Here is a 50,627-nt window from a genome sequence, read left to right on the forward strand (position 1 = left end):
TAGATGTGACCATGCATACATACGTACATATGAGCATACATACATACATACATACATACATACATACATACATACATACATATGACCATACATACATACATACATACATACATACATATGACCATACATGCATACATACATACATACATACATACATGTGACCATGCATACATACGTACATATGAGCATACATACATACATACATACATACATACATACATACATACATATGACCATACATACATACATACATACATACATACATATGACCATACATACATATGACCATGCATACATACATACATATGACCATACATACATACATACATACATACATACTTATGACCATACATGTATACATATGACCATACATACATACATACATACATACATACATACATACATACATATGAGCATACATACATACATACATACATATGACCATACATACATATGACCATACATACATACATACATACATACATATGAGCATACATACATACATATGACCATACATACATATGACCATGCATACATACATACATACATACATACATACATACATACCTATGACCATACATACATACATACCTATGACCATACATGCATACATATGACCATATATACATATGACCATGCATACATTCATATGACCATACATACATATACGCATACATACATACATATGGTCATACATATGACCATGCATACATACATACATACATTCATACATATGAGCATACATGCATACATACATACATACATACATACATACATACATACATATGACCATACATACATACATACATGTGACCATACATACATACATACATACATATGAGCATACATACATAAGAGCATATATACATACATGCATATGACCATACATACATACATACATACATACATATCAGAATACATACATACGAATGACCATGCATACATACATATGAGCATACATACATACATATGACCATGCATACATACATATGAGCATACATACATACATATGACCATACATACATACATACATACATATATATATGAACATACATACATACATATATATATAAATTCTTTTTATGATTCTTTTTAATTTAAAATTAAAATTGAATTGTGACTTCTTGATGCTATTGAATATTTTTGCATATGTTTATGAAATAAACAATGTTCAAATTGGAAAAGGAACGTTCTTTTTCACTTATGCACCATTATTGTACAATGTTGCCTACAGGCAACCAACCCCAAAAACTTCCAAAAATAAAAATAAAAATAAAATTTCTACATACATATGAGCATATATACATATATACATATGACCATACATAGATACATACATACATACATATGAGAATACATACATACATATGACCATGCATACATACATATGAGCATACATACATACATATGACCATGCATACATACATATGACCATACATACATACATATGACCATACATACATACATACATACATACATACATGCATACATACATACATATATATATATAAATTCTTTTTATAATTCTTTTTAATTTAAAATTTAAAATGTATTGTGACTTCTTGATGTTATTGAATATTTTTGCATATGTTTATGAAATAAACAATGTTCAAATTGGAAAAGGAACGTTCTTTTTCACTTATACACCATTATGGTACAATGTTGCCTACAGGCAACGAACCCCAAAAACTTCCAAAAATAAAAATAAAAATAAAATTTCTTCAGATTATGTTTATTTAGTCTATTTTGAGACATAAAAACACATTTCCCTCACTGGCATCATAATGTGTACCATAGAGGGATATGACCATACATACATACATACATACATACATATGACCATACATACATACATACACATACATACATACATACATACATATGAGCATACATACATACATACATATGACCATACATGCATACATACATACATACATACATACATACATACATATGAGCATACATACATACATACATATGAGCATAAATACATACATACATACATATGAGCATACATACATACATACATATGAGCATACATACATACATACGTACATACATATGTAGCTCAGCATAAGTTCAATCAGGAAGACCTTCTATTACGCTGCCTTCATTCACAACTTTCCTTTACTCCACCTCTCTCCTCCTATTCCCTGTAATCAGCTGTTTGTGGGCGTTCACCTTTGTCTTTACCATCCATTCAGATTTTGCCACGGTGGCGATAGCCAGTCAATTTGCTGCTGCCAAATCTTTAAATCGCCTCTGTCTTTGCTCCATCAGTTGTCATTCAGTCAATCGCACGACCCTCCTCCACCCCTCTCTCCTCCAGTCACTGGACCCAGGTAGCAGAAGATGTTCAACTCGATCCTCCCTGACGCCCTCTCCTCCAGCCTTCAGGTCCAGGCAGCAGGAGTCCAGAGCCACTTCACCTCACCAGTCTCTGCTTTGCACCTCATCATCACCACCACCACCAGTGTCTAGACCCCGGGGGGGTTCTCTTCACTACAGCTTCATCACCCCCATTTATATATACATATTGTTTCACCTCATTGGGGCCCAACCGCCAAAGACTGTTCATGTTTCATATATCATGCATGTGCCAATAAACCATTTCTCTTTTACTCTTAGTCTCTCCTGATTGAAATGAGCATACATACATATGAGCATACATTCATACATATGGCCAAACATATGACCATGCATACAAACATACATACATATGACCATACATACATACATACATATGACCATACATACATACATACATACATACATACATATGACCATACATACATACATACATACATACATACATACATACATACATACTTATGATCATACATGCATACATATGACCATACATACATACATACATACATACATACATACATACATATGACCATACATATATATGACCATGCATACATTCATATGACCATACATACATATACACATACATACATACATATGGTTATACATATGACCATGCTTACATAAATACATACATACATATGAGCATACATGCATACATACATACATACATACATACATAGCTACATACATACATATGAGAATAGATACATACATATGACCATGCATACATACATATGACCATACATACATACATACATATGACCATGCATACATACATAAGACCATACATACATACATATGACCATACATACATATGACCATACATGCATACATACATACATACATACATGTGACCATGCATACATACGTACATATGAGCATACATACATACATACATACATACATACATACATACATATGACCATACATACATACATACATACATATAACCATACATACATATGACCATGCATACATACATACATATGACCATACATACATACATACATACATACATACATACTTATGACCATACATGTATACATATGACCATACATACATACATATATACATACATACATACATACATATGACCATACATACATACATACATATGACCATACATACATACATACATACATACATACATATGACCATACATACATACATACATACATATGACCATACATACATATGACCATACATACATACATACATACATACATATGAGCATACATACATACATATGACCATACATACATATGAACATGCATACATACATACATACATATGACCATGCATACATACATACATACATACATACATACATACATACATACATACCTATGACATACATATGAGCATACATACATACATATGATCATACATACATATGAACATGCATACATACATATATACATATGACCATGCATACATTCATATGACCATACATACATATACACATACATACATACATATGGTCATACATATGACCATGCATACATACATACATACATTCATACATATGAGCATACATGCATACATACATACATACATACATACATACATACATACATACATATGACCATGCATACATACATACATGTGACCATAGATACATACATACATACATATGAGCATATATACATTAGAGCATATATACATACATACATATGACCATACATACATACATACATACATACATATCAGAATACATACATACATATGACCATGCATACATACATATGAGCATACATACATACATATGACCATGCATACATACATATGAGCATACATACATACATACATATGACCATACATACATACATACATACATACATATATATATGAACATACATACATACATATATATATAAATTCTTTTTATAATTCTTTTTAATTTAAAATTTAAAATGAATTGTGACTTCTTGATGTTATTGAATATTTTTGCATATGTTTATGAAATAAACAATGTTCAAATTGGAAAAGGAACGTTCTTTTTTACTTATGCACCATTATTGTACAATGTTGCCTACAGGCAACGAACCCCAAAAACTTCCAAAAATAAAAATAAAAATGAAATTTCTACATACATATGAGCATATATACATATATACATATGACCATACATAGATACATACATACATACATATGAGAATACATACATACATATGACCATGCATACATACATATGAGCATACATACATACATACATACATACATACATATGACCATACATGCATACATACATACATAAATGTGACCATGCATACATACATACATATGAGCATACATACATACATACATACATACATACATATGAGCATACATACATACATACATACATACATACATACATACATATGAGCATACATACATACATACATACATATGAGCATACATACATATGACCATGCATACATTCATATGACCATACATACATACACACATACATACATATATACATACATACATATGACCATGCATACATACATACATACATGTGACCATACATACATACATACATACATACAATGCATACATACACACATACATACATACATATGAGTATACATACATATGACCATGCATACATACATACATACATGTGACCATACATACATACATACATACATATGACCATGCATACATACATACATACATACGTATGAGCATACATACATATGACCATGCATACCTACATACATACATACATACATGTAACCATACATACATACATACATACATACATACATACATACATATATATGACCATGCATACATACATACATATGAGCATACATGCAGACATATGGCCATGTATACATACATACATACATACATACATACATACATATGAGAATACATACATACATACATAAATATGGCCATACATATGACCATGCATACATACATACATATGACCATACATACATACAGACATATAAGCATACATACATACATACATACATACATACATACATACATACATACGGCCATTCATATGACCATGCATACATACATATGAACATACATACATACATACATGACCATACATACATATGACCATACATACATACATACATACATATGACCATACATACATATGAGCATACATACATACATACGTACATACATATGAGCATACATACATATGAGCATACATTCATACATATGGCCAAACATATGACCATGCATACAAACATACATACATATGACCATACATACATACATACATACATACATACATATGACCATACATACATATGACCATGCATACATACATACATATGACCATACATATATACATACATACATACATACATACATACATACATACATACTTATGACCATACATACATACATACATATGACCATACATACATATGACTATGCATACATTCATATAACCATACATACATACACACATACATACATACATATGGTCACACATATGACCATGCATACATACATACATGTGACCATACATACATACATATGAGCATACATACATATGAGCATATATACATACATACATACATATGACCATACATACATACATACATATGAGAATACATACATACATATGACCATGCATACATACATATGAGCATACATATATACATATGACCATGCATACATACATATGACCATACATACATACATATGACCATACATACATACATACATACATACATACATATATATGACCATACATACATACATACATACATACATACATACATACATATATATTTAAATTCTTTTCATAATTCTTTTTAATTTAAAATTTAAAATGAATCGTGACTTCTTGATGTTATTGAATATTTTTGCATACGTTTATGAAATAAACAATGTTCAAATTGGAAAAGGAATGCTCTTTTTCACTTATGCACCATTATGGTACAATGTTGCCTACAGGCAACGAACCCCAAAAACTTCCAAAAATAAAAATAAAAATAAAATTTCTTCAGATTATGTTTATTTAGTCTATTTTGAGACATAAAAACACTCCAAACATTTTTTCCCTCACTGGTATCATAATGTGTACCATAGAGGGTTAAGGCTCAGATATTTATTTGGGGAGGCGGGGAATGACCAGAGGAGAAATACAGAATGATATAAAGTGAAATGAATATGATTTATGTAGGTGAAATAAACAAACAAGAGTCTGCTTATGCCGTCATACTGACCTTTACTGTACTAGAGTTCAGCTTGAATTCTTTTTATTAGTTGCTTCCTCAACTATTGTTAATGATTGCTAAAAACTGTGTGATGTGGGAGGACGTGAAGTCTTTAGGGCTTCAAAAAAGGTTTGGGAACCACTGAACTATGAACCACTATGAATACTCATTTTTTTTAAACTTAGGCTCTATTCTATATTAAACAAAGAAAAGGTGTTAGTGACGAGCCGGGCCGTAGCCAGAAGTTTAGAGGTCCCTCTTCCCCCTATGTAAATTTGATTATCTAAACACAATTTACAGGGCTTTTCCCACACTGGTAGGAAAATAGTCCAACGTAGAGAAATGCTTTGCTCTTTTTATTTTGATACGATTTATATTTTGCAACAAAAAATGGTAAAATATAAATATACCGCATGAAATATATTGGCATCAGTGTTAAAGAGCTAATAGCTACAGCTCAGCTGACATGTCATGTAACCACATGAAGCTATTCAAGTGTTTTGATGTATTCAGTTTATTAATTATAAATTAAAAACACAAGAAAATTAATGCCCTTCCATATATATATGCACATCACTTACATTTTTTACAACTAGTTATTTAACTGTTAGCAGAAATACGGTGAAATATGTAAAAATAAATCATTTTGAAGCCTTAATTTTTTAAATTGTTTAATATTGTAAAATAGCTGACTGCAAGGCACAAAACTCAACAGAAAATCATGACAAACAGAACAACTTTTGCAAAACATCAAGAGTAAAAGACAACAGCATATATAATTAACTGCAGATTATAACCAAAAATTCTCTAAAATATGAGTGCAAATATTCTTTAACAAGTCTTGTGGAGACCACAAGTTTGACAGAGACTACTGGATAATTTATGTAAATCATCAGTGTTACAGAACATACAATCAATAATGTAAATGCACAGGATTATAGTAACGGACAGCACAAACAGAGATTTTCATTTCATTTTTCACTCATTTTCATTTAGACTGTAGGATAACTGGTGACTTTCTCCAGTAGTGGTTCATTTTGTTCTGGATGATCAGTGCACTAAAGAGAAACAAAAAAATATCAGGAAAACACATGAAAAGCTGCGCTTGATTTTAGAAATGCGTCAAATTTATGTTTCAATTGACACATAAGACATGGGAGTGACTGAACAAAAAATTTTAACTTAATTAAACTGACTGGAAAGGAACACTTCATGGTAAAGGTTAGCTCAAGAGCTCAGGAAAAATAGGGCAGAGGATAAATCCAAATCAGGGAATCCAAAGAACAATAAAGAAAAAAAAAAACACTAAAGCAAACCAGAAACACAAGGAGGTAAAGAAACACAATGCAGACGACCTGACAACTGAAACACATGGAACCGATCAGAAATCAAAGAGCGGGAAAACAGACAAAGACAGACAGAAAAGACACAGGAACAGGAGGGAAGAACTTCAAAAATAAAACAGGAAATAACTGGCACAAAAACCCAAACAATGACAAACTGTTCCAACACCTACTTTATGAGTAAATCGCCTGCATTGTCAATAAAGATTAGTTTGAATGCTCAGAGGCAGGGTGAAGTTTATTTGCTAACAGTGATGCTAATAAGACGGAGACATGCTGCCATATTTTCACTTGCAGGTAGCTGGGAATACATGAACGTTACAAATTTTATAAAGTAAAGAGGCAAAGTTCATCCCCTTCCGGTGTGTCTCATGCGACCTAACTTCAGGAAAAGTAAAAATGTGGTAGTCAAAGGTGAGAGACAAAAAGGTTTTTGTTCCAGTTTGAACTGTGTTACAAATCATACATAAGATGTTTGGCAATTTAAAAGACTGTTTTACAAGATGAGAAAGCTGCATTTCCTGATAAGTTTATTGTAGTTTAGAATAGGTTTGTGTGAAACTGATCAGTGAACTATATCTGTCATCCAGCACAATAGACGTCATGAACACCAGTATCGCCTTGTAACGTTATCTAACCTGAAGTGTTTTGTGCAGCGACTCCTGGTCCTTTTTACCAGCCAGGAAGTGAAAGAACAGGCAAGAACCGTTACTTATATGACTGTCGCTGCCTTCAAGTGAACTCATGGCAAATATGAAAATACAGTCATTGTAGCTTCAGCGGCTAAAGTTTGCTTTTGGAGGGAGAAAATTACAATGTGACTTACGCGACTCTCTAAGTCAACAAGAAGTTGTGTAAAAATAAGAAAATGAGCATTCAACCTCTACAGGTTTAACAGTGAGATATGATTCTGCAGACCTTGTTTTGCCTCCTGCTGCTGTACAGAGCCTTGATCCCCAAGATGGCAGAAGTGGCGGCGACGCAGAGCTCCAGGACTGACAGGACGATAAGCACAGCATTGATGCTTTTCAGAAGCATCTGGTGGGGCACAAAAGAACAGCAATAATTTTAAAATCTTTATATAGATGTAACTGAATTTGTAGAATTTGTTTTTACTTGATACATGAAGAACATCCAACAACATATCAAGATGGGGTCATGCGCTGAAAACGTATGATGTGTCTCAATTTGGATACGTCTCTTAGCACACTGTGACGTAGTACACTTTGCACACTATTGGCCTATTTTCCATACACAGAGCTGGCCTGGCTCGACTCGGTTTGACTCGGCCCGTTAGCCTAGCACGGCAGGGGTTTGCATTTCCGTTACAACATAGCTGGCTGTTTCAAGGTGTGTCTTTTTTTATCTGAGGACTCGATTGAGGAGGCTTGAATTGAGCGGCTGTCTTGAGTACAACATCTGGGTACCTGCACTACACTTCATTTTTGCCCTAAACCTCAATGTGAATGCACTTATGTGTCCAAACAAGAAGTGTAAGTACAGAAGTACACGAATTGAGACACAGCAATAGAACGTTGTACTAATGACTTATTGTCTCAAATTGAGTAAGTATCTTAAAATAGTGACTATTATCTCAAAATAATAAAAATAACATCATTAACACTGTTAAAATCAAGAAGGAAATGAGTTTTATTCAGTTCAAAAAATCATTTTGTCTATAAAATATCAGAAGTATGCCAATAGATAATTAGTCCACGGCATAAACTGGTTCCTCCAAGTAAACTGGCTAAAAGGCTGTAGATGGTGATCATAGATGGTAACTTTTAACCTTTTTTTCCACTTATCAGATACCACACTTACCATAACCAGTACTATGCCCTCCTCACATCTTTTGTTCATGATCATCTGCATGTAAGGATCAAAAGATGGTGTACTGTATTGTGACCTGTAATAATTATGAGCACACATGTTCCACATCTCCATGTTATTTATATTGTCGCTGTAGAGTACGATGGCTGCAATGGCAAAACCAACTCCCGCTACATTCAGAATCACGTTGATGATGACCTGAAATACAAGATAGAGTTTATGTCCAACCAAACGCAAAACCAAACCAGGCATTAAACAGCACACAGTGTATTCATGGGATATAAAAAGTCACAGATTATTTCACTCTAGGGTTAGATCTGGAGGCTGATATGAGCTGCTGGGAAACTACCAGGCTCTTTAAATGTTACAGAGGGAGAAGGAGAAAGAGAAAGTCTTGAAATGAAGTGTACAGATATGTAACGTGTTATAAACTTTCTTTAATCAGTGTGCCTGATGTTACTTTACAGTTCTGTGGTTCACACCGCAGACTGGAGTCTCTGTTAACAGTGACGAACAGCTAGATCTGTGTTAACTGCATGTCTCCGCGTCTTCTTGTCTCTGCAGCGCTACATGTGCTGTCGCTATGGAGACCCATCGCCTCCAATGTAATGAAAGAAAGATCCTGTAACTCATTTTAATGAGAAACTTAACTCAAAATAATGACTTATTATCTCAAACTAATGAGTTAGCATCTCAAAATAATGAGCTAGCAATTCAAAATAATTACGTATTATTTCAAAATAATGACTTATTATCTCAAAATGATGAGTGAAATAATGTGGCACATCCAAAACTTAACGATTTTTTAAAGTCTTTTTTTTAAAACACAACTGTTGGTTTAATTCCAAAAAGTATTTATTTATTATTAAATAAAGGAAATAATATGTTTACAATAACATATTAACAAGGACATTATATTTTTGAGAAAAACAATAATATTATAAACATTGTGTTGCGTTTGACTCACCTTTGTGTTACTTCTGTTCAAACCGAAGACAACACGTGAGTTGGAGATTACAATGAAAATTATTTTCTGTCTGTGACGTTATCTTTTAGTGTTATTTATCTGAAAAGTTTCTTCTTTCGTACCAGCTCTCCCTTACTGTATCTGAAACAAGTGTGTGTGTGTGTGTGTGTGTGTGTGTGTGTGTGTGTGTGTGTGTGTGTGTGTAATGTCGAAGGATATATAACATCACATGTACCAAGTACAAAGTTCTCCTCCATTCTATTGTCTTGAATAAAAATAATATAACATGACAATGAGAAAAGCTGAACTACTCACCAGACATGGACTGGGACACTTCTCAGACAAAATGTTCACGGCGCCAAAAAAGATAAACTAGAAAAAGACGAAATATGTCAACTCAAATTATCCACACAAACGCTAAAAATTATACACAATTGCACTGTAACTTATTCAATCCTGCTGAGCATAAAAGAGTTTACACATGAAAGGTTTTCTGAAGATCTAGAATTTTAATAAATTGCATTAACATGTTGAGAGATATATTTTTGAAAATGTGTAACATAATTGTTTCGCAGAAGCATTTTTGTTTTTTTGTTTTTTGTAATACAACCATGTCATAATAATTAAACCCCCATTTAAAGGACCAGTGTGTAGTATTTAGTAGGATTATAGTTCCAGGTTGCAATTAAAAATCCCTCGTCCAACCTCATCTTCCAATGCCCCCGTCCCTTTTGGTCTCTTTTTCAAGAAAAGCTGAGCAAGCTTGGAACATGGTGCAACCTGGTCAACTTCCAGGGCTGAAAGGCGGAGCAAAATGCTGTGGCTCCTTGAACTGGCCATTTGAGGCTGGCTCCAAAAACTTTATATAACTTACCTGTTACTTTTACTTTTATTCCCTGCATTTGAACACAAATATCTGTACTTTTATCTGTACTTCGTTTTAATAGATTTTGAGGAGAGTTATTGATTATTTTTACATTATGCACCATCTTCCCAACATCAAGAGTGATTTCAACCTAAAGACAAGAAAGACTTAACAAGATGTAGCAAGACAAAAACAATGACAAAGGTGTAACAAGGTTAATACAACATAATTCATAGCCATACATAACAAGACGAAATGACAACAAGACGTAACAAGAAGAAAACGATGTAACAAAAAGACAAAGAAAACAAAAATTACGCAAAACACAAAAATGACATAAGACAAAAAAGATGCAACAAGACAACAAGACAAAAACAACATAAACAACAAGATGAAGTGGTAGAAATGTCCTTCAGTCCTTTTTCTACTTTTACTTAAGTAAATAAGTTGAATCAGTACTTTTACTTTTACTAGTCTTTTTTCACACAAGTATCTACTTCTACTTGAGTAAAGAATGTTTGTACTTTTGCCACGTCTGATAATTTGACACTTCAAAGAGAGCTCAGTGTGTATTCAGGCGGCCAACCGAACAGCCCATATAAAGTTGTATTTGTCACTACAGCTTTGTGAGAGACTTGGGAGTAAACATGTAAACTTTGTAAGGAAAAAGAACTTTAAAAAAAGAAAGAAATACAACATTAACTTACAATTCCTCCTAACCAGAAAGGAAATCCAGTTGCTCTCATTTGCCACGAAGAGCCAGAGTCACTGGCAGTGAGGATCACCCCAAGGCCAATGTTGAGCAATCCAACCATAATATGCAGCGCCTGTTGAGGAGGACACACGGTATGAACAACACTTGTACAGTATAACTGTAGTAATGAAGGGACACGTCAAACATAAGGTTGTAACTCACCCCCAGTATTGACTGAGAGGTTCTCTGGATCGTGCGCAGTTGCTGAGACACAGAGCAGCACACGGGGCTGTAGCAAAGGTTCTTGAGGATTTGGCACAGTGGAGGCCAAGTGCTTTGGGGGTCAGAGGTCAAAGTGAACACAGTGACACCATCACCCTTGGCCACGGTCACAGACATCCTGCCTGCCCCCTGTGGACTGACAGAGACAAGAGAGTATATAAACTTTACATCTGCTGGAACAGGTTACGGTGATTGTTGCCGAATGTCATTAGTATTTTCACATCTGAAAGGCAGTTGCTACTTGGGCTGTTAAAATTCATGTGCACAACACTCCTCCCCAAATAATGCATAAAAAAGCAAATCATAAATATTGTAATCATTGAAATAATATACATTTTTTGAAAACTATGTGATACTCCTGTCACTTTGAATAAATGAAAACTTTTCTCTTGATTGGGGCTTGGTACATACAAAAATGTATGAAATTCTAAAAAATGCAATTATTTTAAATTATTTTTAAAATTAAGTTGTGATTTATTCCACTGATTTTAGAGAGGTAACAACCTCACAGAGTGCCTAAGTCACTCCCCTTCCAGTGGGACATCATTAACTTCGGAAAAAAAAATACGATCTGTGTGCATTTTTTCACTAGAGAACATGATAATGAATTGACTATAAGATTAGTGTCAGATGGAGAAGTTAAAAAGTCAGCTGGAGATGTGCAGCTGAGTCAAAGGTTTTTTAAGCGTTAGCATTGGCTTACGTTAGTCATTATTTTGGCTGACAAAATCCACGGTCGGCAGCTAGAAATGAGAGTTTGCTTTTGTTTACTTCTCTGTGGAATTGGGAACAAAAAAAAAAACACTAAAACTGTCCCAAAAATTACTGCCAATTTTGATGTTAAATCTGCCACCCTCACTATAAACTACACAAGAGCAGTGCGGGAATGGACACTTGACAGACGTGGCAACAGTAATTAAGGCGGTTAGCGAAGGGTGAATTCCCAAAATAAGAGGAAGATAAAGGTCTGAGAAGAGGTCGATTTTTAATTTAGCCTATCTAATGACAAATGCCAGGGGATGAAAATTATTTGTGTTTGAATGTAAAAATACAATAATTGCTGGGAAAAGTCCCTGCCAAAATACTTAAATCATCTTACTACAGCGCGTGGTTCGGGCGTAAATAAAATCTAAATCTAAAATTGTATTAGGTTACTTCACAAACTGAAGTAAAAATAAAGTCTTACCTTTTTGTGTCTGAGTTGAAGCAAAACCTAAATGACTGCTCTCCTGGTAAAGTCTGTCTGACTGTACTGTGTGTCGTGATTACTGTTTGCAAAAGAAGGACAAGAGGAAGAAGTGTTAACCTGTTCCGAGAAATACGCCCCCATCATAAAACTAAGTAAACTTAACCCCTTGCAGGTCATTCAGCTACATAGATAATAAAATAATTGTGAATGCTCTGACTTTTTCATATCTGAATTTTGTTCAAGACAAACATTGTAAATAACACAAACACAAAAGCACCTGAACATATCAGAATTAAAGAACCACTGACACATACTTACATATTTTGTTTGTTAGACACTCATGATAGCTTTGAATAGAGCGTGTCTTTAAAACTGTGATGGTGGCAGCCTCCTTTAGCAGGTGTAGTGTGTGTAGAGATCTGGGTCATCAGAACTGTGAAAAGAACACACAAACATGTAGACACACACACAGTGAAGCTGACATCAGTGTGGCCACTCCTAACTACCCTTCAGGACAAAGGTCCATGTTCATGTTTGGGTAATGAGACAGGGCACACCTTTGTCAAACAAAGACAACAATAATTTGCAGCAACATTTGAAATGGGAACTGTTATTTATATAGGAAGTACATCAAATATGTCAAGCACTAATGTCACAAATTCTCAGTTTCTGTAGTAGTGATGTTAGGAAAAGTGTAAAGAAAAACGTAGAAGATATCAGTGAAAGCAGAGACTGTAGACACCTCAACACCAAAGGTACGTAGGGGGCTGCTAAAAATGTTTCAATCTGAACATCAGTTGCTACTTGGGCTGTTAAAATGAACGAACATGACACAGTCGTAGTAGAGTAGTACATAAAATAGTGATTTTCAAAAACAGAAAAACCTCATTTGTGTTGATAGATTGGTGAGGCAAGTTAAATGTATATAGCGTTATAAAACATGCAATTATTATTCATTATCTACTAAATTAAGCAGTGATTATTAGAGGGCTGACAACTGTATTGTAGTGCATCACAATAGTCATTTTTCATGAGTATTTGTCAAGCAGATGTTTTTGGGTTTTTTTTGCCCTTTTGGCAATGTGCTGAGTTATATTTAGAATTATAACAGCAGCAATCCTTATATGACTATATATGCAACTGTAGTACCTTATTATTTCTATTTACATAATTTCAGCAGAAACATATCCTAAGGGTTTTGGGGCCCCTGAGACCAAAAGGCCCTAAGTTTGAGGTACTTGGTATGAACCTATGTTCATCTTATTAAAGAGAGACTTCAGTTCAGAAGGTGATTGGTTGTATTTTTCTGTTCAATAAGGAAAATAGGTGTAAGAATATTTCCTTTCTTGACAGTTTGTGAATTCCTCTGATTTATTTTGTCATGACTTCATCGCCTTGTCTATATGTTGTTTTGACTGGCGCCCAACAACACAGCAGGATGAGCTTTTGGCTTGGTCACCACATATTATACCTCTCTGGTCCAGGTTGCCAAATAAACTGGCAGCTGACTGGACATGCAAAGTGCAAGATGCAATTCATGCTGATAAGAGTCAAGCCTGCGCTCATGTTTATGATTCTGTTACTGTAAGTAAAAAGGTGTAACTGGCTTTGGTAATGACAAGGTGCCCTCTTACACTGATCTAAAGCACAAGTGGAAAGCAGCGGATTTAATGTATTAAAGGTGTGCACAAATATATCCTAATATATATACAAATATAAGATACCCTGTCCCACCCCTTGCATCAGCAGCACATAGTAGGACACACCTATCAGCTGTGCCCAAGCGCCTTGATAAATTCATGGGCAAGTTTAGGCCGAGCACACAATAAACCAATCAGAAAGTCGGCTCTCATCACCTCTAAGAAGCAGATGCACCAGGAGTGCAAGCAGCGGCAGCATGATGGCGGATTTACCTTTTAAAGCAAGGAGGCAGATCTCATGGTTTGAGAAGTTAAAGCGCGACAGCGCACAATATATGGAGACGGCAGGACGCCTCCACAGTAGCTTCATGTGTAAATAGTTTTACATCACAGTTTTACACCTGCAAAAAGTAATATAATACATGAACCATAAAAGTCAAGCAGATCTGTAACTGGTTATATTTTACACTGAAACACCTCGAAATTATGTTATATTTTAGAATTCATTATCACCATCATCATTGTTGTTATGCTGCTCTGTTGGCTGAAGCTCCTGAAGAAGGAGGCGGTGGGCAGGAGTCAGGGAGAGAAGTGAGAAGAGGGGAGAGAGATGATGCGAGTAAAACCATTGCACAAATTTATCTAACGGATATATCCAACCAGCATCAGGCTCGAACAGAAGCACACAGGACTTTTTCTCCCCAGGTCGGGCCAGATATAACGTCTGGTTCATTTTATATGTTATAGATCATAATAGTTTCATCTGTGTTTTTCTGGATCCCAATAAACACACAGACAAAAACACTACAGCTGCTCCAGCTGTCATGCTGACTGATCTGTTATAGACGATCGGAGTATTAAAAGTATTTACATGTCATGTTTTCCATAACATACATACACAGATAATATAAGGTGAGGTGGAAATGGCACTAAAATGGTCAGAAACATTCATTTATGCACAAATTCTTAAGATTTATTGATAAGGCCCTTACATCAACTGCATCATCAAAGATTGCTGTTCTTAAAAAGTGGATCCCCTAAGAAAATAAAATAAAATCTGCATGTAAAACTGAAGACTTCACAGATTGAATCAAAAGTAAAATAAAGTCTTACCTTTTTTGTGTCTGTTAAAGTAGAAGGAAAACCTTAAACGATTGTTCTCCACCTCACAAAATCTGTCTGACTGCACGTTTGTTGCATAGTTACTGTTTGCAAGAGGAGGAGAGGAGGTACTGGTCACCTGCTCCCAAAATACGTCCCTCAAACTGCACTTAACCCTTTGCTGATCATTCAGATAAACACAAAGATCACAGATTTTTTCATATCTGATTTTTATCTAATAGCCCTCGAAGGCAATGTGACGAGCACCTGGTCTCTCTTTTTAATGTAGTTTCTATTGTGTGTGCATGTGTATGTATTTTTAATGTGTTTCTGCCATTTGCAGATGCATTGCAATGCATTGCAGAAATAAAATATTTTCTGTTGTGTTCTGCAAAGTGTAAAGAAAAGTTATTTAATAGTCAGTGTTTTATTATGAACATTATTTTTTTCTTGGAGAAGGAAAATCTGAAGCTGAAAATGTTGGAACTGACAGGTCAGCCTTTGAGAAGACAGGAAGAGGCCAAGAAAATGGCACCAGACTGTTCAGAGCCACTAGCATGGCTGTAGAGTCTCTATTTTTTCTCAACAATCAGTATTTTATTATATATTTTTATTACACCGACTTAAAAATATTAAAGTGAAATGAGCTAAACTCTCTATACAAACTGTGAATGCACGTCTTACAATATTTGTCTACAACTGTGAATTTTCCTTGCAGGTGTCTGCAGACACACTATTGTACAGTACTGCCATCTACTGACTGCAAGTGAAAACAGCATGTCATGTCTGTGATGGTAAAGCAGAGTGTCCACTGTATGTATCTGTGATTGGATGTCAGCAGTGTTCAGCAGTCTTTTTATTAGTATTGGTTTGAATTTGCACTCACTATCAAGCAGGTTTGGGTGATTAGTCATTTTGGGTCTCTAGCTTGTTGTACAGCTTATGTCTTTTTGTGGTCATTTTGTCTCTCCTTAAGGTTTTGTGTCTCTATACAGCCATTTTGGTGGTGATGAAATGTTGTTATGGGACGAGTTGGGAATGAGACCTGGCTGGAGAGCCATTTCAGTGGACTTGTGGAACATAGACCATGTTTTTGAGCCTAAATGCAGAACTAATGGTTGTCTACAATGACACACTACAGGGGATAAAACTACTGATTGTAATTGTTGACTCAGGCTTTTTTCAGACTAATATTGTATAGCCTGATCAGACTAATTCATTCATTCATTTATTAAGTTGTCTACTTCCTCCATCTGCTACAGTTGAAGGCAATCTCAGCTTGCTGGCGCTTCAGATTCTCCAGCTGCTCCTCCAGCTGGTCGGAGGCGTCCACAGTGTCCTCAAAGTCCCACAGCAGGACCCTGTTCCCCAGCAGTCCGCGATGCTCCTTCAGCCTCAGGTTGTCTCTCTGCGGGCTGTTGCGTGCCTGCTTTGTCCTGGTCAAGAGGTCTCTCTTCCTGGCCACCGTGGCCTCCACCTTGGCCAGTTGCTCTCGTTTGGCCTGAACCTCCATCTGGCTCCAGAACAGCTTCTCCTTCACATTTGACAGGAGCTGATGGTGCAGAAGACAACACAATATGGACTCTTATTGACAGAAAATCATACTTTGTGAAGTACAGACCCTGTAAAATGTCAATAAAAACAGAATGCAATGATTTGCAAATCCTTTCTGACCTATATTTAACTGAATTCAGTGCAAAGACAAGATAGGTACAAGGACATGTTTGCAACTGTATTGTGTTTGCATCACCTTTTCTTTTAGTGTTTGGGAACAGAGAACACTAACTGAAGATGAAATTCACTCCTATGTTTGCTTGATTTGCTTAAGTTGCTAAACAGTCTGGGGTCTCCATTGTCAAATTTGGCGCTTCTTAATACGCCACACATTTTCAAAGGCAGCAAGGTCTGGAATGGCAGGCCAGCCTAGTGCCTGAACTTTTACTACAAAGCCATGTTGTTGGAACATGTGCAGAATGTGTCATAAACAGGGACGTCCCTAAAAAAACAAACAATCAAACAAACAAACAAACAAAACAATGTATGGATGGATACATTTGTTGCTCCAAAACCTCTATGTACCTTTCAGCATCAATGATGCCTTCACAGGTGTGACAGGTACCCATGATGCACTAACATACCATCATACAACTGGATTTTGAAGTTAGTGCTGGTAACAATCTGGATGGTCCCTTTCCTCTGTAGCCTGAAGGACGTAATGTCCATGTTCTACTATTTGAAATGTGGACTCGTCAGACCACAGCACACTCTTCCACTTTGCGTCAGTCCATCTCAGATGAACTCGAGCCCAGAGAAGTCTGCAGCGTTTCTGGATGTTGTTGATATATGTCTTTCTCTTTGCATGATAGAGTCTGAACTTACATTTGTAGTGATGAACTGTGTTTACCGACAGTGGTTTTCCGAAGTGTTCCCAGGTTCATGCAGTATCCTTTTTACAATAATGATGGTTTGTAATGCAGTGCTGCCTGAGGGACTGAACGTCACAGACATTAAATGTCGCTTGCCAGCCTGGTTTCTAGAGATTTCTTCAGATTCTCTTAATCTTTTAATGATATTATGGTTTGCTAAATCCATAAATTCTTTGCAATTGTGCATTGAGAAACACTGGTCTCAAACTGTTGGACTATTAGGCCATGCAGTCTTTCCCAAAGTGGTGACCATCCACCCATCCTTGCTTGTGAATGACTGAGGCTTTCAGGGTCACCCCCCTTTCATACCCAATTGTGATACTGTTATCTGTTATTAATTCACCTGTTTACCCATGAAATGTTCCAAACAGGTGTTTTTTGAGCATTCCACCACTTTCCCAGTCTTTTGTTGCCCCTGTCCCCATTTTTGTAATGTTTTGCAGGCATCAAATTCTGAATAAGATTGTATATTTACAAAAAAACAATAAAGTTTATCAGTTTCAACATTACGTGTCTTGTCTTTGCACTATATTCAACTGAACTGACTTTTTTGGAATCAGGGTTGCACAACCAGATGCAATCTCTACCTGTGGATTCTTCAAACCTACCTCCAAGCTGCTGCTGATCTTTTTCTGCATCTTTAATGATTCCTCATTTTGCTTTTCCACAAGTTTTTTTAGCTCCAGCCTCTCAGCCTGCAGCCTCTCAAACTGGAGCTGTAGGGGGTCCCTGGCATGTTCCTCCCCTTCACGGAGCTCCGCCTCTAGCCTGTGAACCTTCATCCTCAGCTTGATGTGCTTGAGGCGCAGCTTGATCAACTCATCCTGGTGGAGCTGCTCTGCCGCCAGGGTCGACTCCACTTTGGCCTGAGTGGCTTGTTTACCCAGATGTCGGCTTAGTATGGTCACAGCTACATCCTGCTTCAGGGCCACGAACGCTCGCCATTCATTTTCCACCTGAGGATGAAGATGAAACATTGATCAGTGACCCTAACACACATAATCAACATTTACTGGATGTAAGATTGTTTGATGTGCAGTAACAGTCATAGGAAGATGTGTAGAAGAAGTCATGTCTGTCAGGATACTTGTTAAATGCTGCAATTGACCTTTCCTTCGTCCCGCCCTTTTTGCTTGGTGCTCCAATAAAAGCTGAACAAGCTTAGTAGGCTACCTGATTGAACCTCAATCAACTTTCTCATTTCCTGTTTCCTGTAGTCTACTTGGATATGCTATGTATTCAGCTTGTCTGTGTTGAAAAGAAAACCCAGTTTTGAAGATGGTTAAAAAATTCTGCCAGGGGACTTGTAAAAACTACATATAGTCACATCTTAAGTTAGCTAATGTTAGCAAAATATTAGTTAATGACTGATGTAGACTAGCTAGCTTTTTAGCCAGCATTTTGCTAACATTATCTAGCTAACCTTGATTTAGATTAACTACCTAATTAGCCATAATTTTACTACAGAGCAAAACACTAGCTAGCTAGTTAATAATGACTGATGTAATTAGCTAGTTAGCTAATGCTTTACCAACAGCTTTGATTTAAGATGTGATTATATACTGTACATGTTGCATTTACAGGGTCCTTTCAGCAACATCTTTTAACAATCTTAAAAATTTGGGTTTCTTTTTAACATACACTAGCACACAGCATATCTATGTAAGCTCTGGGGAGCATGAAAGGAGAAAGTTGACCAAGAGGCAGTTGTAATAAGGGTACCTACATGCGTTCCTGCATGGTTAAAAATTCCACATTTTTTTCCAGACTCTCGAGCTGTATTTGCAAATTGTTTGTTCCTAAAGCATTTCCCTGTTGGCACAGTCCTGACAGCAGGGTCTACATAGTTCAGTATGCAGGTCACATCCACCCAGCTCACTCCACAGCAGCATGTGTAGACCCCTTGTACTGCCTTTCCCTGGAGAGACAGGAGACCATTAAAGCCCCTGAAAATCGAACATTTAAGGGTACTTAGAACTGCGGCGTTTGTAACCATTGAGCTAAAATAAAGGAGTGAAAGCAACTAAATGCAAGCATAACATGGTGTAACACTACATTTATTGTGTACCATTTATGTATACAAGTAGCCCATCAGAAAACCAAATTTGGATTATTGTAAGCTAAACACTTTTACAATGCACATAACAACAACCCTTAGTAGTTTGTTCTCAATAGTTTTTCCTTTTACCCTTTTATACAGGTTGTAGAGCCATCTAGTGGTCATATTTTGCATGTGTGACCTGCAAAGTGTTTTCAATCATCTTGTATCTGCTGAAGAGGAAACAGTATAGTGAGGGCTACACCCTGAAGAAGGCTGTCTGTGGGGCTACATGCGAGTTTAAACTCAGCTCTGTTTTAACATGTGCACCATGAAAGAGACATCTAAATAAAGCCTTTTAGACTTTTTTTCGAGGAGAGTGTCTTGCACCTTCATTTTTTTGTGTTCCCTGCCTTCATTTCCTTTATCCACATGCGACAATGGTGTCCATCAACAGCATGGTCAAAATTTCCTCATTTTTTCAGCATGAAATGACTTTTGAATATACTTAATTTTGCCAACTGTAAACTTAGTGCATAATCAAATCCTGATTATCATGGACAGATTATGAGGCAACCGGCCCCTGGGCGCAAATATGTAAAAGGCCCCTCCTACGTAGATTACACCAGAGTGAAAGAGACAACACAATGTGATGCTGTTGAGACACATTTTGCAGATAAACTACAATGTCAGAGACACAAACAACAACTTAGGGATGTTGTTTGTAGTCGTTTTGTGACTTTTTTATAGCTATTTTGTATTTCTTTGTATTAGTTTTGTGTCTCTTTGTAGTTGCTTGTGTCTTTGTGGGTGTTTTTAAATTTCTTTGTAGTCATTTTGTTTCCTTTTGTTGTCATATTGTTTTAATTGTAGCCATTTTGTGTCTTTGTGTTGTCATTTGTGTCTCTTTGTAGTTGTGTTTTAGGTAGTTGGTGTCTCCATGTGGTCATTTTTGTCTCTTTGTTGTCACTTGGTGTCTTTTCGTGGTAATTTTGTTTTTTGAAAGTTGCTTGTGTAATTGTAGTTTTCTTTCGTTTATCTTTGTTGTTGTTGTTGGTTTTTTGGATGTAATTTTGTTTCACATCATGGTCGTTTTGTCTCTTTGTTGCCACTTTGTGTCTTTTTGTGGTCATTTTGTGTCCCTTTGATGTCATTTTATTTCTTTTTTTCTTCTTGTCTCTTTGATGTAGTTTTGTCACTTTGTTGTCATTTTGTTTTCATTTTGTTGTCCATTTGTGTCTCATTGTGGTTATTTTGTATTTCTTTGTGATTATTTTGTGGTCATTTTGAATTTGTTTTTGGTCTTTTTTGTCTTTGCCACCTAACCCCTTGGGCCCTAAGGCCTGTCCCCATTCAATAATCCATCCATGCTGTTACAGTATTAATACTAGTATAATATTAAAAACATCACCTCACATAGCTCTTTAAAATAAAACATGTAATTATTATATTTTATCAAAACTTTTGTGCACTTTACAACATTTTTAAATAGGAAATTATTAAATTCTTTTCGCCAAATTTTTAGACATTAACTTGTGAGAAAACCTACATAAGCCATATCAGTAAGACCAACCTTGTCTTGGGACAGTCTGCTCAGCTCCTCTGCCTGCTGCTGAGCCGTCTCTGACTCAGTGATGAGCTGCTGCTTCAGGTCACTCAGGATGTTCACGTTCTTCTTGTACTCCTGCAGCTGCTCTGACACCGGCTGCTCCCTCTCCAGCTGGGCGGCGTCCCTGGCGGTCTTCTTGCGGAAGTACTCCGCCAGCTTCATCTGCAGCTGGCTGCTGTGCTGGCTGGCTTCATCTCTCTCTGCACACAGCTCCTGGAGCAGCTGGACGTACTCCTCATAGTTGATGTCTTCTTTATCTGAGGGAGCAGCATCAACAGTGGGCTCCTCTTCTTCACCCTCCTCCTCCTCCTCCTCCTCTGTAGGACTGATGTTCTCCCTCTCTGGGCTCTCGAGATGCAGTCTGGGAGGTCCATCGCCATCGTTGCTGTTGATCTCAAAAACAACACTCTCCTCATGGGACATCGGCTGCTCAGTGAATTCATCAGCCAAGTCTTCAGTTGTGGTGATGTTGTCCACAGCAGGGAGCTCATTCCCACTTGTCTCCTCTGGCTCAAAGATGGCTGCCTCTTCATCAGGGGCCTCTTCAGTGGCTTTCATACTTTCATAATTGTTTTCATCATGATCTGATACAACCATTTCAGTTGGGACACCTTCAGTTTGATTTCCATTAACCCTAACAGAGAAAATGTCCTCCTTATTGGAGGAATCTGCTGGTCTCAACCTTTCTGTGACATTCTGCGCTTCATTTTCAGCAGCTGTAACAGGAGTAATGTCCTCCTTATTGGAGGAATGTGCTGACCCCACCCTTTCTGTGTCATTCTTTACCTCATTTTCTTCTATTTCATTTTCATTAACTGTAATAGGAGAAATGTCCTCTTCGTTGGAGGAATCTACTGGTCTCAACCTTTCTGTGTCATTCTTTACCTCATTTTCTTCTTTTTCATTTCCATTAACTGTAACAGGAGAGATGTCCTCTTCTTTTGACGAATGTGCTGACACCAACTTCTTTGTGCCATTTTCCCCATTTTCTTCTTTTTCTGCATCTACATCCATTTATCAGTTTAAAAAAAATCCCAAAAGTATAATTCAATTCGTCTATAGCTCGGACTCTTCTCCAGTCAAAGTGTAACTCATCGTTTTGTTTCGGTTGTCCTGGAAACTGGCTCGGGAGCCAATCACGCGCGGCCTGACCCTTGCTCATTAATATTAACCAGCAGGATGTGAGTAGGTCGCGCGGGGAGGCTCGCAGTGCGCAGGCGCGTAGTTCTGCCTCCAACAACAAGAAGCAGGAGCCAGGCAACATGGCCGACCTGGGGAAGAAGTACTGCGTGAACTGCCTCGCAGACGTTACGAACCTGCGGCTCCGCTGCACCGACTGCACCGATATCGAGCTGTGTCCGGAGTGTTTCTCGGCGGGGGCAGAAATCGGGAACCACCGGAGATGGCACGGCTACCAGCAAGTCGACGGCGGGCGCTTCTCTCTCTGGGGTCCCGAGGCAGAGGGAGGATGGACCAGCAGGGAAGAGCAGTCGCTGCTCGATGCTATCGAGCAATATGGATTTGGAAACTGGGTACTTTTTAAGTTACTTCATCTCCAAAATACGCCACTTACGCTTAAAAGAGTTCTCTTAAAATTGCGTAGAAAATATCAACAGCAAAAGTTAGCTGGTAATGATAATGTTCGGGTGACCTTTGTGTCAGTCATTTTCTCTTCGTCCTTTCGTAAAAGTTGAACGACTGACTGTTCACGTTAAATACGAGCGGGATATAAACTCTGCAACTTATAACACAACGCTTTTTTTCTATATCAAAAGCACAATAAGGCGTTAATACTTTGTTGCATTGAGAATAGGATCTTACGATTGCGACACAAAAATACAACTACACCGACGAGAGCTGTCACAATACCAGAATTTTCAGCTTTGATACAATGTTAGCATTAAATATTACCTCTTTCACTACCGAGCAAAAAGAAAAAAGTCCCAAACACGCAAAGTAGGATATTTAGGCTAGTCATTTTTTAAATATACTGCTGGTACAGAAAAGTCACTTAACACTGTCTGTGTTTTGTGCTGCAAACTCTAGTCAGGACAGCGACTGAACTGAACTGAACTGAGGTCTTGTGTGAACACTTTTTTTCCCCACAGCTTTGGTGCAATATTATAAGTAATGTATATTTTATTGTTGGCAACCTTAAAGGGATAGTTCACTTAAAAATGAAAATTCAGTCATGGTCTACTCACACTCATCTCGATCGGAGGTTTAGTTTTTTAGTCCACACAACACTGCTGGAGTTTCACAACCAATGGAAGTCATTGGTGACCAGTTTTCAGTTTTCCTGTGAAACTCCAGCAGCGTTTTGTGGACTACAGGACTAAACCTGACGGCATGAGCGTTAATAGAAAATGGTTGAATTTTGGGTGAACTATCCTTTTAAAGTTGTATGGTATGGATTTTAAATAAATATGATAGGTGAGAAGGTATATATGTTGATATTCACATTTTCTCTGACATCACATTTTGTAAATAATTCAAAAATAGTACGATCTTATAGAATATGATGCATTGCTGTATATTAAAGGTGGGCAATATGGACAAAATCAAACAAAAGTTTTGACCAAATGCCTCTATCAGCATTATAGTAATGACTATTGGTGCTCTCCCAAAATATAAATACAGTGATATTTTACATAAATAATCAGGGGTAATGTGGATATAATAATGACTAAGTGGATAAAGATCACTTTACTGTAATGCAGCTTTTAAACCCGGGAAAAGACAACACTTATGCCATATCACCAAAATGACAATATCCAAAATCTAATACATCTAATATAATATCACAATATCGATATATTACTATATTGCCCAGTCCTCAACTAATGTAAGCTTTGTGAAAACAAGGTTACTGTTTCATAATTTTTAGAGTGGTTTAGCGTTGCAACAAACATTTATTTTAATTATTACTGAATCTGTTATTTTCTAGTTATTTTTCTAACGAATTCAATAATTGTTTTAGTCCACACATCATTACTGTGGGTAGGGAGATGCTTTATTTTACAGGTCTGTAATTAAAATAAGATTTCCTTTGAAACTTACTGCAAAAAATCAACTGCAATTTGGCACAAATTATTGGTAAAACATTTTCTTGAAAGAATAGCACCATCTAAATCCAAGTTAACTTTAAGTCATCATTTAGTTAACTATACTATTTTCCCTACTCTTAGTATTAAATTACACCGTTCTTTCCTGGAAGTGTACATGGAAATTACAAACCATTAAAATAAAATGTTAACTAAAATTGTGTAAAATGTTCATCATGCTTTCCCAGAGCAACAGTCCATTAAAAAACAATAAATTTACAAAGATATTAGAGGGTAACTATTGCACCATGTTTTGTGTCTAAGAAATTAATGGGGACAGCATTTTTTAAAAAATTGGTCCAGTATTTAGCAAAACCACTGTTGCCATGAAACAGTCTGCAATGCAATCCTTATGGGCAATGGCACACAGGCTCAGATTGTCACTCTAAGAATTTGACAATATTATGTAAAAGGATCCCTACGCCATGTTTTTTAAGGAGTAAGATGAGTTTGTTTTACCAGAAACAGCTAGTAAGGGCACAAAACTCCACTCACAGACAGTAATTTTCTCATTATAAAGGACACTTCATTCAAACCAGAGCTGGTGATAGTTGGAGCAGAGGAAAAATGTGTAGACTTTGCGGATGAAGTGTGTTTGCGTAAATGACTTCAATATTGATGAACAAAAATGCTGTCAGTTTTATCTTGATTGGCTAATTGATTGTTCATTTCAGCACTACTCTGGTCTAAAGTCTGATCAAGAACAGAAATATTATTTGACCAGTTTTCAACATGGGTGTAAAATGCAACTGTACATTTTCTGAATTCAAGTTTGTCTTCCTAATTTAACTAAGATGAGCTTACCTGCCTCATCAGCTCATTGTGAAACACATTTCATTCAGACTTGAAAGAAAACCATAGTAAAACTTGGCTCGTCTTTCCACGGTTCCAACAATCACCAAATCTGATCTGGTCTAAATAAATCCATAATGCACCGTGTTAAATGTGAAAATTTTCAGGCTACACAGGGTTTTTCCCTTTGACTTGTTGTGGGACTCAGTGGGTGTGCACTGTGCGGCTGTTTGGGAGTCAGTGGCTGAGCAGTGTCTCTCCCCCATTCAGCATTAAATTAGCAAAATAAAATGACAAAAATCAGCCCCACAAGACAACCTATGGCCAATCGCTGACAGCTGATTTATTGTCCTGTCGCCCAACTCCGCTGGTAAACTTAATGAGCAGCAAGCATACTGTTGTATGTCCTCCTTTGTGCTCATGAATAAGAACTTTGTGTTTGTGTTGCTTTTCAGGAGGACATGGCCACCCATGTCGGAGCGTCCCGATCTCCTCAGGAAGTCATGGAACACTATGTCACCATGTACATCCACGGAAACCTGGGTAAGGCATGCATTCCTGACAGCATTCCCAATCGGGTGACGGACCACACCTGCCCGAGTGGGGGGCCCCTGTCGCCCAGCCTCACCACACCGCTCCCCCCTCTGGATATCAGCCTGGCTGAGCAGCAGCAGCTTGGCTACATGCCTCTACGTGACGACTATGAGATTGAATATGACCAGGACGCAGAGAAGCTTATCAGTGGACTGTCTGTGAACTACGACGACGAGGACGTGGAAATTGAAATGAAACGTGCTCACGTGGACATGTATGTGCGCAAGCTCCGGGAACGCCAGCGACGCAAGAACATCGCCCGTGACTACAACCTGGTGCCTGTGTTCCTGGGCAGAGACAAGAAAGACAAGGAGAAGGAGAAACCAGGAGCGCTGGGAGTCATCGGCACAGCTGGTGGTGTGGGCGGGGCAGGAGCTGGCGGCGGCACTGCTGGATCAGGTTCCACGGCAGCAGCAGGATCGGGCCCTGTTCCAAGTACACCCAAAAGAAAGATCACCAAGGAGGAGAAGGAGCAGCGGGTGAGGCTGCGGGGGCTCTGCCAGTTCATGGCTCATCGTGAGTTTGAAGACTTCTTCGAGAACATGCATAAAGAGCGTGTGCTGAGAGCCAAGGTGCGTGAGCTGCAGCGCTACCGCCGCAATGGCATCACCCGTCTGGAAGAGTCCGCTGAATATGAAGCAGCACGCCACAAACGGGAGAAGCGCAAGGAGAACAAGAGCGTGGTCACCTCCAAACGAGGCAGCGGAGGAGGGGGTGGGCTTGGCTCTGGTATGGGACTCGGGAGTGGGGCTGGAGGTGGAGGAGGCGTCGCTGGAGGATTGGGGGTCGGTGGTGGGATCAAAGAAGAGGGCAAAGACGGCGAGTTTGCCGCCATCGAGAATCTGACAGGCTTTGAGCTGCTGTCGGACAGGGAGAAGGTTCTCTGTAACTCTCTGAACCTGAGCCCGGCGCGCTACCTGACTGTCAAAACCATCATCATCAAAGATCACCTGCAGAAACGGCAAGGCATCCCGGCCAAGAGCCGGCTGCCCAGCTACCTTGACAAGGTCCTTAAGAAGCGCATTCTGACCTTCCTCACAGAAAGTGGCTGGATATCCCGAGACGCCTCTTAGCGGTCCATCATGGTCAAGAAGAAGTAACTTGAAGATCGCTGATAGCTGAGTTCCTAAAAGGACAAAACTACTGGCTTTCACCATCTTTTCAAAGGTGATCTTGTGAATATGTAAATTGCAAAGAAAGAGGACGCCCCATTGGAAAACCATATATTTTAATACCAAGGCTAAGAACAAAATAAGCCTATATTTTTACATTTGGAATGGGACACGGGTGAAAAACAACTGTGGGTTCAAAGTACTTTGTGTCCATATTGTTACTACAGGATGAGAACTACAATGCTAACGTAGTCACGGAGATATTTTAGTGTTATCGAAACAGGCTTGTTGGAGATGTCTATGGAGAAATACTATTTTGTAGGGATGCACTGGTGAAATTCTGGGCTGATACAAGGGCTGGATATCGTTTTAAAAAATTACAGTAAAAGTACCCATAAAGTTATGCTGATACCAGTGGAGTACTTCACTTTGGTGAAAGTTTTTCTTTGTTAAGAACCCTTGTGGTGATTGGCTGCGAGCAAAGCCGTGTTGTCATTTCTTCTACTTCTGCGTACCAAAAGGATTGAATGCAGGTATCGTACCTTTAAGTAATTGAGTAGTACCTTTAAGGAATTGAGTAAAGATACTCAGCCCTAGCTAATACTGATGTTTAAAATAACAATTTGGCTGATAGCTGATGTTTTTTGTGGATGCTTATTTTGTCTTTGTTGTTATTTATTCAATCTTTTGTGCCATGGATACCAAGAAATCTTCATCATAAAACATCTGGCACCTGTTGCGGTCACGTCATGGCTACGGTGGGGTTGAGCACATGACCGTCATCGCAGCAGATTTTATTTTGAAAGGTCAATCTCACACTGCGATTCAGATCAGCGCATGTATCTCTTAATACACCTATGGATCAGTGCTGCCATACACGACAAGTCAGGAAGTCAAGAATACAGCCTCTGATTAGTTGACAGACTCAACTCAAGACATCAGGGGATTGTCAGTGGACAGCTAACGGCATGCTAAGACATTTAGTGTTGGATTTATCCCTCTAAACCGCCATCCTGCTACACTATGTTGCCTTTTCACCATGGTAAGGCATAAATCAATACTGTCACAGCCCTACCTGTGGTCCTCTTACATCATACCAGAGTTGTGTCCAGCCAGTGGCTCCTCCTCCAAAACAGCAGCAGGTATGTTAGCTACTGTTGTCCAAGTCTGAAATAACCAACACAGCATATAGTGAGCACAAGTTGATGCGACACAACAGATGCCATCGGTTAATGTAATCTGATTTGCAGACTGGCCCATTGCAATCAACAAGGTGAATATCAGCTGACACTGATCAGTGCATCCAGACTATTTTGAACCTAAGCAGTGATGGGGCAAATTTTCATGTTTAAATGATGGGGAAATATGAGGTGTAATTTTTGGGGTGAGTGTACGACAGCATGGCACTGATGGGTGACACAGACAAGTTGTTTTTCAGGATTTGATTTAAAAGCTTTGAACATTTTAAGACTTTAATTTTCTAGAAATTGTTGTGTGCAACTTGGGTACACTCTCAATTCTTGGACTATTTTTTCCTGCTTTTTTACTGTCTACAAGAGAAGGAAAAGGAGAAGCAGGAGGGTTGGACCATTGTCTAGTTTTCTCTGGAATGAGCACTTGTTGCTGCTTGAGCACAAGTTGTATCCATGATTTGTGAGTTTGACAGATGTAGGTTACGGGTAATGACCCGTACCCATATATCTTCTGATGTTAGCTTATTGTGGATATATCAGTATTAGCAAATATAGCCACCAAGTAGTAAGAAATGTCAGTACAGAAATGCCAAAGAATAAGTTAAGAGATGAATTATAAACATTGTTGCCATTACATAGTCTGTCCACCAGAAGGCCCTGACAAATTTATGCAACTGTAACACTGTAACCACTCAGAAAATTTGATGGTCACATTTTGGCAAAAAACAAAACAAAACAAAAAGGTTAAAGGGTTCTTAGCAAAAAATATTCATTCAGGTTATGTTTTTTATGTTGGGGGGAAAAAACTTAACTCATAAGTTTTGGGAATTTGTTGTGTTTTGTTTACCTTAAAATGAGCCGTTGTTGTCGACAGAGAGGGGCCATGGATGCTGTCATGTTTCTATGGTACCCCAGGATGGAGAAACCAAACACTGGCTGTAGATACGGTCTTTTACATATTCCAAGAGTTTCTTCGCCAATGTTGGCTCTGCTACAGGCTTGGAAAGGGAGGGTGAGTTGAGTGGTATTAATTTGGTTGCCATCTGCAACCTCAGCACTAGATGTCACTGAATCCTACACATCGGTCCTTTAAAGCCCCTGAATACTTGGCTACAGATCACAAGTATTTCTCTATTCATGCTAAATAATCAACAATCCAACGAGCCTGTTGCAAATAGTCATTTTTTCTAGATCCGAGTACCAAAAGGATGGAATGCAGATATTGTTTGGCTGGAGAAGTTTAGATACTACTTAGATTTTGCTACTGAGCAAAATGCTAGCTAACTAACAAGCAAAGGAATGACGTAGATTAGCTTGCTAGTCAGCTAGCTTTTTGCTAATATTAGCTAATTTGAGATTTAACTATATATATGTTGCTTTAAGAGGTCTCCCAGCAACATCTTTTTTTAACCATCTTCAGAATGTAGCTTTCAACATAGACGAGCCTAGCACATAGCAGGAAACAGGAAAGGAGAAATTTGACTGAACTAATATTACATGGTTTTATGTTTTGCACTTGGATGGCAGCGTTCTTCCTTGTTATATTCATGAGTTTCCACAGTCCTGACACCAAACAACAGGCTTGTGGTTGACCACAGCTTCTCTGTCAAACCCGGTGTCACCTGCAGACTGTTATTAGTTTTTCCACAGCTAGTTTCACTTTTTCTTAAAGGCAGAAGCATAAGAGCAGCACTGGTGACTCATTCTCATTTTCCTGCCCTTTTTTTTTCCTTATTTCTTTTTTTCCTTTAAGCTGAGCTGAGCGGTGGCCATTGTGCTATTTAAATGTAAATGAAGTTATTGAATCGGCTGTCATTTCACAGCGGGAGCAGGAGCTCTAAAATCAAAGAGAAGAGAAGCGTGTGAATGTGTGGATGCTGCATAAGCTGGAATATGTGCTTGATTCATATTCTTTGGCTCTTTTGGATAATTGTTCTTCTTGGGGTGAAATGCGAGTAATGAGGGGCATTAATTCTGTAGTGGTACAGAAGGCTTTGCTGTACAAGTGGAGCTTTGCGTTTTTTGTGGTCATCGAAAAGGAACGGCCTCTGTTGTAGAACGTGAGGTTCTGAATCTTTTTATCTCATCATTGTAGTCAAACACGATCAGTGGCCTCAAAAGGACACCTGGTTTATTCTAAATCTCTCTTATTGTTACAAATCCCACAAAAAGACCAAAACCAACAATGAATTGATTTATCTAACAAGCACTGTCTGGCTTGGAGTTTATTTTGACACTCACTAGCACACCAAATGTGTATTAATCCGCAGCTGAAAATAGTCCCCAGCAAATACACAATTTCTGACCAATTGGCTTGAAGCTGAGTGATAGACATAGAGAAGGGAAGGTGGATTGTATTAAGAAGTGGACAAACTTTTTCTTAATGGGATTTGTTGATAATAAAAAAAATATCTAGTAATGACAGTCTTATCTTTTTAATGATGAGAACCTAACCTGTTACTTGACTCCAGGCCTAACTCCTTGATTCCACTGTACATGTCGAATTTGCAACGCAGTTCTGATTTGTTCTCTACACTGCTTCATGCCCCACCTGCAGTGTTTACCTGTCTGACTCAGATTGTGTTGTTTTTGTCATTTCTTCTTGCTGTTTACTTACACCGGGGTACGTAGGGTACATGGCCAAGTAGGGTTTTTTGTTTTTATTATCGTGAGTCTGCACGGGGTCTTTTATTATGAAAATTGACTGGATTCTCTATGTAGTTTCTGTCTGACTTTGTGTCCGCTATATCTGCTCCATGTAGCTTGACTCAGCATCCATCAAAAATATGCTGTGTGCGTATTCTCCACTGAGTAGAGTGGAGAGCTGCTTCATGGACGCGCTCACAAGGACTGTGTAGAATAGCTGTGATCAGCTCCGGTGTGTGCAGCCATAACATGACGCAGCCGTGCCCAATGGAATCAAGCCATTAGTGGTAAATATTTATGTATTTATTTATTCCAAATTAGCATGAAGAAATTTTAATTTCAATTCTGCTCATCGTTTCCTTCAGAAATGTAATTTTCGCCAGTTTCAAATTAAACCATGTACTAGGGCTGCAACTAATGGTCAATTGTCGATTAATCTGTTGATTTTTCTTTTGATTGAGCAATTAGTTTTTTGGTCCATAAAATGGTGAAAAATGTTTCCCAAAGTCCAAGATGAGGTCCTGAAATGTCCCAAAGATATTCAGTTTACTGTCATAGAGCTTTGTAGAAGCTGGAATCTGAAAATTCAGAGCTTTTTTCCCTTAAAAAATGACTCAAATTCGTTATCAGAATTATTAAAATCCAAACAAAACTCAACTACTGACCTAAAGTATGTGTGGAAGATTCACATCACTTGTATTGGGTCACCTACAGTACATAGAATTGTCGCGAATACATAAAAAGCAAGAAAAAATGACCCAAGCAAACAAAATAGGGCTGGCACACTGCTCCTGGCAGGGTATGAAGCTCGAAACCATATCCCAGATGCACGGTGGGATCAAGGAGTTAAGACTTTTGCTGCTGCATATTATCCCTTTTAACGTGTTCTGATCAGAGCTACTTGTACTATTTAATGAAGATGCTGCTCAAACAGCGGGCTGGGCATTTTTTATGGAAGCTGAGGGGGAAGTATGAGCATTGCATTGGTGTTGGAATAATGTTCTAGAAAGAGGACGCCTGTAAACCAAACAGCAATGACCTAAAACTGTCAGTTGAATTTGATGGCGCTTCTTTGTTTGAATGTCCCCTTTTGTTTATTCATTTATTAGCTTATAGATTTTGTTTTTTCCCCAGATTTTGCATCGTTCTGCATGTGCAACCAAATGTTCCAAATTGTTCCAGAATGGTCTGTTTCGGTGTAAATGTCTCAATGGAAAATATGGCGATTTGATTTTTTGTCCCTGAGTGGGGGAATATTTTTTTTGTAAGGGGGGGGTTTGCTTACTTTAAGTGACCATGTAAATACTTTTGTAAGATAAATGGGAAAAAGAAACTATAATTACTGACCTGTGAAATGTACAGTATTTTGTGTCATGGAAATGTTTATAGTTTTTGTAATAATAAAAAAACAGATTTTGGATCACAGAGAAGCATTTTCTGAGGCCTTGGGTATAGTGATGGCATGCTGTTGAGCTGTCTTTAATCTTGTCACTGAGCTGTTTTGTTGTCCTGTTGTTGTTGCACATGACAAGGTGTGTATGGACATGTATTAAAAGTGCAAATACTTTATAATTCTAAAGAGTCCTGTTTGCTCTTTAATCACTGGAGTACAGGTGAATCTTTGAGGAAAAATGAACCCTGTCAAAAAGACAAAATGTGAGTGACAGAGAGGGCTTGTTTCCTGAGCTGCAACTGAAGGCTGAAGAGCTACACGAGAGCAGCATATTGATGAGGCTACAATGTTAGAACTAGAATTTTACGATATTTAACATTTAAAGTTATCATCATGGGTAATAGGGATATATTCAAATGATGAAAAACAAGCATTGTAATCAAAATTTAATGTCTGGAGAAAAATAAAAGTAGATATGTTTGAAATTTAAATGCATTTTAAAGGTGCGATACGTATGGAAGTCAATTGATGCCAATCAAAAAAAAATATCCCCATGGCAATAAGATAAAAATTCATGAGGAAAAACTCATAATTATTGAGATTTTTCAAAAAAGTCAAAATTATGAGAAACAGTTATAATTCTGAGATTAAAAAGTCAAAAAGTTTGAGGTAAGTCTTAATTAGTAGGCAAAAAGTCGATGATATAGTCAAAAAATATATAAAGTCAGTAATGAGGGTCAGATTTTTTAATCTCATAATTATGTTTTTGTTCATCTCATAATTATGACTCATTTAGACTTTTTACTTCATAATTATGACTTTTTAGCTCAACTATGCTTAAATGTATATGGTCAAATTTAAAACAATACTAGGTTTATCCTTCATAAGGTCTTATTGTGTTCAAAGACAAAACACTAAGTCGATGATGTTTTTTTCAAAGTTGACCAGTTTATTCTGATGCTGTGACAGTTTGGACAATGGTCCATATACATTATTATTCTAATGGTTTACAGGTAACGCTGTTACATCACTGCCCAGCACTACTGAGCCAAATCACGGCTTAGAGACGTTACAGCGACCAAAGCCTGCTGACCGGGGCCTGATGACATCCGAGTTAACTAGCTAAAAAATGTTTTGACCATAAAGGCTTTGGAACGGGAAGCTCACCTCAGTACAAAGTAACATCTCAAACCTTTCTTCAGATCCTTAAGTACTTTTACTGTTACTTTATTCACGAATGAAGAATTGAAATGAATTTTACACTCACAAACAAAAAAACTGAAGAGTCAAGTTCAACATTATGAGGGCTTTAACGAAAAGTCCGGAATGATACCAACAGCACTCAGCTTGTGGATGGATTTTACATTGTAGTTAATCCCCAAAAAAGTCTCCAGACTAAAGGGGTTGATTACACTTTATTTAAAGGGGAGGTCATAAGACTGTCATAACCATGTCATGAACATGAAGAAGGCTTTTTATATGTAAAGTTGACATTGTTTAAGATGTCTCTGTTATGACAACTTGACATTAACCAGGACAGCATAACCTGTCAATGTCTTTGTCTTGACTACTTGACATTATCAGACTTAAAGACACTGATTAGCTTTATGTTTTAACATGACATTATACTGTCATATGTGATTGGTTTTGGCATTTCATTATGAGACAAGTGTATCATGAATTTTTCTTCCAACCTCAAGTATAGTGGAACCATTTAGACTTGTCATAAAGATGTCATTAAATGTTATGAGGCCAGTTTGACAACAGAGTACAGTACCAAGTGATTTAGCTTAGAATTATCTGATGGACGGATAGCAGTTAGCTAGTTTTCTTGTTGTTAAAGTAGACTAACGGCTGTCTGCTGAAATGTAGCTGCTGTTAGCTACTTAGGTCAATTAGCCATGGAGCTAGCGACCTAATTAGCTGACTCAGCCCTGCGGTGCCAGGAGCCAAACCAGGTAAAAAAACCACCCTGGTACTGTATTCCCCACTTTCAGTCTCAGAGGATGTGTTTGGCAGCCGTGTTCACCGAGACATCCAAGTCTGGCCAGAGTCAGCTTGCTCTCTGCATGACCTGGTCTGGGCAAACGTATAATAAGGTCAAGTTGATACAACTAAGACATCTAAAACAATTGACAACGGTTGTGAACATAAACGCTTCTAAATGTTTATGTCATCAAAATTGTTACAATAAAGTTTTACCAAGGGGTTTATGATCATCAATTAAACTTCATCATATTTCACCTGATTCTCTTCCAGTTAAACAATGAAAGTCTTCTCCTGTGATCTGGTGAGATTTTTTAAATTAACAACCTCACATGACATGACTGATGAGTGGTACTGTAAAGACTGTCCTGTGCCAGACAAAGTGTTGTGTATCTGTTTAAAAACTGGTGGATTCTGTCCAGATACAAAGTTCAGTTCAGTTGGGTTCCCATCTCTTTGAGGCACCTTAGGGTGGGATGGGGGGTAATGTGAGGACAGACTTGTGGAAAAAGGGTGGCAGGGTGCCTCGACCAGTCTTCTGTACCTGAGCTCATCCATCGCCCAGGCAACAAAACTAATCCCACTTTGTCACAGTTATAACATCATTTGGCCACGCCCACCAATGCCGGCCTAAGGGTGCGGCCGTGGAGCTTGTAGCCCACTTTGGTTACTACGGCGACGCTGCCGGACTCCTTGCCCTCCACAGGAGCGTGGAATAGGGCCTCGTGCTCATAAGGGTCGAACTTCTGGCCATCGGGGTTGAGCTTGACCAGGCCGTGCTTGGTGAACACCTTCTGGATCTGGACCTCGGTCATCACCAGGCCATCGTACAGGTTCTTCAGGTGGGGGTTCTGGGTCGTCACTTCCTCCTTGGGCACGCTCTCCGTGGCCTTCTCCAAGATGTCGGCCACCTCCAGCAGGTCTTTGCAGAAGCCCTGGATCCCTGGAGATGGAAGGAAGTTAGAACATTATCCTGCATGCTTTAAAACTCTGACTTTGTATCATAAATGTTCTGCATCTATACTGTCAAGTCATTCAGGTTCTACTCTGTATCTGGATATATTACCCAGATACATGTCAAAATGCAAGTTAATCCATGGTGTAAATGCTGTGTGATCTGAAAGTGATCAGATGTACCTGACCACATATGGAAGCAGTCTAGCCTGTATTGTGTTCAGATCTTAAGTAGGTGTAAACAATCTGTATAACAGTATGGATAATGTATAAGGATATAGATCACTTTTTAATATCAGGTGTAATTAGGTTGTAAGTTCTTCTAGGGTAACTCTAACCCACTATAATTTATTACGAGTGTCACAATTCTCAAAATCCACGATTCTACTGACTTGCAGTCTCTCAGGTCACGATTCAAGTTTTCAGTTTAAACTGTTTTAGCATTGATTACTATGCCATTGTTAGACTACAGAGTTTTGATGTGTAAAGATCAACATATCATTGGTTTAATTCCCTTGACAACAGTCATTTACATTTTCAGATTCTTCTTTTAAAAGATCAGAGGAGGGAAGTAACTAAGTACAAATACTTTGTTATTGTACCTAAGTAGATTTTTCAGGTATCTGTTCTTTACTTGAGTATTTATTTTTCTGAGAACTTTTTTACTTTTACTGCCTTATGGTTTGATTTTATAGCTTAAATGCATTTGAAGGGAATTACTGATTATGTATAATTGTGTGTTAGTGTCCCGACATCTGGACCGATTTCAGCTTAAATGAACAATAACCCAACAACAGTCAGCAGAAATGTCCTTCAGAGGACGACTTTTTACTTTTATACTTTGAGTACATTTCAGAGACTGAAGTTGAAGCCGTACTTCTACTTTTAAAACAAGTACCTGTACCACTACTTCAGTACAGAATGTATGAACTTTTGCCACGTCTGAAAAAGATAGTCTGTGTGGTATCCTGTGTGATCTAACAGCCGGCGAGCTACTCTGCAATGTCTTTGAAGTATTGTTTCTTTCTTATTCTTAATCTTCTTCTTATTAAAATTGTGACACCCTTAACAATGATGACTGCTGAAGGGAGGCCACAAGTGACAATTGCAATTTTATAGCTCATTAACTGTTATGGCCTTTAATTTCCCACAATTTTATTGAGTCAGTGGGTTTAAAGAAGTGACGGATGATATCAAACTTTAATATGATAGATATATTAGATATATTTTTTCCTCACAATTTTACCAATACCAATGCTGATATATATTTTTAAATGGGTAAGTACTTTTTCAACATTTTGGGGGGGAAAAGGTTAGAAAATCACATGACACATACAGGCCTTTATTAAGAAATCTATTACAAAGGCAAATATGAGTATAATTAAAATAATATTTATTATATTTTACAGATTAACTATGATGAAATGATAAAACAGATCATTATCTTCTTGTTTTGTTCAGCCTCCTTATAATCTGAAGGGTCTGTTGTTTCTTGTGTTGTTGCTGTCACAAATAGAGAATTTTGCTTTATCTTTATCTACGGGTGAAAATTTGCACCACACCATGTTACATTTGCTTTGTGCTTTTCTCAATGGATACATTTAACTCCCACAAATTTCAATGTTTGAACACACTGAAGCTTATGTCTAATAACAAATATATGTAAAAATGTCATGTCAGAAAAATAAAAGTATGATGCATTATAATGCCAATATAAATTTTAAGGGAACTACACAAAATGCTTAAGTACTATAAAAGGACAATTTAGTCGATAGGCTAAAGTTGCCTTTTGGTGACATCTAGTGATCGGAACATACAACTGCAGGATTTTGGATCAAGGCCACAGAGATGACTGTCTCCAGGATCTCTCCATTATAAACTTTATGTTATGTGTTGGACCCTGTTGAAATGTGGAAAACTGGTCATTACCGTATAATTTAGCATCTTCTATCATCTTCTGACTCCTCGTCCTGAGGTTCTCTGTGTCTGCTAAGGCCCGCTTGTACTTTTCCTGAAAAGATGGTAGAAACAGTAAACCACGGCTGAAAAACAGTCGTATCAACATTAAGCAGTGAAGCCCTGTGCAGCAAACTGCAGTTATCATGTCTCTTGACTACTTCTGTAAAGGTGACACTGATAACTATGGAACACTGGAACATGCAGGATGGACGAGGCAGCTACGATGCACAGGAAGCTTATGCTTCAGTGAAATGAGCACGGTCACCACAGGCTTATTAGTCCACCTTAAAAGTTAGTGATTGTTGATAGGATTGTCACTTCATAAAGGTAAGGAAGATGATTTTTGGGGGGATGCACAGTCCTATTGGCATGCCATTAGTGTTGTATGATAAACACTTTACAATGAAATATCGTTATCGACCTGAAATGAACATTTTTAGCAATATGACAGGACGATAAGACTGACGCTTAAATCCACTACACAAGACTTGATGGTCTCTTTAACTATGTGGGAGAAAGATCTGTATCAGCAGTGGGCCAAAATGAGCTGGAAAATATCTGCAAAAATCTAATATCATACACCCCTACTTTCTATGTGTGATAAATTCTTCAGACTATTGCCACCGTAAGTTTAACATCATACCATGCAGTTACCTGCTCATCTCTACTGACCGGGTGAGTGACCCTGTCTGCAGACTTACTGTCATGTCTTTGAGTTGCCCCTCAAGCTGGCCCTTCTCCTCCATCAGGGCTTTCTCTGCTGCGCTCTGCTCCGGCTTCTCTGCCTCCTCCTCTGACCCGTGGCCATTCTTCTGCTGGGTGGCAGTACATAACAAACGTGGAGACGCTCTGGATGGGAAGCACACAGATAATAACAGGTCATTTGTTGAGTGTTGCTGGCTGCCCGCTCACTTGCCTGACTTAATTTTGTTATGTTATCAACTGATTAGCCTCTGTAGGTATGACCCCATCTGTGACTACTGTACATATTATTTTACTTCTTCTCCAGAGGTCAGGATATTCTGGTTCTTTGTCCAGACATGCTAATTGATGGTATCAGACAGCTTAATTTGCCCTGCTGCCAACAGTACAACTGCCAGTAGTACTTACTAAGAGTGTTATACAACTAGCCTTTATGTCATTCAGTGATTAACACCCACTTACATATAATATACAGCTTAATTACAAGAGTAATTTTGTTAGAAGCATTCTGAGCAGCAGAAAAACCTACTTCACAATGTCATCATCTCTCTAGCCAATTGAGTAGTGTGGAGACATGATGCCAAACTCCATTCACAGATCATTCATTTAATGTCATGAAGCATGGGCAAAGAGCACATACTCAGTAATGATAAAAGAAACATAAAATTAGATTTATTAATGCCATTTGGTTTGGCCTTCTTTACACAAAGGAAAAAAAGACAACTCACATCAACGCAGGGCATTATCTCTTTCTAGCCAGAACAAGGGTGTGGAGACATGAAATCAAACTCCATTCACAGATTATTCATTTAATGTTACAAAGCTTTAGCCACTTACTAACAATAAAGGACATGTAAAATTATCACATATACGAAGGGAGTTTGGTTTGGTGCTCTCTAAATTTAGGAACAGACAAATCATACTAGCACAAGTCATTAACAATTTACTCAATATAGTTGTGTGGAGACATGATGCCAACTCCATTTTCTAATTATCAATTTAATGTCACAATGCTTTGAGCAAAAAGATTACAAACTCACTGACAATAAAGGAAACATTAAATTAGCAGATTTATGAATGAAGTCATTTCCTACTTTCAAAACAAACAAACAAAAAAACAGATCACACTAATGCAAGTCATCTCTCTCTGTGCGACAGTCAGAGTAGTATGGAGACATGACACCAAACTCCATTCGCAAAATATTCATTTTTTAATTCTTCTATCACTTAATCATAAAGGAATCTGAAGTTAGCAGCTTCATGAATAGAGTTTGATCTGGCATTTTCATCATCTCTCTAGCCGATAGAGGAGTGCGGAGAAATTACGCCAAACTCCATTCAGAGATTATTCATTTAACGCTATTTAGTCTTCAATCGCTCACGATGAAGGAAACATGAAATTCTCAGATTTATGAATGGAGTTTGCACATTCAACAAGATAAACCGATAAAGTAGCGTGGAGACATGACACCAACCCTATTCACAGATTACTCATTTATTTATGATTCAATCGTTAACTATAAAGTACACCTAAAATTTTGAGATTTATAGAGTTTGGCACTCTCTACATAAAAGAAAAGACAACACTTATGCATGACATTATCTCTCTCGTGCCGATAGAAGAGTGTGAAGACATGACGCCAAACTCCATTCACAGGTCATTCATTTATGTAATCTTCAGTAGTTCACGATACGGAAAACATGAAATTAGCAGAATTACAAACGAAGTTTGGTTTGGCATTCTCTGCGTTCAGAACAGCATATTATGAAACGTACTTCAGCTGATAAAATTTAAATACCTGACAACATATACATCGTACAAACAAACACACACACATCCATAGCCAACCCCTACATAACAGACAGCCTGAACGTTAAGGTAGCATATTAAACTAACTACATTAACGATATGTCACGTTATGTCATCATCCTTTCTAGCAGTCACATGCTAACAATGACACACAAACTAATGAACTGGATAAGCTTAACAGTTAAGTGTGAGCCAGGATATCACCAACAAACACACAAGTCGTCTCAATAGTCAGTTTATGTCTGTATTATTCACATAAAGGTCAACATTAAGGACCATGGTCGTTTACGAAAGCTAACCATGCTAGCTGGCTAACTACCGTTCTCGAAGATGACAGAAGCTGCTCTTCCAGCCAAAACAACCTACCACTGCTCGGTTACATTTAAGCAGTATTGTGTTACCTCATTAACGCAGGTGAAGCTACAAGTGAGTAGCTCTGTCTCACAGCTCGTACACACCAGCTCGCCATTTTTCCACAACTGTGCAGGTAAAATCTCCTTGTAACACACGCTGACGGGACGCTCAACCGTGCTGGCAGCAGCGCGCGGAATGAGCCAATCAGAAGACAGAAGGAAGTACAACTCTCCAAATTGGCCAATCAGATTCAGGGAAGCGTTTGACGACGAGTTGTAGTTTGGTTGAGTTGGAGTTAAAGGTGAAAGATACACATGTGACCAAGGGCAGTTTTTAAAAAGCCTTATCAAACAGAAGGTTACTCATCCCCTGGTTATTCAACTCAAACTGTCTGCTAGTATACATTCAGTGCTTTAATTTTTAATGTGGAATACAAAATATACATACAAATACTTACTTAAATCAATACTTGACAGAGTTGTAGTATTCAATTCCCTTGTTACATTTAAGTATTTAGGATTATTTAAGAGCATTAAGATCTTACAAGTGACATCAACATATAATATGGTTGAAAAAACCTTAAACCTTATGGTAAAATAATATAAATAATAATAAAGATAAAGATCATCTAGTTTTATTACACTGTCTAATGCTTTTTTAAAGGTGTCATGCATATTTTCCTGCACCCAAATATAGTGATTTTGATGATTTAGCTTACAAATTAAACTGATAGACAGACAGCGGTTGGCTAGTTTACTTGTTGTTAAAGTGGGCTAACCTCCCCACATTTTAACACAAATATCTGTACTTTCTACTCTCTACATTTTCAAAACATACTTGTTATTTCAGTTTTAATGCAAGACAAAAACAACTTCAAAAAATGTAACAAGATGTAACAAGATGAAAACAACACAGAAAGACTTTACAATACATAACATAACAATACATAACAGGAAAAGAGATATGTGAAAGATATAACAACATGAAAATGATATAATATGGCAAAAATTACATTTAAGATGCAACAAGATAAAAATTACATAAAAGACAGAACAAGATAAAAATGATGGAATTTTACAAAAACAACCAAAAAAGATGCAACAAGACAAAAATGATATAAAAGTCAGAACAATGCAAAAACAGCATAACAAGATGAAAACAATGTAAAAGTAAAAGTAACAAGACAAAATGACAAAACAAGATGTAACAAGGCAAAAAGGACATAACAAGACAAAAACGATTTAAAAGACGCAACAAAAAAGTAACAATGTTAAAATGATACAACAACAAAATAAAAAATGTAAAAGATGTAACACATATAAAAAGACAAAAATGATGCAAAAGACATTGCAAGATGTAAAAAGATGAAAAAGACAAGAGGGAGACTCGACTTTTTACTTTTATACTTTGAGTACATTTCAGAGCTTGTACTCTTTCACTTTTACTTGAGTAAAGAAGTTGAATCAATACTTCGACTTTACAAGTTTTTTTTCTTTTCTTTTTTTACACGAGTATCTGTACTTCTACTTTAGTACAGAATGTGTGTACTTTTGTCACCTCTGCTCACAAAACAGTCTCAATGGATAAACAGCACTACAGGCCTGAGGGTAAATATAGAGTTTGATCTAGGGGTTGACTGTGCCTTTAAGCATTCAAATCCTTAATTAAAAAACAGGATTGTTTTGTCCAGTTCTTCTGTTTATTTCATCTCTCCACACATTAAATGTAAAAATCCCTTTTTGGGCGGCAGAGGGGACTTCTCCAGGTGTTTGAAAGAACATGTAAATGATGTCATTTGAGTCTGTATTGTTTCAGAGCAGGCAAATTAGAGCAACAAAACCGACATTTATGGAAGAAAAAGATGCTGTTTATTACTTGAACTCCACCTGGAGCTGTAACAGGTGAGATGTGTGCCGACGTGAGAGCTGTGACAGTCAAATTGCCTGTAGCTTCCACGCAGCTCTTTGACTGACACTCCCAGTTATAGCCTGTTCATTCAGAGCCGTGTTGTCTCTCTGTCTGCTTCTTGTCAACTAATCAGCCTCACTGCGGATGAAAAGGAACCTTACATCATCTGTCTCTGCCTCTTTTCCTGTCACACACACACACACACCAATCTCCTTTTCATTTCCCGTCTCTCTTTCTCTTTCTCTCGTCTTTTCTTTCAGCACACATCTGACAAGGCGGGGCTAATTGATAGGCACGCCATTTCTCCGTGCTCCTTCCCAGCCCCGTGACTCCACCTGTTCACACGTCTCAGTCGCTGCCTCTATGGGGGAAAAAAAAAAAAAAAAGAGGCAGAGGCAAATTACTCCTTCATTTTGCAGTAAGCGGAGCAGACAGGTTGGCACTTCCTCATTAGGAGGAGGTTTGTTTCATGAGGTGAGGCACGGATCTCTCTTGTTTCTGCTTTGATGAGGCCTCGCAGAGTCAGACTTTGATGTCTGTCATTAATGAACCTCTTAAAAGACTTCTGATTCGTGCTTAATGGGGAAGAGACTCAAGCAGCGTGGTGGTTAGGAGAGCATACAGGCGGCTTGTGTCTCACACTGGCAGCATTTGATAAAAACTTTAACTCTGTTTGCTTCACGTTGAAGCCTGTGAATCAGTCTGTGAAAACAGTCACATAAAGTCTGCTGTGGCTCTGGAGGAGCTTCATCTGAGGAAGCAACCACGGTGATGTCATTGTGATGTCATCTCAAAGAGAGCCTGTTATGCAAACTGAGAGTGGAGACCAGTGCCAGCGGGTCAAATTAAATAAATTAATTAATGAATTAAATGAATCTGCATCTGTTTTGGTGATTGATTAACCTTCTTGAGTATTTTTTTCAAAGAAAAACTGTCCAAATTCTCAGATTTCAGCTTCTTAAATGTGAATATTTTCTGGTTTCTTTACTTCTTTCTGTTAGTAAACTGAATATTTTGGGGTTTTGGGAAAAACAAGACATTTGATCTCATCAGCATTTCATCTCTAGCTTTGCTCAACATTTTTCACCATTTTCTGACATTTCATGGACCAAACAACTAATCGATAAATTGAGAAAATTATCAACTGGTTAATCAATGATGAAAATAATGCTAGTTGCAGCTCTAAAAACACTATACTGAGCTAAACAAATTCATTATATTTTATATTGAGGTAATCCAAAAGTGACGGAAAGTAATCAGGTTACATTACTTTAATATTGTAATACTTGGATAGTAACTGTATCAGAATACATTTTAAAGTAACCCTCCTCACCCTGCTTATTTTTCACCACACAAGAAATTAAAAGAGGAACACAGAGTGCAGACCTCCGCCACAGGTAATAGTCCACCTTTCTCTAATGTGCAAATGACTAGTCCTTTTTTGTTGGAAAAAACAGGATTATATGATTGTGCAGCTGTTATATAAATGTTATGAAAGTTATATAAAAAGTTATATAAATGTATAAGTATATAAAAGTTAATTAGAGTTGTTGTTTGTGATGATTTTTCAAGTTGCCTCAGGGAGTTAAATAGATTTTAAATATTAAATCAAAAGGAAAAACAACTAAAAAGCCAAAATCTGAACTTTCCCCTGTGATGTCAGAGCAACTGACCCTTCCTAAGTCCCGCCCCTTTTTGGAACCTCAGTCAACTTTCTCCTTTCCTGTTTCCTGTTATAATGCTATGTGCTAAGCTAGCCCTATGTTGAAGAGAAAATACATTTTGAAGATAGTTAAAAGATGTTGCTGGGGGGCTGTAAATGGTATATCATATCACATCTTAAGTTAGCTAATGCTAATGAAACACTAGCTAAATAGCTACTCCTATAAACATCAATCATTGGCTAACTAGTTAGCTAGCGTTTTGCCCTGTAGAAAAACACTAGCTAACTGCCTAGCTAATCCAGTTTAGCTCAGTCGTTAGGTATATAGTTATATCAGATGGCTAATGTTAGCAAAATGCTAGCTGAATACAGCTGACTACAGTGGCTGTACATCAGCAGATGAAATTTTCTCAGTTGTCATGTTTCAGTTTTTATTTTACTGAGCACTTTTCATCCCTGATGGCCTAAAAGTTGAGTTTTGTAAGTTAATTCTTGACCTTGTAAATTGTTGCGTCTTGCTAAAGCTACTGTTATTTTGCATTATTGGCACAGCTGTTATATATAAGCTGTTATATAAATGTACATCTTGATTAGAGTTGTTTTGAGTGTTCATGTTGCCTTCAGCAGAATTTAATTATTAAAACTAAAATTAAAAAACAACCCAAAAGATGCACTTTCACCTGTGATGTCTCATTTGAAAAGAGGAATATGTTGCTTTGACAGGTCTAATCAGCTTCTTTACGCCTCAGAGTTGGACCAGGGACATGTGCTGAGTGTTTGCTGGGTGCTTATCTGGGTTAAGGATTTAGCCCTTATGAATAGTCATTGTGAGCTCTCAGCCTTGGGGATGGAGCGGCAGACAGACAGAGCTGTCTGTTTGTTTACCAGAGAACCAACTTGCCTCTAAAAACCCAATGTCATATAAAAGCAGGAGGAAGGAGGAGGAGGAGGAGGAGGGGCTGATGGAAGACAGAAAATGAGCGAGGGGCATAGACACCGACGGAGTGCATGGAGGAAAATAAACCTCACATCAAAGCCCGCCTGTAATGGAAGAAAGGTTGAGAGCGGCTGGGTGGATACAGATTGTTTGAAAGTTTTTTTTTTTTTTTTCTTTTCCCACGCAAACTAGAAGACAACATATTCAAGGTTGTTCAATTATTCATGTTCGGGGATCTTCTCCGAGCCCTTTCCCTTCTCATCCAACAAGACTAACAAGACCTTCACAGTATTACCAAGAGGATGTTTGTTTACATGGATCGGATTCAGAGCAGGAACATAGCTCACCGGGGTCAGATGATTGCCACAGCTGCTTGTGAAGGGCAGGGTGTGCGCACCACCAGCAGGGGGCAGTCAGACACATGTTTTGATGAACAGCCTCTGATTGGTTCTAGCAGATAAGAGTCCTGGAGGCAGGAGGAATACATGCAATCCAAAGCAGGGGCCGGCGGGAGGCTTTCTCTTGTGTTAGTGACACCCACAGGACAGCGCTCAGCACAAAAGAGGACTTTCATTCATCGTTTTCTTCTTTCTCCGAGCGTCACGCTCACACTGCACAAAGAGAGAGACCCTGTCACCAACACTATCTGTGAAGCCCATCACTCTGAGTAATGGAGGGGGACAGAACTCAAGCATGGATGTTTAATGCAGAAGTACAGTGAAATGAAGAGGATTTGTTCTCAGTACATCCTTCATAAATTATTTTTGCCCATCTCTATTTTTATGAAATAATGCACATCATATGTAGAGTTTGCTTAAATATATATATATATAAACAGAAAATTCATTCTAACTTTGTCTTGCACACCAGTAAAGTAGAATCACTGTAGAAAATGTTTTCACAAACTTTCCCACACCTTTTCTAGATTTACCTTCACAGAAAACATCTAGATGTGCAATAAAGATGCATTAAAGGAGAAATCTGTAATATATTTACTGTAATAAATCATAAAATGACCACGATATGTCATCAGAGATCAAGGAAACATGTTAAAAACTATTTGTTTGCCTTTTTATAGTCAAAATGAATGCAGAATGTTTGCCAAATGAGTAAGTGTCTGTTTATAAGTTGCATGAAATCATTAACCATCTTAGAGAATGAGTAGATGTTTATAACAGTTAAATTGAGCAAAATGTTAATGGAGTTTGACAGGCATTGAGGAAGACTCCAGATTGTATCATTTTGTTTTCAGGGTAATAGGCGTAACTTTAAATTGACTGACAACCGAGAGTTATAAACTTACTGATCAACTTACAGTGTGAGACTCTTCTTTGCTTTTTATTGTCAAATTATAATGTTGTATTTGTCTTGTGCTCCTGCAGTGTTCCTGCAGGCCGCCTGAGAGTCCTCGAGTCTGGGGAGGAGGCAGCAGGGGGAAACAACTCACCTCAGCTATAAACGGTGCATTAAATACAATTTCACCCTATTTAAAATACCATCTATGATTCCAACTTGCTGTCTACACTGTACGACTCATTATTGTTACATATTGCTCCTATAATGGATCAGTATGAAAAAAAAAAAAAAAAAAATCCAGTCATCATTTAATACATTTTTTACCCATATGGAAAAGATATCGATACATTTTACTCAATGTTTATATATTTTATTTGAAACTTGTCAGTCATATATTTGACAATCAAACCAGATACAAAGTCTTAAGAAAATAAGAGTAATATTTAACTTATATAATTTGGGATCTTTTATTTATTATATATTATTTATGAATCAAACTTACAAGAGTTGGACAACCAGTGAAAACAAAATCTTGCAAGTATTGTATAGAAACCTAACAAGACATGTAAGATGTCACATGTAGGAGACACAGGACACTTAGTTATGTCTTAGTTGCCTTGGTTCCTCACTTGTTGGAGTGTGTGCCTCATATACTGAAGGCTGACTGTCTGTTGCCGTGGTGAGTTTGATCCCTAACTGTGATCCTTTGCTGCATGCCACCCCCCTTTTGTCTCCCACCCTGCCTGTCCTATCAAATAAAGGCAAAAGACCAAAAAAAAGAAAGAAAAAGAAATATGGAACATGCACAGAAAACATGATTCACCATGTACTTTCTCATTAACAACATACATGTTCACTTGATGCATTCTTTTAATTATATTATATGAGAAAAATGTGAAACATTTTGAAAAGATTCTGAAGTGCCAAGTTACACAAGAGTCCCATTTTCACATTTAAACTTTCCTTAATCACATCAGTAGTTCAGGTTTTTCAGTTTAATAGTTTTGAATCAGTATTTGGGTCTAGTATCTCAAGAAAACCATATGTGTTGCATTTAGTAGTCGGCAGCTGTTATTTCAGTTTGTTATTTCAGACGCATCAACATTTATCAGCAGATAGCCAATATTAAAGGACAAAGATTGGAATCAGGGCCAAAAAGCATCTTGATTGGGAAGTCAAACCCTGAATGAATAACATCATATTTGCTCAAAAGTGTGTATTTGTATTGTCTGTTGGTGGATTTACGAGGTCTCACAGTTTGGGGTGAAATCCAGGAGAGCTCTCATTGACTATTCCTCACAGCCTATCCCAATCCTCAGCTTCACCTTGACCTTAACATTAACATGGCATTGTTGTTGTTGTTGTTTTTATTTTCTTTGTTTATCTGTGAAGAATTACGAAAAGGCTGCTCATTAATATTTCTCTGAAAGTCTTATTCAAAAAGGCTACTTTTCATCTGTAGTTCCTCATTAGATCAATAACTGGGAGGTGAATAATGATGCTGCGCTTATCTGTAAACCTGCTAACCTGTTCTCACCCATGATATGAAATAAAATACAACATCTTTTTGAATCGTTATCCTTTTGTTTGTTCACCTTTGCTAGCAAAATTATAGCTTTGGAAAAGTATAAGGCAGATAAAAGCCATTAGCATGCAGCTAACAACAGCTGAAAAGACAACAACTGGAGTACTAACAACAACTGGGAAAATGGCAACAAAGTACATCTGACAAATGTAAACTGTTTTTAATACAGTTAAAAAGCATTACTTCATGTCCTCCCCAAAAATTAAACATATAGTTATGTAATGTATACATTAAACATAAATAATAAACTTTATTTATATAACAGTTTTCAAAACACAGTTTCAATGTATTTCAAAATACACCAGTAAAGACACTATGACTACAACATACTGATTTTTAGCAGGTATCATCAATGGTCACCATCTTATTATAAAAATCTAGCATGCTAGAGGGTCTTGGCTTGGAACTTCTGTCACAACTTGGGTCTTGGTTTGAGACGTTTCTGTCTTGACTTCAGTCTTGACTTGGAACTCTGCTGTCTTTACTTGGGACAACTTGGGTCGTGATTTTAGACTTTCCTATCTTTATTGGGTTTTGACTTGGAACTTATCTGTCATGACTTGGGTCTTAACTTGAGACCTGCCTGTCTTGACTTGGAACTTCACAGCCAAGACTTCAGCTTGGCTTTGCCCCTCCTCTATTATTTTGAAATGCAGTTTATGTCCGCATATCATTAAACTAGCGTAGACATACATTGCAAACTGAAGCTGACAGTGAGGTTGTGTGAGGACATGTGCATATAGAAATACGTAAACACAACACAACACCTCCCCTGTGACTTCTGCTTCTTCTTCTTCTGACACTAGCTGAAGACCCTGGACTAACCTTGAGCACCGGTTTACTTGTGGGAGTTATAATTCACTGCTACATTTCTTGAAGTGACAGCGCAACATTTCCCCTCATCCCCATAGACAAGCATGCCAGCCTCTGCACTCCATCCACCCCCAATACACACACTCCCCTCATCCTTCTCCACCTTCATCCATCCTCCTTTCCTTCCCAGCCTCCCTTGACAGCAATTAAGACGTTTGCCTTGCACAATAAACAAATCTGTAACAATTAGCGTTGTTACGGCAGGGTGCCTTTCAGTACCCCACCTCGGGTCCAGGGTGGTGACGACGGGAGGGTGGAGGCTCCGGGAGGGCTCTTGCACCAGTGTTCAGATGTTTAGCTCTGTTGAAAATAAAACCCCAGGGGGGAGTGCTTGATTGAGTGAGAGTTGTGGGCGGGAAGGATGGCGGAAAGTGGCCTGGCTCTCTGGGGAAATCTGACAAATGGAAACGTATTTCCATTCCCAAGGCAAAAATTTACATCAAGCACCGGCAGAATAAAACTGCTCTGATATGTTTATTGCTGCAGTGAAGAGGCTTTAAAGATGCTGAAAGTTAACGGAGCTGAGGCCTTTTAAAGTGTGGCGGAACACTTTTTATCATCGTATGGCAACAGAACTTGTTGTCCTGAGTTTTACGGGAGAGCAATATTGTGCTGACGCAATCTAAATGCTGTGTCAGAGGCTTTTACCACCGAGTCAATTTACTGTATCAGTGAATACATGTACATTTTGTTAAGAGACACCCTTCAGTACTACAGACAATAATGTGTTTTTCCCCAACCATGTCAACAATAAGAGTCTAATGTTTTAAGTGTTGGATTTTCACATGATGGTCTAATTGCTCTTTTAGAAGCTTCTGTCTTAACAAGATAATCAGTCTGGGAGAGACCAAATTCTAAGGCTCCAAATAAAAAAAGGTAAGTGTAACTAATGGCTGTATTATTAATCAGGAGCTACCAATTCTGCATAAAAGTCGGGCATTATCTGTACATTGTCTGCCCAACTTAATGAATCAGACCTATGACATCAGTCCAAAAACCTACAAAAACTTCTTCTTTTATGTGTACATCAGTTCAAAAGTATCAGTATCAGTATTGTTCTTCACAGATCCGTGAGTCAAACTTCACTTGCCTTTCAGCTCAGACAAAAAGAGGAACATATACATCTTCTTCTGTCCTCATGGATGGGTTAAAGCAACCAAAGCTAGCACCCATAGCTCTGATTAGCCCATCATCCTTGAAGGTTTATTGTAGGTCAGTGTGATTG

At 37.7% G+C, this 50,627-nt stretch overlaps 4 protein-coding genes across 4 annotated transcripts; 1 reads left to right on the forward strand and 3 right to left on the reverse strand.

Moving 5' to 3' along the window:
• Nucleotides 1-7,477: 7,477 nt before the first annotated feature.
• Nucleotides 7,478-13,882, reverse strand: LOC146306216 (uncharacterized). Its single transcript, XM_084712752.1, has 7 exons — nucleotides 13,725-13,882; nucleotides 12,479-12,674; nucleotides 12,270-12,389; nucleotides 11,013-11,069; nucleotides 9,722-9,928; nucleotides 8,819-8,938; nucleotides 7,478-7,615 (listed from the first exon to the last, which is right to left on the reverse strand). Exons 2-7 carry the CDS (start codon nucleotides 12,653-12,655, stop codon nucleotides 7,550-7,552), a joined length of 747 nt encoding a protein of 248 aa, XP_084568878.1. The 5' UTR covers nucleotides 12,656-12,674; nucleotides 13,725-13,882; the 3' UTR covers nucleotides 7,478-7,549.
• A 3,087-nt stretch (nucleotides 13,883-16,969) lies between these two features.
• On the reverse strand, nucleotides 16,970-23,559 carry cfap184 (cilia and flagella associated protein 184). Its single transcript, XM_084712541.1, has 3 exons — nucleotides 22,506-23,559; nucleotides 19,503-19,850; nucleotides 16,970-18,020 (listed from the first exon to the last, which is right to left on the reverse strand). The coding sequence occupies exons 1-3, from the start codon at nucleotides 23,553-23,555 to the stop codon at nucleotides 17,709-17,711; spliced, it is 1,710 nt and encodes a 569-aa protein (XP_084568667.1). The 5' UTR covers nucleotides 23,556-23,559; the 3' UTR covers nucleotides 16,970-17,708.
• A 93-nt stretch (nucleotides 23,560-23,652) lies between these two features.
• tada2b (transcriptional adaptor 2B) lies at nucleotides 23,653-28,942 on the forward strand. Its single transcript, XM_084712543.1, has 2 exons — nucleotides 23,653-24,073; nucleotides 26,893-28,942. The coding sequence occupies exons 1-2, from the start codon at nucleotides 23,804-23,806 to the stop codon at nucleotides 28,102-28,104; spliced, it is 1,482 nt and encodes a 493-aa protein (XP_084568669.1). The 5' UTR covers nucleotides 23,653-23,803; the 3' UTR covers nucleotides 28,105-28,942.
• A 5,724-nt stretch (nucleotides 28,943-34,666) lies between these two features.
• On the reverse strand, nucleotides 34,667-41,347 carry grpel1 (GrpE-like 1, mitochondrial). Its single transcript, XM_084712686.1, has 4 exons — nucleotides 41,188-41,347; nucleotides 38,976-39,123; nucleotides 38,245-38,326; nucleotides 34,667-36,304 (listed from the first exon to the last, which is right to left on the reverse strand). The coding sequence occupies exons 1-4, from the start codon at nucleotides 41,253-41,255 to the stop codon at nucleotides 35,964-35,966; spliced, it is 639 nt and encodes a 212-aa protein (XP_084568812.1). The 5' UTR covers nucleotides 41,256-41,347; the 3' UTR covers nucleotides 34,667-35,963.
• Between the last annotated feature and the right edge of the window lie 9,280 nt (nucleotides 41,348-50,627).

The sequence above is a fragment of the Lutjanus erythropterus genome, chromosome 23, assembly GCF_056507025.1.
Source record: "Lutjanus erythropterus isolate fLutEry1 chromosome 23, fLutEry1.hap2, whole genome shotgun sequence".
Taxonomy (NCBI): Eukaryota; Metazoa; Chordata; class Actinopteri; order Lutjaniformes; family Lutjanidae; genus Lutjanus; species Lutjanus erythropterus.

Excerpts from the sequence above, each read along its gene's own strand:
- LOC146306216 (XM_084712752.1), bottom strand. The coding sequence starts at position 12,655 with ATGTCTGTGACCGTGGCCAAGGGTGATGGTGTCACTGTGTTCACTTTG. Across the intron at positions 12,390-12,478 it reads CCTCTCAGTCAATACTGGGG|GCGCTGCATATTATGGTTGG; the intron begins GTGAGTTACAAC and ends CCTCCTCAACAG. Across the intron at positions 11,070-12,269 it reads CTTTCTGGTTAGGAGGAATT|TTTATCTTTTTTGGCGCCGT; the intron begins GTAAGTTAATGT and ends GTCTTTTTCTAG.
- cfap184 (XM_084712541.1), bottom strand. The coding sequence starts at position 23,555 with ATGGATGTAGATGCAGAAAAAGAAGAAAATGGGGAAAATGGCACAAAG. Across the intron at positions 19,851-22,505 it reads GCAGACTGTCCCAAGACAAG|GTGGAAAATGAATGGCGAGC; the intron begins GTTGGTCTTACT and ends CTTCATCCTCAG. Across the intron at positions 18,021-19,502 it reads AGATCAGCAGCAGCTTGGAG|CTCCTGTCAAATGTGAAGGA; the intron begins GTAGGTTTGAAG and ends CTGCACCATCAG.
- tada2b (XM_084712543.1), top strand. The coding sequence starts at position 23,804 with ATGGCCGACCTGGGGAAGAAGTACTGCGTGAACTGCCTCGCAGACGTT. Across the intron at positions 24,074-26,892 it reads AATATGGATTTGGAAACTGG|GAGGACATGGCCACCCATGT; the intron begins GTACTTTTTAAG and ends GTTGCTTTTCAG.
- grpel1 (XM_084712686.1), bottom strand. The coding sequence starts at position 41,255 with ATGGCGAGCTGGTGTGTACGAGCTGTGAGACAGAGCTACTCACTTGTA. Across the intron at positions 38,327-38,975 it reads GGCAACTCAAAGACATGACA|GAAAAGTACAAGCGGGCCTT; the intron begins GTAAGTCTGCAG and ends CCATCTTTTCAG. Across the intron at positions 36,305-38,244 it reads AGAAGATGCTAAATTATACG|GGATCCAGGGCTTCTGCAAA; the intron begins GTAATGACCAGT and ends TTCCATCTCCAG.